General features: G+C 32.7%; 1 protein-coding gene and 1 long non-coding RNA gene across 3 annotated transcripts; one reads left to right on the forward strand and one right to left on the reverse strand.

The window, feature by feature from the left end:
• Nucleotides 1-20550: 20550 nt before the first annotated feature.
• LOC143043425 (uncharacterized) lies at nt 20551-47230 on the reverse strand. Its single transcript, XR_012968378.1, has 3 exons — nt 47027-47230; nt 33333-33446; nt 20551-21742 (listed from the first exon to the last, which is right to left on the reverse strand). It is a non-coding gene; the product is annotated as an uncharacterized LOC143043425 (long non-coding RNA).
• Nucleotides 47231-64745: 17515 nt separating this feature from the next.
• On the forward strand, nt 64746-70850 carry LOC143042301 (cyclic GMP-AMP synthase-like receptor 2). Of its 2 annotated transcripts, none has more exons than XM_076214576.1 (2): nt 64746-64837; nt 68843-70850. In XM_076214576.1, the coding sequence occupies exons 1-2, from the start codon at nt 64831-64833 to the stop codon at nt 70780-70782; spliced, it is 1947 nt and encodes a 648-aa protein (XP_076070691.1). In that variant the 5' UTR covers nt 64746-64830; the 3' UTR covers nt 70783-70850. The 2 variants fall into 2 exon arrangements, with proteins under 2 accessions (XP_076070691.1, XP_076070690.1); XM_076214575.1 differs by lacking the exon at nt 64746-64837 and adding an exon at nt 65256-65377.
• The last annotated feature ends 1239 nt before the right edge of the window (nt 70851-72089 follow it).

Consider the following 72089-nt stretch of genomic DNA (forward strand, 5'->3'; position numbering starts at 1 on the left):
GACATTAAGTTAGTAACGGAACTTATATAATAATATATAATTACCTTAGTACAAGAATTTTACTAAAGGGTGCCACATATGTGATATGATGGACACATCAACCTTCAAAAATAAGTCCCTTCTATGTTGCTTGGTTCGTGCAATTCTTAGGTTATTTCTAAATACTTAGCTTTCCTTAGAATGGTTGAGAAGAGTTGAAGGCTAAGTTGCTTTAACTTTCTCCAATGCTTCTAGGTATTACTTTGTTACAAAGATTAAGATTCATGTCCAGTGGCACATATTACAGTCATATTGGGATTCACCATTATACGATGCTGGAAAATTCCTATTGTCAAATTCAATTTCAAATTCATAGATTCTTGTTCAATAAGGAAAAAATCTGTGTGTGAAACGTCTGATATATACAATGATTCATTTATTCATTATTGGTCTTTAACGCCACTTTTATTATTATTTGCTATTTCATGGCGATCAGCTCTATAATGGGGAAGAAAGCTGGTGCACCAGGAGAAAACTACTGACATTCGGCTGTAAAATTGTCAAACATATTTTTAGTAGTCGGACCAAACTTCGAACTCTGAAATAAGCAATGAAGCAGTAGTTTGTACTAATGAAAGAAACTTCCTTCTCACTTGATCCAGTTTTCGTTTGATAGATAGTTTTGTTTTTTATCTCTTAAATTGAATATAGCAAGAGGTTTTAAGAGTTTAAGAAAAAAATAGAACAGTAGCCGAGTGCATAGTTCTTTTGAATACATTTTTGTCGTTTATATGCTATCTTGTTGAGTGAAAAAAAAACTCGCATATATCTGGCTTCCATTCAAACCAAACACATATCTTTTTGTTATTTATGATGCTAGGTTGCTGTCTCATTGACGTTTACCCCATATTTCATATTGATTCACAATACACACGTATATACATATATCAAAACATGAAGTTAAGGTGTTATGTCATGCGTAAATAAATGAGAGAAAAAAGCAAAAGAGAGACTGAAAGAACTAAATAGAAAAAGACAAAATGATCTGATGTTTAAGAATGACCTGATTGGTCGCTCGTAATCGGTTGTCTATGAATATAGTTCCTGTCATTTTCTTGTGTAGGTAAGCTATTTTTGCTGTGTTTACATATAAAATTCTATAAGTGCTAAAAGTATTATTCATGTTATTTCTTTAATAGTGAATTTTATGATATTTTTATTATGCTTTAGAATCATTGGGCCATTGTGGGACTACGTTTCACAGTTGTACTAAGGGCAACTCTGCCAATTCAAGCAGCAACTTTTCGCATGTGTCTTGTGACTTCATTTCATATCTAACCAGTTTCGAATAAGTACATTTTGAGTATACGCCAAGACGAGCATCAACTTTTCAATTTTTGTTTCATTCTACAGACTGTGTACCTCAAATGCGTTAACTGAAAAAAATATATGTCTTCACTGGGAACCCCAGAGCTGAAACATGCACATTTCAGTTTAGCGGGGACACTACTCTGTACCCCCTTTTTTGACATTTTTGCTTATTGGATCTTAAAGGACACGGTCATCGGTTCACAGTATTGCTTGTCAAAGACATGTCTATTAAGATAGTGAATGCTGCACTCGAATAGGGACTGATCGATTCATTCTCGGAAAATTTGCAATCGTCAAAATATAAAACACCCTTTACTATTCAAAATAGATATTCTACATTATAAGGTGTCGACTTTGAGATAGTTTTGTTTTTTATCTCTCAAATTGAATATAGCAAGAGGTTTTAACAAGAGTTTAAGAAAAAAGAAAAAAAAAAAGAACAGTAACCGAGTGCATAGTTCGTTTAAATACATTTTTGTCGTTTAGATGCTATCTCGTTGAGTGAAAAAAAAACTGGCATATATCTGGCTTCCATTCAAACCAAACACATATCTTTTGGTTATTTATGTTGCTAGGTTGGTGCACAATACACACGTATATACACATGTATATATATATATATATATATATATAATATATATATATAAACGAGTCTAAATTCAAAACTACGTTCAAACCTATGATTGCGTTGGATAAAAACCGCAATTTTTATACGTGTGCATGTAAAACAAATTTCGTTGTAGAAGGGTCTAAAAACAGCACAAACAACATTTTCCAAAAAGACCAAAAAAGTGAAAAAGTATATTTAAACAAAACGCATTTGACTAACAGGTCGAACAACTGATCTTTAACCCTGCTGACTGCCATTGGCGATTGCCAAATAAAATTGATCACAAGATGTAACAAAATGGATCTTAATATAAATTTAATACTAAACAGAAAAAAAATTAACTTGTGGCCACGATGTTATGCCACAAACATACGGTGTCAATATTTTTTTAGTACACCAGATCCGGATTTCGACAATAAATGTCTCTTCAGTGATGTTAGGGATCGAAACGGTATTTTGAAGGCCATACAAAAATTACCCTCATTTTTAGATAGACTCTTGAATTTTAAGAGTCAATATACATTTGTGTAGGATGAACGGCTCATATATATATATTTAAACATGAAGTTAAGGTGTTATGTCATGCGTAAATAAGTGAGAGAAAAAAAGCAAAAGAGGTCATATCGGATTTATTTTGGTATATAGAATTAATAGTGTCGTGGCTTATCCTGATAGGTTGTTATGTGCAGCCGATAAGTTTTATTACTAGACATGTCGTGCACTCACTCAGAATTAAAGCAAACGGCAAAATATTACATATGCATTAGCCATAAAAGACATAAGAAATCTAGACTTTTCGCACAAATTGATATAAGAAAGCATATCAAACATTTAGGTCCCTTCTGGCCCTATTCTTTCGAATTGTTCTCCTTTGCCGAACATTCAATCCACACAATTATTCCATATCGCGAAGTTTTACATTTAGCCTTACTTTCTGCTGAAAAAAAATGTTTTTGCATGTACAATTAAAAAATCACCTAAATTTCACACTAACTATCATTTTTACATTGCATACTTGATCAGTCTTTTGTGATTTTCTGCGGAACAGAAAATGCCAAACTCTAAATATTGAGGAAGTAACCGTCATGCAATACATCAGAAATTACCTACGATTTAATTCACTATAAGTAGAAAAGCTCTTATCGAACAGTTTTTAATATGAGTTGAAAATATTGGCCTGATTTTGTTTGTTTATTTGTTTTCATATATCCTTTAGTATAAAAACATAAATAAAGAAGAACGCAAAAAAAAAAAAAAAACACTTCTTGACAATACAAGTCTGATAATTGTCCAACAAAAGATAGTACTATTATCAGTGATTTTAGGTTGCACTTTGTAAATACAGCTGTTTCTCAAAACACATTCATAGAAAATTAATCTTGTTTACATACTGGTTCCCAGTTATGCTCTCTGTGTTCCATCTCACAGAGACATAACTTGGGAATGTTACCAGTAAATTTTCATGTGCATATTGTTTACATTGAAATCTGTGGTAACCTTTCATTCGAGGTAGGGATAGTTAAGAAAATAAGTGTTAGTTTAAACTCTGAGAAGTTCAGGGCATATAAACGTTGAAAATATGCAGCACAGCCCTATATTTTGACCTTTGAAAAAAATTGTGGTGCATATGAACTTTCAATTCTAGGATAAGATTTTTTTCAAAACTTCATAGTAAAAGTGATACAGTTTAAGCCGTAAAAGGAGTTCCAACGGGAAATTGCATTGTCAATATTTACAGAAATGCAACCTATATAGCTTTGTATGAATTTTCATTGCTTTATGCAATATTATTTTTCATGTATTATTACAAACAAACAAATTTTCACTTAATCAGAGATTGTTTATAACATGTATAAACATTCCTATTTCATTAATGAAAGTTTGTCATCCCGGCTACTGACCAATGAAATTACAAGTTGATATGTCTATTGTATTATTATCTCGTTTTTACTTCCGGTAAGTTATTACTTGATCTATCTGCAAGAGGAAAAATCTTAGTTTATGATTTATTATCTTCGTTTGCAATAAACAAACTACTTTACCTTATCCGTTTATTGGCTTGTTTGTGTACGTAGATATCTTAGTGTTTATCCCGTGCACTCTGTAGCACGTATTTATGGATAATCTCCAGATACTTTTAAAATTATACGTAAATAACGATTCCAAAATATCACCATTGATTTGAATGGATATGACGGGAACAATTATACGAAGCACTGAATCAACGACTGGTTCATAAAGTAGTGCCGAGTGAGCTTTTCTCATCACTTGGCGTCCGTCAACCGTTATCCGCCTTCATCTTTTTCTCTGAAAGTACTGAAAAAAATTAGCCAAAGTTGCAAGTTGCGCCTTTAACTTTAAAACCGTTACCGATAGAGAATATCTGACAGGAGCAAACATTTTCAGTGTTAGTTTTGAAGTTTGGTTGAACCTATTAACACATGGCAAGAGTAAAATCTCTTTTTTCTTACTGACTGTGCTATAATCTAGATAATGCACAGCAAAGGTGTGCATTAACTACCTCAGAAATACCGCACAGTTCAAATCTTTTTTTACCTTTAGGGGCGGTTCCCGGATTTTGAAAGGGGCGTTATTCTATCAAATTAAAAAAAAAACAAGAATGTGTCCATAGTACACGAATGCCCCACTCGCACTATGATTTTCTATGTTCAGTGGAACGTGAAATTGGGGTCAAAACTTTAATTTGGAATTAAAATTAGAAAGATCATATCATAGGGAACATGTGTACTAAGTTTCAAGTTGATGTAATTTTAACTTCATCAAAAACTACCTTGACCAAAAACTTTAACCTGAACTTCGCACTATCATTTTCTATATTCAGTGCACCATGAAATTGGGGTCAAAACTATAATTTGGCAGTAAAATTAGAAAGATAATATCATGGGAAACATGTGTACTAAGTTTCAAGTTGATTCGACTTCAACTTCTTCCAAAACTACCTTGACCAAAAACTTTAACCTGAAGCGGACGGACGAACGGACGGACGAACGGACGGACAGAAGAACGGAGGCACAGACCAGAAAACAAAATGCCCCTCTGCTATCGTAGGTGGGGGATAAATATCACCGAGTGTAGCGAGATTAAAGACAATATTGACGATTTTAAGCTAAAACACCGTACTTTGTCTAATCCAAGGGTAAACGACCCGTTCGCCCCCACCCCCGAATCCGCCATCTGAACGACTTTTTGAATAATTATTCCTATAAAGAGACTATATTTGGATCGGATTTAATGAGGACCATATTAAAGTTTGTTTTAAAACTGGGTGATTAGCTGGAGATCAATCAGACTTCATTTAGATGGACATGTCTTAAAAAGTAATACAGTAGATTAAAAGAAATGGGGGGGGGGGGGGCATTGCGGGGAGTAAAAGGTTTTGAAAGAGAAACATATTTTCTGTTTATTTAACCTTTTAAATTTAGGTATTACAACATCTTCCTCGGTTCTTTTAAGCATATCATTGAGGGAAAGCTATTCAAAAGCAATTAATCTTATTTAAACTCAACAACCCTTGCAGTTATGTTTTTTTCATACACCGATTTGAAATAACACAATTTATCAAAGTCTTAATCGGCACCAATTAAATAAAAATTGGGAATAGATTAACGGAAACGATTTAAAAACATATACCATTAAATCGCTATTTTAGAATGAGTCTAAATATAAAAAAAGGTTAATTTAAAACTTACCAAAGTCGTATTTTCCCCCTTTCTTTACCTTACAAGAAACTTTCCTAGGACCCGTGGATTGGAGAATAACGTCCACATTTCTAAAACGTTCACGTAAATTGATTGCGTCATGTGTTAAAACAGTTATTGATCAATCAAATCGGTATATGTAATTTAATCTGCACAGCACCAGATGACCCAATAACCCGAACTCCTACGTCGTTCGGGTTATTGGGTCATCTCGTGCTGTGCAGATTAAATGACATATACCGACTTGCTTGGTCAATAACTATAACTTATTTCAAACAGGATAGAACATTCTAATTTTTACGGAGCTGTTGTTTGCCGAGTACAGAAATTAGGAAACGATCCAGCTAAACGTCCCTCTAGTTTTAATATATACCAGCTTTAACAAATATTTGGTAGCACTAACAAAAAGTCTTCTGTTCTCGTATTATGAAAAAAAATCCGTTCTCAATTACTGTATACTACGGAAGCCGTAAGGAGACACAAAGAAATTTAGAATATTTTTTTTTTTTGATTCGAGATCACGATAAAACATAACCGTTTTACCGAGATCTCGTTAACTTTTTTTTATCTTATCTCGATAAAACGAAATTGTTATATCGGGATCTCGGATTATTATATCGTCATCTCGATTTATCATTTCGAAATCTCGGATTAATAAATCGAGATAACGATATATTATATCGTTATCTCGATTTATTAAAACGATATCTCGGATTATTAAATCGTTATCTCGGTCAAATGTATCGAGTTGTCGATAACATATATGATCGTTATCTCGATAAAATGAAACTGTATTTCTCAATTTGTCATTTTGATGTTATCTAACAAATATTCAAATTAATATCAGAAAAGAAAATTCAAAACACTCTTTAAAATTTTAAACTTAATTCATTCAATTATTTAGTTTCGGAGAATAAACTCGTGGATTTCCCTAGCTATCTTAATTTAACATAATTGCTTTGGTTTAATGCATGGACGACCTGAATACCAAAACATATATATATATATATATATATATATATATATATATATATAACTATTAGAATACTGAACGTTATCTTTATTTTTATTTTCACGTTACGTTTGATGTTCTTCATTTCATATTTACAATATATAATGTCCATTGTGCCGCAATAAACATCGGAGGGGTTACGGAGGACCTAAATGCAAAAATACGCGTGAAAATTATGAAAATAGCCAATTTTGAATAATGGAATGGATATTTTTAATAATGGAGTACACTAGTGGACTTCAGTGACCCTTTAGCCTCTTATTACATACATACACTTATACCTCATTCGATAGCTTATTTTTAGAGACAAAAGACATATAATCAATATATTCTGCAACGCATATTAGAGGAAAAACGATTTTTGTGTATGTCCCCTTACGGCTTCCGTAGTATACCTTACAACAAAATTATTATCATTTACCTGTGTACATTTTTCTGTTTGGCGGCATTTTGTTCAAAGTTATCTCCCCTTATTATTGATTTTGTATTTACATTGTGTCATAGATCAAATATGTTCGTTCGGTGTATGGTCACTTGTGTTAATATGTCTTCTGATTAAATTAACCCTTTGTAATTGATATTTTATAGTGTGTCTTTCGTTTTGATGTTGCACTATTGTTACAAGTAAGGGTGAAGGTTTGTACCGATTACAACGTTTCAATCCGCTGCATGATGATGTTGATAATAGGTTTTAACGTTCGGCTAATATCCTTCTGTATATTGCCGATTGATGTACCTGTAGATATTATTAAAACCGTTAATTTTTCAAAAGTGATTATTTTCGAAGGGTTAAATATTTCGCGGTGATGTCTTGCCATGGCTTTGTTTGGATTGTTTGTTTACTTTTTGGCCTTGAATGTTTGTCCCTAACATTTGCATTCAGGTATCGCAGATCAAATTTATTCGTTCATAGTGTGTTAATTTACGTTTTTTGATTGAGTTAAGCCTTCTAATTGATTTTTTATCGTGTGGTTTTCTGTGTTGTGATGTTATGCTATTGTTAATGAGAAGGTTTGGTACCATTGAAACGTTTAATTCCGCTGCAAATGTTTGCACCTGTCCTAAGTCAGAAATCTGATGTGCAGTAGTTGTCGTTTGTTTATGTAATTTATACGTGTTTTTCGTTTCTCGTTTTTTTATATAGATTAGACCGTTGGTTTTCCCGTTTGAATGGTTTTACACTAGTACTTTTGGGGCCCTTTATAGCTTTTTGTACGGTGTGAACCAAGGCTCCGTGTTGAAGGCCGTACATTGACCTATAATGGTTACCTTTATAAATTGTTATTTGGATGGAGAGTTGTCTCATTGGCACTCACACCACATTTTCCTATATCTATTAAAATACAGATTTTGTTCTGTCTATCTTTTCGCTTTTTATATTTTTCATATTCAAAGATTGAATACGTCTCTTAAGTTAAAACAAAGCCTTTCAAAACTTTTAAAATCACACACTGGAATGTTCGTTCAAATGATTTTTTTTATTATGACGAAAATGATAGAAATTTTGCATTTTAATTGATCACATGGTTTTCCAGATTCCCACTTTCAAACGTATCCCATATTACCTAACATACGTACGATTCGAGTTATCTTTCACGGTTTTGTTTATGGAAATTGTTTTTCAATATACTTTGCAGATGAACGCCCCATTATCCCATTTGCGGATCCAGGGCGGGGGGGGGGGGGGGGGGGGTTCCGGGGGTTGGAACCCTCCTTTTTTTTGTCGATTTATGCATTTGAATGGGGACATATAGCTGAAACCCCCCCCCCCCCCCCTTTGTCCTGGGTTGGGAACCTCCCGCCCCTTTTTAAAATGGCTGGAACTGCCCCATTATCCCTTTGTTAGTGTATCGATCTTTTAATTACATTTGTGTCGGGGGGAATATTAAGAAGGATATCATGTTTCTGTCAATTTCAGAAATATCGAAACCAGAATATGTCAGAATTTATCTTTATAAAGGTTGAAAATTCAGATAAAACTATCGCTTCCATTTATTTTATAAACAAACATATTTTTCGTTTATTATACAATGCATTGATCAAGAAATCCCTATTTATGCTAGTTTTTTTTAAGAATTAAGGTGTGTTCGATCAGGGATTGTTCTGTATTATTTTTTAAGGGAATGCTATCGGTTTCCAAATACAAAAGATATTTCCAAATAGTATATTTAATATCCCTTGAAGTGAACTAACTAACTATGAGTATTTTAGTATGCCACAAAAGGAGCAGAATCTGCTTACCCTTCTGGAGCACCTGAGATCACCCCAGGTTTTGGTGGTGTTCGTGTTGCTTAGACTTTAGTTTTCTATGTTGTGTAGTGTGTCCTCTAATTTGTCTTTTTCTTTTTAGTCCTCGCGTTGTCAGTTTATTTTTCGATCTATGAGTTTGACTGTCCCTATGTTAAATTTTGACCGTCTTTTATCCATTTTAATGATAACGACCTAAAAAAGGGTCACCAAATTCATTTTAATGTGTAAATCATTTACGGAAATGTGTAAGGTAGGTAACATTGAACAATATAACATATTAAGATTTTGTTGCCGGATGCGAATTCAAGATGCAAAATGATTAAGCTAGATACGAATATTTTTTAAAGTAACAGATATAGACAGTAAATAGTATAACTCGCAAAAAAAATATTCTAACAAGAGGTCATAACTGTTTTTTTTTAATACGAACTTGTTACTTTTGGCGGGCAAAGTTGTTAACAGACACTTGGCATTCCTACATTTTGTACTTCTACCTTGTTTAATATACAGCAATACTGAATAGTTTTCCCAGTTATTACATGTATTACATGTATCACTCATATATGTTGAAAAAAAAGTAAAATTTATAAAGTTACGAAATATAGTGGATTTTAATTTGAAAATATCACATATATTAATTTCAAATATTTTCATGATTAAAACTAGTAACCTGAATGATTTATCTATCAAATTTACTCATTTATAAAAATATCGGAAACGACGCGACGTCATTTTCTGATTTCAAACAAATAACAATTTTTTTCTAAATTTACCTGTATAGAGTTGGAATCTAATTGTCCTTTTTGTCATTTATTGTGTCGAACATGATTGTTAACAAAAGGTCGCATTAAATAATTGAAAATGTTACACGTAAAACAATGCCCCGTCTACGCCAAAATGAGAGAGAACGAGCTATTGGGATGTTGGCAGCAGGAATGACTCAAGTGCAGGTTGCAAATCATTTTAATGTCTCTAGAATGACTATTGAAAGGCTTAAGACTCGTCTTAGAGATACTGGCAAAACAAATAATCGCCCCGTTAGTGGCAGGCCACGTGAAACGACGTTACGTCAAGACAGACACATCCGCATCATACATCTCCGGAATCGATTTCGAAACATGTCACAAACTGCACGACAAACCCACGGAAGACATAACAACAGAATATCTGCTCAAACAGTTCGTAACCGATTGCGTCAAGTTGGTCTGAGAGCTCGTCGTCCATTGAAGGGACCTATCCTTACGCAGCGTCACAGGATGGCGCGACTTCAATCGACACGGGTACGGATTCGATGGAATAGGCAAACATGGAGACAGGTTCCTTTTACCGATGAATCTAAATTCAACTTGAAATTTAGCGACGGCAGAGCCAGGGTATACCGGAGACGCAATGAACGATTTTCTGATGTGTGCGTGCAGGAAACAGATCGGTTTGGTGGTGGCGGAATCATGGTATGAGACGGAATTACCTACCAGGAACGCTCAAAATCATCGTTGGTAAACTAAATTCAACAAGGTATAGAGACGAAATTCTTGTTCCAGTTGTTCTCCAGTTTCTCCGAAGACATCGTTTTAACCACGTTTTTTCAGCAGGACAACGTCCGATGACCTTTTTGAGAAATAACCGTATTCGTGTGTTGCCTTGGCCAGCAATGTCTCCAGATTTATCACCAATTGAACATCTTTGGGACGAACTTGGACGACGTATCAGAAATAGCCAAAATCCACCGAAAACGGGAGCCCAGCTCCGAACAGCACTTTTCAGGGAATGGAACAACATCCCTCAAGATTTTATTCGACGTCTTATTGATTCCAAGCGACGGAGGTGTCAGGCGGTCATAAGTGCAAGAGGTGGTCATACAAGGTATTGACCTGTTAACCCGAATTTTGTACTCGTCCTGTTAAAATTGTCCGAAAATGTGCAATATTATTTTCAATGAAAAAACTTGTGATTATTCTCTTCAAAATCATGTTACCTAACTATTCCATTAAATTATTGTTATCAATTTTGGTTATAAAAAAATTAAATGATCTTAAAAGCATGTAACGTTTTTTTTTTTTTTGCCTAGTATATATTGATTAAATGAGAACTAGAAATGTATTTTAATGGTAGAACTCAACAAATCTGAATTTCGAATAGACCGTATATTTTCGTCATTGTGTGACCTATCAAGTGTATGATCACCCACAATTCATGCAATTATTCAGTGATTCATAGTTTCAAGTAGTCTCGATAACCCAGACGCATATTTAAATATAGCGTCTGGGGTGATTAACCGGACTGGTCAGATATTTATAGGGGGCGTAACAAATAATTAAATATAGAACATATCTATAAATAGCACTTCCGTTATCCCCATTATATTTAAAAAAATAATAACTTTAACAACAGTAAACAGTGTACAGTAACGGTACATGTATATATGTGACTATTAAAACTGACACTCTTGTGGATGATTCTATGTTGCCCAACTTGCAGATGGGCAAATTTAAAAGAACGATAAAAACTGTAATTAGCGGCGATCTTTTTTTCTGAATTTTTGTCACATTTAAAAAAAATTTAGACAAGATTTTTTTTCGTGGGAAAAATTTGGTTGATTATATCATATAAGGAAACACTGTAGCATGACTGTATAGTGCCCTCCTTATAACAAGTTCTGGATCCGCCACTGGTCGTGTATAGAGGATACCACGCTCTCTGTGCGCTAAGAGAGGGATCCGTAGGTGGACCGTTGTACATAAACTAAAGCAATCCAATATACCTTAATTTTCTGGTGAGTTATAATTTCTCGAACATGTATTCCCAACGGGCTATAATTTAGGACCTCATCTTTATAATTATTGTTATTTTTTTTTTCGTCCTGAACATTACCATTATTTACCACAAGACGATAACCAAGCAACCCAAAAGATCTATTTTTATATTTTAACACACCACGTTTAATATTCTCTTATCTTCTTACGATAAACTACCATTTTTCTCTATTTTCATATTATAGCACACCACTATATATATTCTCTATTCTTTATATTGTATCACATCGTCCTGAACATGCTTTAAATATTTGACACTTGACGTTAAGCAACCAACAGTCGGTGTATTGTAGCCACGTTAGTCTGTATTCCTTATTTTTAATTTTTATCCATTTTTCTTAGTTTTGTCTCATTCTTATTTCTGTAAATTCTTGTTATAATTTATGCTTTCCTTTTTATAATAATCTTTCAGATATCTGACGCACTTACCTTACTCGAAAAGCACACATCAAGTTACGTTTATGGAAAGAAAAACAACTCTAAGATTACAATGTAAAAAACCCTGCTTAACAACTTATCACTGGCAGATCAGCGAGATCACACAATGAGTCAACTCAATGTTTATTTACAAAATTAACTGATCTTAAAATTGCTAACGACAGCATAGTCTGAATGTTTTAGCAATAATCTATATTGCCTAATCCTTTTGGGAAGAACACATTTGGGGACCAACCTTCATACAATACCACTTTGCCAGTCTCCGTGTCTATGAAGAAATACAGAAGTTAACCAGTCATTCATGAAACCCAATACTCTTTGAATGCATGTTTGAATCAATCACATGGAAAAGATGGAATGGGATTTATCCCATACTGCATGCTAACTTATACAAAAAATAACTGAAAAGTGTATTCTCCTACTACAAACTATTATAATATCCATCATGACTTTTGTATAAAAGAGCAGCTTCACAAAAACAACAACTTCGAATTCTCCTGTACATGTGAACCTTTATATACAATAAGGAGATTGGTATGATTGCTAATGAAGCAACAACCCAGCAGAGTTCAAATGACATGGATATTCGCAAATATAATCACTGCTCGGCCTCCAATATTAAGAAAACTCCATACCATATAGTTAACTGAGAAGGGCCAGACATGTAAATGAGATACAACGCAAACATGAAAACTGTTAAATTGTTTATATGATTTTTAATTTGTTAATACAAATCTTTAAAATTCTCCGACATATCTGACAACAATGTGTTTCTTGATGTTTGTTTCATTTACTTAATATATGTCTGTGTACCTTTTTTCGCTTTGTGGTTGCTGTCAAAATAATGTTAACCCAACATTTTTGATACTGTGATTCATTTATAATGATTGCTGCTTCAGTAATTAAAAAAAAAATCTTTGAATCTTTTTTCGTATAAAATTGAAGCTGTTTATGATACAATGAAAATTCGAATATTTATATAGAGTTTTTTTAATTCTTCACATTTTACACATAACATCTGTGTCCCGAAATCATCATTGGTTTGTCTACAAAATAAAGTAAATGTTAAAATCATATTCATTTTTAGTCACCAGCATAGCATATATGAAAAACAAAATGTTTGGAAAAAAACATCATAAAGAAATATACATTTAGAAATGTCTTGGTGCAAGCTGAATTCCGCTACGGGATGTGAGATTATCTCGCTGTGGTGATGACACGACCCATTGGTGGCATTGGGTTGTTTCCTGCTCTTTTGTCGGGTTGATGTCTCTTTGACATATTCCCTGTCTGTATTCTCTATCAAAATCATGCATGAATTTTTATCATTGTTAAAGGCCATACAGTTGCCTATACTTACTCTCATCCACCTCCTTTGAACTTGGGGTGGATAGTTGTCTCATTGGTATTCATACCGCATGTTCTTACTTGTAGAATGTTGACCTTTTGGTACTTTTATTCTCAATTTTTGTTTAAGTCAACAAGATGTCCTCTTAATCATGTTGATGTCTACTTTTGGTAATGTATGTCATTGGGTTCACCGGTTTCTTCCTCATTGACACCTCCTTTCATTGATGCTGCATCTATTGTTTTACTTTCTTGTTTTGCATAAAAACAAATTTACAGTGTATTCCTCATGCCGTGGTTTTGTTTCAAGGTTTAGATAGCCAATTGGTATATATTCACTGACAACATTTGTATTCTTTTATGGACTTTTTTTAGTGTGAAAACAATGCCTCTTAAAAGTGCAAAAAAGTATTTTTCTTTTTTAAGTTGACCAGTCCACACTTTGTTTACTAACAGTATATTTAAATTACTTTTTATAACAACGTGTCGCACTTCTTATATGTTTGTATAAGCTAAATGCATTTGTTTTAAAAAAAAAAATCGAGCATAAATCATTTTGACCGTTTGGTGTATGTACAAAATCAGTGGCATCTTCTAGATATACTTTGTTTGTTTTTCGTCTGCTTATGTTTTTGAATTGCGTTCCCTCCTTCAAATGTGTACAACATTGCGCATCTCTCCTTTTACACATATCAAAATGCAAACTCCTTTATACACTACATATAAATACAACAAACTTATCTTGGATGAAGTTCATATTTCGGCGTCATATCACTTTTCCATCAAATATTTTTAAAGTTAACAACCCCAAAATATACTTATAGCGTTCACACGACTGTTCGAGTGGTCCCAGTCAATACAAAAATTGCCATTTATTGTATAATTAGTAACTTGCTTACGTAGCACGGACATGCATGAAAGAATATATAACTACTCGCTGTTTCAGTTTGCATTAAAATTTATGTAACAGTTTGTGTTGTTATATCATCTTACCAAGGTTTGATGTTATTTTCCTTCGCGGTCATGGAAGCCATGCTGTCTGGTGTTTTCCACGACTTGTATGTCGTCACAAACAAACTATAAATAGCTTTAAACAACAATCGGTACACTCGGGTTTTTCAATAGTATTATCGTAATATAATTTCTTCCGAAGTCAATAACCAACTTCTTGGTTATTCGTCTTGGACATTATCTTTAAAAACAAGCTAAAAAAGCCGATACTCTTCCGAATGTCATAAATTACCATGTTTATATCACTTGTCATCCAGACGCTCTACTTTGAAAAATAAAGCGGCTGGATGATCGAGACTAAGTTTCAAGTAACCGTTCACGCCCTATTAGCATCGAGGTCTTTAAACCAAGGTGAGCCTTTAACTGCCAGGATTCAAATCATTTGCCTCACCAGAAATAAAAAAAGTTACACTACTGTCGATTGATTGACAGTTTGTTGCTTAACGTCCAGTGGCAAATATGTCATGCACAATTAACGTGAAGAGAGCGTATAATGACATCTTAAAGAGGCATCGGATTTAATTTTCGTACTCTGACCAGACAGGACACATATATCTGAACCGACTCCAAACTTTGGCAATGGTTTAACTGCCGATCGGAACAAGACCAATAGTGACAATATTTCTATTCTCTTGATCATCTTTGAGAGGTTACTGTCGAGACGTGGCGACCAAAGAGACAGTTGTTAAACGTCTTTGCTTTTAAAAAACAATTGAAGAACATTGACGTTGATACTAACATATTACCTCATTCAGTAAAGTGTCCTACAGATGCGTCCTCATCAATTCATTTGATAAAACTATACGGAAAGGTGACATAGATGCATCAGTGATCTGATTTTTTTTAACCTTCGACAAAAGTATCTTGAAATAAATAATTGAAGTATGCTAAAAAAAAAAAATAGAAAAGGCAAGTCGTGTACACCTTGAATTTTACTGTGCGTATTGTTATGCGTTTACTTTTCTTCATTGGCTAGAGGTATAGGGGGAGGGTTGAGATAAAAAAAAAAACAACATGTTAAACCTCGCCGAATTTTTTTTGCCTGTCCCAAGTCAGGAGCCTCTGGCCTTTGTTAGTCTTGTATGAATTTTAATTTTAGTTTTTTGTGTATAATTTGGAGTTAAGTATGATGTCCATTATCACTGAACTAGTATATTTATATATGTGTTTAGGGACCAGCTGAAGGACGCGTGCGGGAGTTTCGCGCTGCATTGAAGACCTTTTGGTGACGGTTAGCTGTTGTCTGTTCTATGGTCGGGTTGTTGTCTCTTTGACACATTCCCTATTTCCATTCTAAATTTTATTCATTAATTATTTTCAAACAACATTTCATTATTTTTTAGGGAAATGTAAGCAAACTGATAATGAAAGTCATTGTAATGCGTTTTCAAGGAATGTTAATGGTATTATTTTAAAACATGTCAGACATTGGACAAAGGGAAGTAATCCATGTGCAATTAAAGGTAATGTTTTGCTTACAAAATATAACCTATAGCATTTTCCTGGTTCATATACACATTTTATATTTTTGTTTTACTTTGTTAACGATTACACTATTAACAAACTTTATCCATACATAGAAGCCTAAAATACTCGACCTGCAATTACTCCCATGACAGGCGAATACTAGCAAACTGAATCACACACACTCTTTACACAAAAAAAAACCCAAAAAAAAACGGGCAAAAGCTGACAATTTTTCAAGTGCGGTTGCATACCCGTTTATGTGATTATATTCTGTTTTCACCCATACCATGTATACAAAATGTAATGTATTGGTTCGAGGACCTGACTGTGGGGACGAGATAATGCACTTGGTATCGTTCAACACAGATTTATAGGGCGTTATCATCGATGTATTTCTCTAGCTGCTTTGTGCCAGCCCTAATTGTTATTTATGACAGCATGTAAACCAACAAACACATGCACCAAGTCTACCATAGCGCCAGATGCAATACGAAAATACAGGTCACGATTGTGAATAACAGTTATATATATGACACATATGAAAATCTACTAATTAATTTTAGTTGGCCATATTTGAATGATACATCAGTGTTGATAAAGTGCTAATCCAGTAAGTCCGTAATCCTCTCAACCGCGGTAATACCCCGTGATATAGGACCATTCAAAAACGTAACACTAAAATTGAGAATTGAAATTGGGAATGTGTCAAAGAGACAATAACCCAACCTTTTACCATAGAGCAGACACTAAACTGTTTTCAATATTTATGTGGATTCCTACAATTGCGTATTTGCTTTTTTCACACCGACTTTTGAGAAATTCAAATGAATTTAAGATGACTCAACTATTGCTCAAACTATCTTTACTATATAAGATGTATTTACAATGGCGTGATAAATATCAATTATCCAGTCATCCAAGCATTAATTGTCTGTGCAAGATGGACGCGTTTCGATTAATACAATCGTGAAATGAAGCTCGTTTTGTGATTGCGCAATCTTTTTAACATTGCTTAGGCAACATTAACACAATCAAAGCAAGCAAGCTTATCTCATTTTTTTTAAAATTATGAGCATAAGAAAAATTGCTCTTATTCCGTTTAATTTATAGTAGGCGATGTAGATTGAGACCGAAACAAACACTTTGCTTTTTTGGTGACGTGGATTAGGTTAACTGCCCAAGATATATGTATTAAATGATGATGCGTCATAGAAAAGGTAAAACGTTTATCAAACATATAGATCTGAATCTGGAAATATTATAAGAGAAAATAGAAATGACTTTATCTTACCACCTATACTTTTCTAGGAATACGATAGATTAAAAGCTACCGCGTGGAGACCGTGTATTTCATATAAGGTTAGTAGAGAGCTGGGCTTATTTCAATACACGATAAGTGGTGGTGTTATGTCCTTTTATATAAACAACATGGTGGTGACGACTAATCTTTTACGGTTTCAACAAATAATGCAATCATGATGATGAACGATTGAAATAAATGAATTAAACACATTTAAAGATTACAAGTTGTTATTGTTGGCATTTGTTTTTGTATCGACTAATGGAAGTAGGTACTCAATACTAACGGTATTAAAGGGTTGACCATTTTTATAGGCCATTAGTCTATATAGTCTAGTTATAGGCCACTAGCGTGCTAGTGACACAGTACGATAAATATGAAGTCAGTAAATTTTATATGAAAATTCGAGCTTCGCTGTCATCCCATATGGTATTTACGGACCCTATATATATGGTATGAGGTTACTAGCACACTATGTAACTAATGATGTTAGCAATGCAAATCATTTTTAAGGAATTTATTGATATATTACCTCAGACTTGCACTCACTAACTATCCATATATAATCAATCCTTCTGTCTCTTTTTAAATTTTAGTTCATTTATATGTTTACGAATTTAGTGGGATGTTTTGCAGCATAAGTACAGACTTTAGTTTTTATCAAGTGAAATCTAATGATACTTGCTTTCTAAAGTTAACAAACTTTCACCTACATGGTTATACCCATACGCCATAATAACAATTTGAACATTTGATGTATATGTGAGGTACGTTTTAGGTTTGAAGAACGGTTTGTTTTCCGAAAATGAGGAAATGTCCAGTTTTGTCAAAATTTCATTTTCTGTTTCATTAAATACTCAATCTGCTTTTGCTACAAAAGTGTGTTTAATCTCAATTTAAAAACATAGTGTTAAAGCTTCCATGCAAACATCAGACATTTGTATTGATGATTCAACACATATAGAGAAATATATCCAACCAACGTATAATCTAGCATTTGTTTAGTATTTGTAATCAATAATTACATCTGTGAATCACACGTTCATGTGGGAAGATATTTCATTATTCAGGAATTATATATCATATACTTTTTACATTATAACATCAACAAAGAACATGCATATCGCCGGAATATTCATAAGTTTATCTTAGTGTAAACGTTTTATAATCGAAGAAAGGATAACTCGGATATAACATCCCGTATATAACACTTTAACCTTTTATGAGGTAGTGTGTATTAGTATTGGTTGCCTATGTCTAATTTGTATTGGGTTGTCTTTCAAGATGTCAACAAAGTTATCTACAAAATATTGTTATAATTGGCTGTGAAGTTCAGAGATCAATGGAGCAATCATAGAATTTAATAAATTTGGCCTTTTCAAACTAAATTTTATGACAGCAGGGTACGGCATACGTTGACATATCACAAATATGTATAACCCTTCCATATTCGGTATGTAACTTGTCTAAATCTGGAGCATGTATTTTTCGTTTCATGTTTGAAGATGCTGACGTTTTTTTTAAAAGGATACTTTTCTACGGTACCTTCACAGTGGCTATCTTGCGTTGCATCCTTATGAAAACATGTAGATAAAAATTGTCTCTTTTGTTAATTAGTATTAGAATCTCTGAGCTTCGAACTGTATAAGCATTTTTTAGACATTTTACCGACTAGTGAAGAACTAATTATAAAAATACTAACTGAAGGAATAAAAACTACGTTTAAATCTTTTTAACAGCCATAGATTAACATATTTGAATACAATTAATTTTATCAACACGCATTATTTTTCAATGAACTTGTATCGATTTTGTCAACGATAAAAATAAATAGTCAGTTCGGAATTAAAATTCAGTCCAAGTCAGTATTTTTTTTTATTAGGATAAAAACATATACATGATATACACACATTAAAAAAAAACGTACAATACTACCAAATGTTCATCTAGATTTTAATTGATTGGAAAATAATTGTATTTTAGCTTGATGGTAGCTAGTCATTGTATATCTTGATAATTTTGTAACTATACCATGTCGTAAAAATTATATAAAACAAATAACGTAACAGTTTCATGCTTCATAGATTAGAAACATATGTACTACTTCGTTCATTTGTAATAATATTAACGGTATCAATTTTCTTGCACCAGATGCGCATTTCGACAATACATGTCTCTTCTCTAAACTATTGATATTTAAATCCAACATCGGTATTTGAGATTTTGTAAAACCAAAATGTATCAATCAAAGCAGTAAAGATCTTTCATACTGTTCGATTTTATCTTTATAAAAAAAATCATAGCCAGTGCTAGCTGTCAAATCAATCATATCTATTTTGATTTTTAGATAAACAGGTAAATATATTATGAAACATTTGAGATTATTTAAAAAAAAAATTAAAAAGGCAATAAAAAAAATCATTCCAGTAGGAGAAAGTGTAAAAGTACTTTGACAATCCTGGCAGTAAAAACTTCTGATAGGTCAACTTTTCCCATGAAAGCCCATCCACCCAATATGAACAGAAACTCTACATCTGATAGGTCTTAATTTATAGATCTGATAGGTAATTTTTCATGATGTTTTTTTCTGATAGGTATGACGAAAAATCTCCCAATCCATCCCCACCTGTCAGAAATTAACTGGAATGGCCCATATCATATACAAGGTATGCAAACTCATACATATAAATATTACGTAGGGTACATACCAATGTTCACTGAGGCACATACTGCCATATGATGTCACAAAATTGATACCCAAGGGAAATATTAACAAAAACGTATTCACCAAACAGATCATTTTACGAACAAATCACACTCAAACAGTCAAGCTGCAAATTGACAAATAGTCCTAGTATTTACAACATGCATTTACCCTACATTTTTATATATACAATGAAACATGACAATATACAATTAAGTAATCAAATATATTAATCAAAGATAATATAAAATTAAGTAATCAAATATATTAATCAAAGATAATATAAAATTAAGTAATCAAATACGCTTCTCAAATATGTTTATCATGAAACACAAAAGATATACATTGAAAAATAATAATATATGTATAGAATAAAGTAATGTATACCCATCGATCAAGACATTGAAATATCAATAAAGTTATATTTAATTAAAGTTTCAAACTTGAATGAATAAATACCATCTTAAAATGATAGCAAATATGTCGACATATGATATCAAGTGTCACGACGAAGAAATACAAATAAAACAATATTTTCTTTGGAGAGTTTTGCTATGTATTACCTATAGCTACAGAGAGCTGCATGTTTTTATTATATTCATACACACAGTCTTGTAAATTTTGTTTTCCATTAAGTGATCCACTTGATTTACTATAAAACAATTAAAAATGGTAACAATTCTAATCACCTCTCTTTTCTAAAAAAGAACATAACTTTAAAAACAAATTAGAATATATTGAGACTCGAGTATAACATGATAACAAAGGAACTAAAGATACCAAAGTGCTAGTCAAGCTCATAAATCAAAAAAATAAACTGACAACACCATGGCTAAAAAAAAAAAGACAAACAGACAAACAATAGTAAACATGACCGACACAACATTTAAAACTAAAGAATAAGTAACACGAACCCCACCAAAAACTTGTAACACAAACAACTTAAATATTGAGTAAGCTCAGTCATTACCTCATTTGTAACTGTATCGTATGCCCTTGATGTTTCAAGATGCAATAGTGGTATGTCAATACAATGCTGTATCGAAATATATGTTCACGTTTAATTGTACTTCCAAATATTTCAGTTTATTCCCATTGGAATCACTGTCAGAAAATAAAGTAGCAAATAAATGGAATTAAAGCAAAGAATGCAATTTCTGTCTTTAACATTTCACTGGAACTGGTTTTACAACAGGATTTCTCTCCGCAACACTTTGGCAAACATTCACTACCCCAAGTACAAGATGCACTTTTTTTGAAACAACAATCAATTGGACAGGTGTCGCTCGTTTCGTCTATATTACAGTATTTATTACCACAGTTCGACATTATGCCTAATTCCTCAAACATATTTACACAAGTAGTTTTCATACACGAAACAAAAGCCCAGCATGTCGAAGATACATTATTCCATGTTGCTGAGCACGTTTGATTGACAAAATTCTGTCCGCTACAACCTCCACAATAAAACTCACTCTGAAAGAGTGAAGATGTTTTACTTTTGTCTACGCCACACGAATTGCAATTGGCTTGACTTGAACCTTGTTGGTACGTTTCTCCATCACAATGTGGCGTAAAACTCGGTAATCTTTTATAGCAGTTGTTACAGCATATATAGTAAGGTGATTTGGAAGAGTCATCGGCCGAAAAACTCAAACACTTTCCATCTGAAGCTTGGTCGCCTAATATTCTTACAGTGCGTCTCTCGGAAGATTCGAAACCTTAAAAAAGAACATTGACATGAATGTATTAGATTTTGCGGGAAAACAAATATTTTTTTTAATTTCTTTTGATTATATTTTCCGTCTTGCTATTTAAATAGTTCTCAAAAGTACCAGGATTATAATTTAGTACGCCAGACGCGCGTTTCATCTACATAAGACTCATCAGTGACGCTCATATCAAAATAGTTGTAAAGCCAAACAATACAAAGTTGAAGAGCATAGATGATCCAAAATTCCAAAAAATTGTGCCAAATACGGCTAAGGTAATCTTTTCCTGGGACAAGAAAATCCTTAGTTTTTTCGAAAAATTCAAAGTTTTGTATCAGGAAATTTATAAAAATGATCACATTATTGATATTCATGTCAACACCAATAGTTAAAACTATTCATTATATTTCTCAGTTTCGATTGTGCCTGATGCAAGTTAACATAAATATATTAGAACACCTTATGGTCCTTTTTTGTTTTAAGGTAATCTATTCCCAGTACTTTTATTACTCATGTTCCTAAAACTTGTAACAAACAACACTTATTCATTGCTTTAATTCAACTATCCAGTCTTCAATGTGGATATATTTCCCCCGTTTTAATTACAGATGGGTGCGGTCCTAAACTTGACAAAAGTTAACTTTGAGCAGACTTGTTGACTGCTTTATAAGCTAACTTTAGAATTTTTTAACAGAAGAGCAAGTTAACTTCGTCGTTGAGCTACATGTATCATAAAAGAAATGAAATTACTGAAATTTTGTTTCGCATAAATAATATAAAAGACATGCTAGCCCTCTTAATTGATGATTTATGCAGAAACAATTTTGTAGAGATAAAAATATGGCTGATTAACTATGAGGCTATAAAGATTTACAATATTAAGTGCAAATATTGCCAGTTTGGGTTGATGTGGTCAAATGATGTTGCTATAGGAGCCAGTCTGAGGTATCAAAACTAATGAAATTTTGTTGCGAGACAATATTTTGAATAAAACGAGGGCATGCTGGCACTCTGAATATATGCGGAAAAAAATTCGTAGTATATATGTTCTATCAATATTGCTGTCATTTGTTTTATACAACACATCCTGGCATAATATTACTGAATTATTATGTAGATATATAACTGTACATGATAAAGTGAAAATATGGTCAGTCTTGGTCAAATAATTCTAATGTAGGAGTCAGCTAAAGTATCAAAACTATGGATTATTTTTACGTATCAATATATTGAACAAATGGAGGACATGATGGCACTTTAAATTTGTGCAGCCAACATTTTGTAGTCATGTTTTCCAATAATGCTTTCATTTTGAAATTATCAATTCTATCCTGACATTTAAATATTGCTGATATATACTATGCGGCTATATAGATTTAAATATTAATTTGGAAATATGGTTGAATTTGATAGGTACATGTATAGGAATATATATTCAATGCCCGTTAGCATTGTAACCAAAATCGTTTTTATAATTTTCATAAAGGCAGATCACGGATAAACTATAACTAGTAACGTTTTATGCGTTCTTTATTTACAAATATGTGTATTTAATCGTTTTTATATCACGGAAGTATTAACTTCACGTTCTTGTTCGGTGTTTAAATCACGAAACAAAGATTCAAAAATACTTTTTTCCTTATATCGATGTAGAGCGGTCCTGGTTTCAAGTTAATTAGTAATAAGTAGACCAGTCAAAAGTGAACTTGAGAACAGGTCTGGTTTCGATCGAAATTTTAAAATCAAAGTTAACTTATGTTAATTTATGGCAGGACTGGTTCGAAGTTTACATATTAATAGCAGACCTGTTTCCAAGTTAACTTTTTGGCAGACATAAAAACAGTTCTAGGACAAAGTCTGATTTTACAGTTAACTATTTTTTTTAAGAGCAGTCCTAATTCCTTTCATAGGTTAACTTTGACCAGTCTGGTTATCAAGTTAACTTGCTGTACAGGTAAGGACTGCACCCATCTGTATATATTTGTTAAATATATTTTACGTCATTATTCATCTTATTTTAATCATTAGTTAATCAAAAGCCATCAAACGGTAATATTATTTATTTTCCTAAGTTTTGTGTCGTGTTTGAGTTATTAAGGTGTAACACCACTAATTCGGGCCCGGCCAGAAAGCATAAACCAGAAAGTAGTACATATTTAACACTAAATAGTTCCTACGCATGAGTGTAACTTTCATATGTAGAATATTTAGGTATTTTTGGTATCAAACAAAAGCTGAAGGACTGGTTATCATTGCAGAACATTTTTGGACTTTTAATTGTGAATATTATGTAAACTGCACCAAATTTTAAAAAGAGGATACATTCTGTCTGTTTGTCAGATCTGAAATACCTGTTTTGGTACATCCAAAGTTCCGGGGACCAGTTCTTTTTTATATGCCGTTAAAGGTACAAGACACCATAACGTGTTGCTTTGAAATACAATGATTGCCACTTTATTTGAACTTAAAACAAAAGAGGTGTGCCTGCTTGAAACGGAGGAATTTAACATAGAAAGCAATGGGACCATGAATTAGTGATGTACTTCATTAAGAATACTTAAAAGAGGGACAAAAGATACCAAAGGGACAGTCAAACTCATAAATCTTAAATAAACTGACAACGCCATGGCTAAAAATGAAAAAGACAAACAAAAAAACAATAGTACACATGACACAACATAGACAACTTACGAAAAAACAACACGAACCCCATCAAAAAGTAGGGGTGATCTCAGGTGCTCCGGAAGGGTAAGCAGATCCTGCTCCACATGTGGCACTCATCGTGTTGCGTTTGTGATAACAAATCTGGTAAATTGTCTAATTCGGTAGGTCTCATCCATGAAAGGGAAGGGGATTGAAATTACGACGCAAGGAACATATCCGATATCATTTGTGAAACGGTTATTCCATAACGGTCAACCAACTCGTGATGGCGTCCGTATAATTTACGAAGGGATGATTTCAACTTCACCATTTGGAACTCTTGGTTTAAAAGCTTCCTTGTGAGCAGCAACCCTCTTTCAAAAAAACCATGATAGGAAATGCAAGCATTGAAATATCGTATCAATTGGGAGATATATACCCCGTATACAGGTGCTGCTGGAATGTTGCTACTTATTTGAACTTAAAACAAAAAAGGTGTGCCTGCTTCAAACAGAGGAATATAACATAGAAAGCAATGGCACCATGAATTAGTGATGTACTTCCTTACGAATACTTAAAAGTGGGACGAAATATACCAAAGGGACAGTCAAACTCATAAATTTAAAATAAACTGACAACGCCATGGCTAAAAATGAAAAAGACAAACAGACAAACAATAGTACATATGACACAACATCGGAAACTAAAAAATAAACAACACGAACCCCACCAAAAACTAGGTGTGATCTCAGTTGCTCCGGAAGGGTAAGAATATCCTGCTCCACATGTGGAACCCCCCGTGTTGCTTATGTGATAACAAATCAGGTAAATAGTCTTATTCAGTAGGTCTCATTTTTTCGACGTAAGGAACATATCCGATATCATTTGTGAAACAGTTATTCCAGAACGGTCAACCAACTCGTGATGGTGTCCGTGAAATTTAGGAAGGGATGATTTCAACTTTACCATTTGACACTCTTCTTTGTGAACAGCAACCCTCTTTCAAGAAAATCGTGATAGGAAATGCAAGCACGGGAATATCATATCAATTGGGAGATATATACCCCGTATGCAGGTGCTGCTGGAATGTTGCTACTTATAAATGGAATGTTCACAATTGGAAAGCTGAAATCATCTCGTTTGTTGTAAAGTTTCGTTTTCAACCGACCCTCATTGTCACTTTCTTGATGTAAGTCCAGATATAAGGCCGACTTGACTGTATCTGTCCTATCCTTTATTTCTAGCTCGATGGGATAGATGCGTTCCATATAGTCACCAAATTTTGAATTATTCAGTGAAAGAACATCATCTATATAGCGGAAAGTAAAGTTAAAGGATATTTCTAACTTCTTATCTCTCTTCCCAAGAAGTTCCTGCATGAAGTCAGCCTCATAATAATAAAGAAACAATCGGCAAGTAGAGGGGCACAGTTTGTTCCCATTGGAATGCCGACAGTCTGTTGAAAGATATGTCCTCTGAACGTAACAAATATGTTGTCAATCTCCAAAAATCACGCATCTTGATAACATCAGTTTCAGATAATTTTTTGTTTGAATCAGAGTGATCCTTTACAAAGTAGGATATATCCCTCCCTAAGACAAGATACTTGTATTTTATTTATGTTTTGTTATTTTCTTATTGTTGTTTAAGTGTAAACTATTTATGAAAGTTATGCATGTCTAACTCTATTTCTTCTTAAAAAAAACCGATAAAGTATAAAATAATCAATGCAATATGCAGCTTTTATAATAAGAATCAATTCATTGAAACTTTTGAAGACTATTTAACCATGGACAGCTTCTCACTTTGTAACTGTATTATGGATGTACTTATGTGATGTCAGATGTTCGGACTCCTTGGTGTTTTCCAAACGATACAATGTAAAACATTTTGCACCATACCAGCAATGTATCTTTTTATATAAGACTGAACAACTCACCAAAGGTCTTTTACCAAAATTTAAGCAGATATTTTATTTTCTTCTTTTGATTTGAGTACTAAATAATACAATTTCAAATATAAGGTAAAAGTCCAAGTCAGACTTTTCCCGCCGTTTTAAAATAATCAAATATCACAAAAAAGAGCTCCATGACATGTCAATATTTTTAGCTTATTTTGATCATCAACTAATATTAATGTAGTGCCAATTTATAGAATCAATCTGAAATTCTTGATTTATATGATTTCATTAAAGTACATCCTTAGATCGCCTTCCAGTTTTTTAAGGTAATATATTCCACTCTTTTTTGAAACTCGTAAATGGAACGCATTTTCTTCTATTCTTTAAGTTCTGGTTTAAGTTTTTGAAAAGTTTAATATGTTTCCCCCTTTTGAAATCGTATGAGAAATTGGTATGAGATGTTTCCACCAACACAAGGGTCAGGACGGAGTTTAGAAATTAAGAATTAGGTAAAATACAACTGATAACTGAAATCATGTCCAGAATAAAGCGATCATGTGATAACAAATTTAATATTAAAATGATTTTCAAATACATTTTACAAAATAAGTGTTATTCATCAAAATAAACAAAAAATAAATTACCCGAAGAATAAAAGAAATGATGGAACCCCATCCCGATCTACATGTATTCACGTAAAAAGAAACAGCTAAAGAAAGCAGAGAGTTTTTAATGTTTTAATAAAAGAATGTTATTTATATAAATCTTTGAACTGCAGCGGTGTAATATTTATACATAGGATGATGTGGTATGAGTGTTTTAAAGCAGACAACTCTCTATCCAATTAACAATTTATTAAAAGTAAACCATTATTGGTTAAGGTACTGCCTTCAACATTGAGCCTTGGCTCAAACAGAACAGCAAGCTATAGGCAAAAGGGCCCCAAACAAATTGGTAGTGTAAAATCATTTAAACGGGAAAACCAACTGTATTATCTATATAAAATAGAGAAACGAGAAACACAGATGAACTACATTAAAAGAGAACAACCACTGTACATCATATCCTTTTGATAACATACATTTATTTGACATATTTAATTCAATGTAAAAGCCTCTAAATACACAATGCTTAATCACATGTTAATACTAAATAACGATCAGTTTTATGAAACAAATGTATTCATTCGTTGAGTGTATTGATACAAAAGTACATGTTAGTCATCCTATGTACACTTTAAACCCAAGACTGATTCCTTCATATTAGGTTTAACCGTTTTTATACATCAATGTCATCGTACAGATGCACTTCATTTACATTATAGTACTGCATCTGTTTACCCTCCCTGTTGTTTTGTTATCAGTGTTTTATAATTAAAGTAGTATCCCGTGTTCATCTTTAGGAGAATTAAGGAATGAGTCTTAAAGAAGCATTGTAAACAAGTACACTTTAAAGAGATACTATTATATTCTTCGTTTCTAGAGTTGTAACATTTATGTATAATTCTAACGTTGTTGGAATTGTTCCTAATACATAGCTTACATGACAAACTTAATCCTTCAGGAGCGACAAATTTTAAGATACATGACCTTTTTTGTTATTGAATATATTGGTTTGTCATACAATGGCTTTTAAAATTTTTGAATAGATGACAAATGCCTTAAAGTATTTGACATGTAGTTAATGGAACATAAAACTGAATTGCGTTTATATTTAAATATATTGTAAGCATACACAAAACCTTCATGCACTTAATGTAGGTTGACAAAATCTCAGATGGACGAAAACGCTAGACAATGTTGCTTTTAAAACTCCTTTCTTGTATCTTATTTTTAATATATCTATATAATATAGAATACGTTTAATATGTATTGAAAAGTTATGAATTTTGTCCACGATGTGCATGGAATATAAAAGTAAAATAAGGCTGAAAATGTGCTTATTATCTATATTTAAATTGATTATTTATTTTGTCTATTTAGACTTTAAATTATTCAAAACTTTTCTTCTTAGAATAAGTAATGTGAATGTGTATTCATACATTACATCATACATCCAAACAAGAAAAAAAAAACATTTGAAAAGGATACAAATTTAGTAATATTTTAGTTTGTTGATGACAAAATCAATATTTTTGCCAATGTAAACAATTTAATAAAACTTTAAATTTGGATTGAGATACATATATTTTGTTTCAGGATAGCAGGGTAAATTAACCTTCGTCATCTTTAAACTGTATTTGAATTACCAGTTATTTATATATCATTGACAATATCATCAAATTTTTAAAAAGTCTACAAAATAGGTAGGATATAGGTTGATTAGCTATTAAAAATGTGATATATAATCTGGTAGATAGGTACACTCTTTGTCACAATAAAACTACTTTTATTCGTAATTGATAATCATAGAAAACTAAAATAACAATATTTTTTTTATAATATATAAACATAATAAAAAATTAGTATAAGAATGATGTCTAAATTCAATTATTCCGGGAGTTATTTGTAGATTGAAACCCATGCCTAGCCTTGCTCTCTTTTGTGTTCATAAACAAGTGACATCAAATTATAGAAATGTGAAGAACGGTGCCTTTATACACATTTTCTCCAAAATATTCTCACTTAAAGTAAAAAAAATCATAAATATAAAAGATAGACTACTAAATATCAAGAATAAAAGCCATATTGAAGATCAACATACTTGTATTTTTCTCAGATGTTTGAGAAGCTTCATTGGTAGTCACGCCGGTACCTAATTGCAGTCCTATTATCAGCAAACTGGCACACGCGTATGTCACCATCTTAAATTATATTTCTACAAAACTTTAGATTGTCAACTGTTTGTAAACTTAAAATATTTATCGTAACCGACTTTGGCAATCAGTCTTAATAATAACAATGTGAGTTTTAAAAAAATAATAACCTACCGGAAATGACTAATATTTAAATTTAACTTTCAGCCAGCAGGTAATTAAAATGTAGTTCGAAAAACTGAATGTTTAAACCTATAGTTCCTACGCATGAGTGCAACTTCCATATGTTGAATATTTAGGTATTTTGGTATCAAATGAAAGCTGAAAGACTGGTGATCATTGTAGAACACTTTTGGACTTTTAATTTTGAATATAAAAAAATCTGCACCAAATTTTAAAAAGAGGGTACATTTTGTCTGTTGGTGAGATCTGAAATGCCTGTTTTGGTACATCCGAAGTTTAGGGGACCAGTTCTTTCTGATATGCCATTACAGGTACAAGACACCATAAAGTGTTGCTTTGAAATACAATGATTGCCACTTTATTTGAACTTAAAACAAAAGAGGTGTGCCTGCTTGAAACGGAGGAATTTAACATAGAAAGCAATGGGACCATGAATTAGTGATGTACTTCATTAAGAATACTTAAAAGAGGGACAAAAGATACCAAAGGGACAGTCAAACTCATAAATCTTAAATAAACTGACAACGCCATGGCTAAAAATGAAAAAGACAAACAAAAAAACAATAGTACACATGACACAACATAGACAACTTACGAAAAAACAACACGAACCCCATCAAAAAGTAGGGGTGATCTCAGGTGCTCCGGAAGGGTAAGCAGATCCTGCTCCACATGTGGCACTCATCGTGTTGCGTTTGTGATAACAAATCTGGTAAATTGTCTAATTCGGTAGGTCTCATCCATGAAAGGGAAGGGGATTGAAATTACGACGCAAGGAACATATCCGATATCATTTGTGAAACGGTTATTCCATAACGGTCAACCAACTCGTGATGGCGTCCGTATAATTTACGAAGGGATGATTTCAACTTCACCATTTGGAACTCTTGGTTTAAAAGCTTCCTTGTGAGCAGCAACCCTCTTTCAAAAAAACCATGATAGGAAATGCAAGCATTGGAATATCGTATCAATTGGGAGATATATACCCCGTATACAGGTGCTGCTGGAATGTTGCTACTTAGAAATGGAAAGTTCACAATTGGAAAGCTGAAATCATCTCTGTTGTCGTAAAGTTTCGTTTTCAACCGACCCTCATTGTCACTTTCTAGATGTAAGTCCAGATATGAGGCCGACTTAACTGTATCTATAGTATTCTTTATTTCTAGTTCGATGGGATAGATGCGTTCCACATAGTCACCAAATTTTAAAATATTTAGTGAGAGAACATCCATGACATCATCTATATAGCAGAAAGTAGAGTTAAAGGAAAGTTCCTGCATGAAGTCAGCCTCATAATAATAAAGAAACAAGTCGGCAAGAAGAGAGGCATAGTTTGTTACCATGGGAATGCCGACAATCTGTTAAAAATACGTCCTCCGAACGTAACAAATATGTTGTCAATCTCAAGAAATCAAGCATCTTGATAATATCAGTTTCAGATCATTTTTTGTTTGAATCAGAGTAATTTTTTTAAAAAGTAGGATTTATCCCTCCCTAAGAAAAGATACTTGTATTTTATTTATGTTTTGTTGTTTTCTTATAGTTGTTTAAGTGTAAACTATTCATGAAAGTTATGCATGTCTAACTCTATTTCTTCTTTAAATAAAACCCGATAAAATATAACATAATCAATGCAATATGCAGCTTTTATAACAAGAATCAATTCATTGAAGCTTTTGAAGTTCTGGTTTAAGTTTTTGAAAGGTTTAATATGTTTCCCCCTTTTGAAATCGTATGATAAGTTGGTATGAGATGTTTCCACCAACACAAGGGTCAAGACGAAGTTTAGAAATTAAAAAATAATGACCAAAATATTATAATAAAGGGAAATAGGACAATGGCAGAGAAGTTAAATGAGTAAAATGATAATGAATAGAGGAAAATGAGATGCAAAGTTAAACAGATCAACTGTATAATTTAAGAATTAGGTAAAATACAACTGATTACTGAAATAATGTCCAGAATAAAGCGATCATGTGATAACAAATTTAACATTAAAATGATTTTCAAATTAATTTTACAAAATAAGTGTTATTCATCAAAATAAACAAAAAATAAATAACCCGAAGAATAAAAGAAATGATGGAACCCCATCCCGACCTACATGTATTCACATAAAAAGAAACAGCTAAAGAAAGCAGAGAGTTTTTAATTTTTTAATAAAAGAATGTTATTTATATAAATCTTTGAACTGCAGCGGTGTAATATTTATACATAGGATGATGTGGTATGAGTGTTTTAAAGCAGACAACTCTCTATCCAATTAACAATTTATTAAAAGTAAACCATTATTGGTTAAGGTACTGCCTTCAACATTGAGCCTTGGCTCAAACAGAACAGCAAGCTATATACAAATGGGCCCCAAACAAATTAGTAGTGTAAAATCATTTAAACGGGAAAACCAACTGTATTATCTATATAAAATAGAGAAACGAGAAACACAGATGAACTACATTAAAAGAGAACAACCACTGTACATCATATCCTTTTGATAACATACATTTATTTGACATATTTAATTCAATGTAAAAGCCTCTAAATACACAATGCTTAATCACATGTTAATACTAAATTACGATCAGTTTTATGAAAAAAATGTATTCATTCGTTGAGTGTATTGATACAAAAGTACATGTTAGTCATCCTATGTACACATTAAGCCCAAGACTGATTCCTTCATATTAGGTTTAACCGTTTTTATACATCAATGTCATCGTACAGATGCACTTCATTTACATTATGGTACTGTTTACCCTCCCTGTTGTTTTATTATCAGTGTTTTGTAATTTAAGTAGTATCCCGTGTTCATCTTCAGGAGAATTAAGGAATTAGTCTTAAAGAAGCATTGTAAACAAGTACACTTTAAAGAGATACTATTATATTCTTCGCTTCTAAAGTTGTTACATTTATGTATAAGTCTAACGTTGTTGCATGTGTTCCTAATACATAGCTTACATGACAAACTTAATCCTTCAGGAGCGACAAATTTTAAGAAACATGACCTTTTTTGTTATTGAATATATTGGTTTGTCATACAATGGCTTTTAAAATTTTTGAATAGATGACAAATGCCTTAAAGTATTTGACATGTAGGTAAATGGAACATAAAACTGAATTGCGTTTATATTTAAATATATTGTAAGCATACACAAAACCTTCATGCACTTAATATAGGTTAACAAAATCTCAGATGGACGAAAACGCTAGACAATGTTGCTTTTAAAACTCCTTTCTTGTATTTTATTTTTAATATATCTATATAATATAGAATACGTCTAATATGTATTGAAAAGTTATGAATTTTGTCCACGATGTGCATGGAATATAAAAGTAAAATAAGGCTGAAAATGTGCTTATTATCTATATTTAAATTTATTATTTATTTTGTCTATTTAGACTTCAAATTATTCATAATTTTTCTTCTTAGAATAAGTAATGTGGATGTGTATTCATACATTACATCATACACCCAAACAAGAAAAAAAAACATTTGAAAAGGATACAAATTTAGTAATATTTTAGTTTGTTGATGACAAAATCAATATGTTTGCCAATGTAAACAATTTAATAAAACTTTAAATTTGGATTGAGATACATATATTTTGTTTCAGGATAGCAGGGTGAATTAACCTTCGTCATCTTTAAACTGTATTTGAATTACCAGTTATTTATATATCATGGACAATATCATCAAATTTTTAAAGAAGTCTACAAAATAGGTAGGATATAGGTTGATTACCTATTAAAAATGTGATATCTAATCTGGTAGATAGGTACACTCTTTGTCACAATAAAACTACGTTTATTCGTAATTGATAATCATAGAAAACTAAAATAACAATATTTTTTATAATATATAAACATAATAAAAAATTAGTATAAGAATGATGTCTAAATTCAATTATTCCGGGAGTTATTTGTAGATTGAAACCCATACCTAGCCTTGCTCTCTTTTGTGTTCATAAACAAGTGACATCAAATTATAGAAATGTGAAGAACGGTGCCTTTATACACATTTTCTCCAAAATATTCTCACTTAAAGTAAAAAAAAAAATCATAAATATAAAAGATAGACTACTAAATATCAAGAATAAAAGCCATATTGAAGATCAACATACTTGTATTATTCTCAGATGTTTGAGAAGCTTCATTGGTGGTCACGCCGGTACCTAATTGCAGTCCTATTATCAGCAAACTGGCACACGCGTATTTTACCATCTTAAATTATATTTCTACAAAACTTTAGATTGTCAACTGTTTGTAAATTTAAAATATTTATCGTAACCGACTTTGGCAATCAGTCTTAATAATAACAATGTGCGTTTTAAAAAATTAATTACCTACCGGAGATGACTAATATTTAAATTTAACTTTCAGCCAGCAGGTAATTAAAATGTAGTTCGAAAAACTGAATGTTTAAACCTATAGTTTCTACGCATGAGTGTAACTTTCATATGTTGAATATCTAGGTATTTTTGGTATCAAATGAAAGCTGAAAGACTGGTGATCATTGTAGATTTTAATTTTGAATATAAAAAAATCTGCACCAAATTTTAAAAAGAGGGTACATTTTGTCTGTTTGTCAGATCTGAAATACCTGTTTTGATAAATCCAAAGTTTAGGGGACCAGTTCTTTCTTATATGCCATTAAAGGTACAAGACACAATAAAGTGTTGCTTTGAAATACAATGATTGCCACTTTATTGAACATAAAACAAAAGAGGTGTGCCTGCTTGAAACGGAGGAATTTAACATAGAAAGCAAAGGGACCATGAATTAGTGATGTACTTCATTAATTCTACTTAAAAGAGGGACGAAAGATACCAAAGGGACAGTCAAACTCATAAATCTTAAATAAACTGACAACGCCATGGCTAAAAATGAAAAAGACAAACAGAAAAACAATAGTACACATGACACAACATAGACAACTAAAGAATAAACAACACGAACCCCATCAAAAACTAGGGGTGATCTCAGGTGCTCCGGGAAGGTAAGTAGATCCTGCTCCACATGTGGCACCCATCGTGTTGCGTTTGTGATAACAAATCTGGTAAATTGTCTAATTCGGTAGGTCTCATTCATGAAAGGGAAGGGGATTGAAATTACGACGCAAGGAACATATCCGATATCATTTGTGAAACGGTTATTCCATAACGGCCAACCAACTCGTGATGGCGTCCGTATAATTTACGAAGGGATGATTTCAACTTCACCATTTGGAACTCTTGGTTTAAAAGCATCTTGTGAGCAGCAACCCTCTTTCAAGAAAATCATGATAGGAAATACAAGCACGGGAATATCGTATCAATTGGGAGATATATACCCCGTATGCAGGTGCTGCTGGAATGTTGTCACTTAGAAATTGAAAGTTCACAATTGGAAAGCCGAAATCATCTCTTTTGTCGTAAAGTTTCGTTTTCAACCGACCCTCATTGTCACTTTCTAGATGTAAGTCCATAAATGAGGCCGACTTAACTGTATCTGTAGTATTCTTTATTTCTAGTTCGATGGGATAGATGCGTTCCACATAGTCACCAAATTTCAAAATATTTAGTGAAAGAACATCATCTATATAGCGGAAAGTAGAGTTTACTTCTTATCTCTCTTCCTAAGAAGTTCCTGCATGAAGTCAGCCTCATAATAATAAAGAAACAAGTCGGCAAGTAGAGAGGCATAGTTTGTTCCCATGGGAATGCCGACAGTCTGTTAAAAAATACGTCCTCCGAACGTAACAAATATGTTGTCAATCTCAAGAAATCAAGCATCTTGATAATATCAGTTTCAGATCATTTTTTGTTTGAATCAGAGTAATTTTTTTAAAAAGTAGGATTTATTCCTCCCCGAGACAAGATACTTGTATTTTATTTATGTTTTGTTGTTTTCTTACGTTGTTTAAGTGTAAACTATTTATGAAAGTTATGCATGTCTAACTCTATTTCTTCTTAAAAAAAAAAACGATGAAATATAACATAATCAATGCAATATGCAGCTTTTATAATAGTCCGGCGGCTACAAGCATATTTCAGACGAATTGTGCACATCCTGCTACAAGCATGAAATTTAGCATAGATCTTTCTAAACCATTACTCTTTCATTTCAGATAGGGAGGCATTTGAAAAAAAAGTCTCACTTCCGGTAAAATCCAAAATGGCGGACATCATACTAAAATCAGCCCTTTATCGAAGGCTATTAAGTGAAAAGGTGTTATTATCATGCTACTAACATAATATTTGGTATCAACCTTTGTTTTGTACCACTTTTGGATATATGATATAGATAAGATGTCTTCAAAAACCCTACTTCCGGTAAAATCCAACATGGCGGATATAGTACTAGAATAAGCTTTTTTTTTAGGGAGGGTAATTGAAATGAGTTTTAATGTATTACTACTATCATTACACTGGGCAGGAACCTTTCTTTTGTGCCTCTCATGGATACAATGTATAAGACATATCTCTTTAAAAACCTTACTTTCGGTAAAATTTAGAATTGCGGACATAGAAATATCAATTTTCTATTTTAATATTCAACTTTTTTCAAAATGTAAGGAAAATGTTTTTTGTTGGGGTTTTTTTTTTTTTGTTGCTTGTCATTAAAGTATTGGCTTCTAGTTAACCTCAAAACCACTAAATTTTTTCTAAATAAATGTAAATTTTTAAATCACACTTCTGGTATTAGAAAAAACCAATATGGTGGAAATTTCAAAAAAGAGTCCTCAATACATATCTTTGATTTAGAGTTTTAGATAGATTGGTTAAAACAAAATAAAATTACTGAAGTACTAAAACATTTTTCAAATCATTACTATTTGGCTGAAAATACATGTTTATTCACAGTCACCACCACATGTAAACAAAACAGTGCACGGGAGACCCCATTTTCTACATTAACAACGACCGCGACATCCTCTGTATCTGTATCTGAATGAATGCGTTGTCAATACCAATTCTGGCTTTAATATAACGGTTTGAAAGAGCGCCGCCGATTTATTGACGAGGAGTAAGAACAGATTTGACGCTCTATACGCTTGATGTGCGCACTACAGTGTCGTCTTGCTGAGTCGACGCGATTACTGTCTTTACAAAGAATGAGTTTGAGTATTGTGGTGTTTTGCTTAGTGGAAGTCAAAACACTTAGAGTGATACTTTACTTGCTTTTCCACAATATTTGTTGCGTGGTATTCATCGAACTTCTTTGCAGTTATGTTTCTCTTAGGACGTGCTTTTTTGAGAAATTCGTCTGGTTCAATAGCGGGAATCAGCCCCTAAACCACTTTGTACATAAATATCAACTTCTAGCTTGTTCGTCTTGCAATTGTCTGGAGGTTTTGTAGTTCCAGTTTGGCAAGCATATTGAAGACACACCCGTCCTCTCTTGACTTGTAACCTATGGTGATAAATCTTGCCGCTTGACGTTGTATCCTTTCTAGCATATTTATGTTTGTTACCATGTTAGGGTCCCATACTATGGCTCCACATTCCATCGTTGATCAACGAGCGAGATGAAAGCTGTTTTTTGCAATCTTGTGGGCAGTATTTCAAGTTTCTTCTTTGAAAGCCTAGTGTTGAATTTACTTTCTTTGCCACGTTTAATATGTGGGTGGTTCATTTGAGGTCCTCTGAAATGTGTAGGCATAGGTACGGGTTATACTTGACTTGTTGTAGTATGTGTCCATTTAAACTGTAGATTTTATGGCTTTTGTTTCTGATGCTTAGGATGTAGCATGTTTTGGCATTGAACTGCATTCCCAAGTACATCCACAATGTACTAGCTTCTAACAAAATGATGAGGCCTTAGAAAGAGTTATTTAAAAGTTATCCTCTCTGTCCCTTCGTCATTCATAAGCGCTTGAACTGGGTATCATAAGAGTCAATTCCAAGCTCGTCCCCCTAAACACCTGCCTTAGTATATTGCACGTTTTACCCTTAATTAGTCTTCCCTTTTGCGCAAATAGTTATTTTCTTGATTCGTTAATCATGTTAACCCCATCTGATAGGTTTGTGTGATCTTACAGTTAAGCCTCGGTGATTTAGGTTGATCAATCATCATTCTTTATGTCAAAGTCACATCTTCAAATGCCATCAATGTCTCCCACGCAGTCTTATTTTCCTTTTCAAGCAATCAGAGAACCATATCACAACTTGTAAAGACATGTAGCACAATAAGTGTGTGTAATCACTCATTGCCAGGTGCATTTGTAAATATATTTATCCAAAGCTTTTTGCCCTCCCAAACACAATCCATAGTTCGTCTACCCCTGTCACGGAATAGCGAAACAATAACGACTATTCGAATCATGACTCGTGCAAGTTCGTGGTTCATTGCATCAAACACATGCACCATTATTATACTGTCAGCCTTATGTGAACATGGTGATAAACGTGAAATACAGATAAGATAGAATATCCTGAGCATTTGTTATAAGAAGCAAGAGCTACATTTAGGAGAAAGGGAATACACTGACGAATCAAGAGTCAAAACAAGATTACGACATTAAGAAAGAACTTTAAAGTTTTCATTCGCAACAGCTTGCTCAATAGATTTTGAGAGAAAGGTAGTTGTAGCAACAATTACTCAGGATGTTCTGTGCTATCCATCACATGGTGATGTTTCAAGCTTAGCATCATGTTCACTTGAAGAGGCTGACACTTGAATCAAGATGCATGTGTCTGATGCAGTGAAACACAGACTTAACTGAGTCATGACTCGAACATTCGATACTGATGTTGCTGTCATTGCGGTTTCACTTTTCAGTGACCTAGGGGCAAACAAACTTTGGCTTGCATTTGGAAGTGGGAAAAGCTTCAGATATATATCTATCCATGACCTTTCAAATACACTAGGCATTGAGATATTACACGTTTGCTGGAAAAGGAACTGCGTTTGTGACATGGATGGTGTTTAAAGATGTGACTCTATCATTTAGAATTATGATTGATCAGCCAACATCACCAGATATGGATTTGACAATGTCATTGATAGAACGATGCGTGGTTTTGTTGTGCGATCGAACAAACTTATCCGATGGGGTGAACGAAGCAAGAGAAAATGTGTTTTTGGAAGAGGAAATACTTATTGAGGCTATTCCCACGACTCGGTCTAGTCTTTTTCAGCAAGTAAAACTTGCAATATACCATGGCGGATGTGAATGAGTAACAAGCTTGGTATTGGTTCCTTTTCTAACTAGTCCATCCCTTATGAATGGCGAAGGGGAAAATATTATCCATGGCACCCTTTTCAACAACTCTTTTGTGAGGCCTTTTATTCTTATCAGGAGCTTGTACATTATAGATGTAGGAAACAATACCAGTATGTTTGTAAATTAGGAAAATAAGCTCTCCGATTGTGCGTAAACATGTACATGTATATGCAGCCATAAATAAGTCATTCTAAAGATGTTTAACAACTTTAGTGATTTTCTTTTGTTTTAATCAATCTATCCAAACCTCTACATCGAATATATAGATTGAGGACTCATCTTTGTAATTTTCGCCATATTGATTTTTTACCGGAAGTGTTAATTTTGTATTGAAACATATGCAGCTGAAAAGAATTAGTCGTTTTGAGGATGACTTAAAGCCAAAAGTTTAATGACAACCCCAAAAAATTTATTTTATTTACAGTTTGAAAAAAGTTGAATATAAAAATGAAAAATTATCAAAATTTCTATGTCCGCCGTATTGGATATTACCGGAAGTAAGTGTTTTAAAACCATATGTCTTATACATTGTATCCATGAGAAGCACCAAAGAAAGGTTCCTGCACAATATAATGATAGTAGCAATACTTTAAAACACATTTCAATTATCCTCCCTAAAAATAAACTTATTGTAGTACTATATCCGCCATGTTTGATTTTACCGGAAGTAGGGTTTCTGAAGACATCTTATCTATATTATACATCCAAAAGTAGTATGAAACATAGGTTTGTACCAAATATTATGATAGTCGCATGTTAATGACACCTTTTCACATACTAGCCTTCGATATTGGGCTAATTTAAGTATGATGTCCGCCATTTTGGATTTTACCGGAAGCGAGGCATTTTTTTTAAATGCCTCCCTATCTGAAATGAAAGAGAAATAGTTGAGGAAGATCTATGCCAAAATTCATGCTTGTAGCAGGATTTCCACAATTTTTCACAAAGCCGCCGTGCTATAACAAGAATCAATTCATTGAGGCTTTTGAAGAATATTTAACCATGGACAGCTTCTCACTTTGTAACTGTATTATGGATGTACTTATGTGATGTCAGATGTTCGGACTCCTTGGTGTTTTCCATACGATACAATGTAAAACAGTTTGCACCATAACAGCAATGTATCTTTTTATATAAGACTGAACAACTCACCAAAGGTCTTTTGCCAAAATTTAAGCAGATTTTTTATTTTCTTCTTTTGATTTGAGTACTAAATAATACAATTGCAAATATAAGGTAAAAGTCCAAGTCAGACTTTTCCCGCCATTTTAAAATAATCAAATATCCTAAGAAGGAGCTCCATGACATGTCAATATTTTTTGCTTATTTTGATCATTAACTAATATTAATGTTGTGCCAATTTATAGAATCAATCTGAAATTCTTGATTTATATGATTTCATTAAAGTACATCCTTAGATCGCCTTCCAGTTTTTTAAGGTAATATATTTCACTCTTTTTTGAAACTCGTAAATGGAACGCATTTTCTTCAATTCTTTAAGTTCTGGGTAAAGTTTTTGAAAAGTTTAATATGTTTCCCCCTTTTGAAATCGTATGATAAGTTGGTATGAGATGTTTCCACCGACACAATGGTCAGGACGAAGTTTAGAAATTAAAAAATAATGACCAAAATATTATAATAAAGGGAAATAGGACAATGGCAGAGAAGTTAAATGAGTAAAATGATAATGAATAGAGGAAAATGAGATGCAAAGTTAAACAGATCAACTGTATAATTTAAGAATTAGGTAAAATACAACTGATTACTGAAGTCATGTCCAGAATAAAGCGATCATGTTATAACAAATTTAATATTAAAATGATTTTCAAATGAATTTTACAAAATAAGTGTTATTCATCAAAATAAACAAAAAATAAATAACCCGAAGAATAAAAGAAATGATGGAACCCCATCCCGACCTACATGTATTCACATAAAAAGAAACAGCTAAAGAAAGCAAAAAGTGTTTAATATTTTAATAAAAGAATGTTATTTATATAAATCTTTGAACTGCAGCGGTGTAATATTTATATATAGGATGATGTGGTATGAGTGTTTTAAAGCAGACAACTCTCTATCCAAGTAACAATTTTTTCTAAAAGTAAACCATTATTGGTTAAGGTACTGCCTTCAACATTGAGCATTGGCTCATACAGAACAGCAAGCTATAGGCAAAAGGGCCCCAAACAAATTAATAGTGTAAAATCATTTAAACGGGAAAACCAACTGTATTATCTATATAAAATAGAGAAACGAGAAACACAGATGAACTACATTAAAAGAGAACAACCACTGTACATCATATTCTTTTGCTAACATAAATTTATTTGACATATTTAATTCGACGTAAAGTCTGAATATACAATGCTTAATCACGTGTTAATACTAAATTACAATCAGTTTTATGGAAAAAATGTATTCATTCGTTGAGTGTATTGATACACAAGTACATGTTAGTCATCCTCTGTACACTTTATCTGATTCCTTTATATTAGGTTTAACCGTTTTACATTAAGTGCCAGTCTGCCTAACAATCAGGCAGTGGTGAAAACATGACCAAAATAACCCACCCAATTTGACATTGATTTCAGTTCATAATATGTAGTTATGCACAAAAATAACATTCATTTCCATTTTCTATTCTGGTAATAGAAGATACAATTTGGTTGAAATGCACTAGAAATTAACGAATAAGGTGAGATAACTCTGTAATTTGCTATCATTCTAACCAATTTTCTAAGTTATTTGATATTACCAGATACACAGGAACAAAAGACTAATAATGTTTAACTCAGGATGATGTTTAGTATTAAATAGTATGATTAACTCGGTGGGTTTTTTCTAATCATGTTTTAATTTTTACCTAAATTGCCTGATTCTTACAAAGACTGGCACTTAATGTCATCGTACAGATGCACTTCATTTACATTATGGTACTGCATCTGTCAACCCTCCCTGTTTTGTTATCAGTGTTTTATAATTTAAGTAGTATCCCGTGTTCATCTTTAGGAGAATTAAGGAATTAGTCTTAAAGAAGCATTGTAAACAAGTACACTTTAAAGAAATACTATTATATTCTTCGTTTCTAGACTTGTAACATTTATCTATAAGTCTAACGTTGTTACATGTGTTCCTAATACATAGCTGATATGAAACACGTAATCCTTCAGGAACGACAAATTTTTAGAAACATGACCTTTTTTATTATTAAATATATTGGTTTGTCATACAATGGCTTTTAAATTTTTTGAATACATGACAAATGCCTTTAAGTATTTGACATGTAGGTAAATGGAACATAAAACTGAATTGCGTTTATATTTAAATATATTGTAAGCATAAACAAAACCTTCATGCACTTAATGTAGGTTGACAAAATCTCAGATGGACTAAAACGCTAGACAATGTTGCTTTTAAAACTCTTTTCCTGTATTTTATTTTTAATATATCTACAAATGTATATAATATAGAATGCGTCTAATATATGTATTGAAAAGTTATGAAATTTGTCCACGATGTGCATGAAATATAAAAGTAAAATAAGGCTGAAAATGTGCTTATTATCTATATTCAAATTGATTATTCATTTTGTCTATTTAGACTTCAAATTATTCATAAATTTTCTCCTTAGTGACCTACAAGTTTCACTGTTTCACAGATATTCATGGATATACCTGTTAATAGGTCAAACCATATCTTTATAATAAGTAATGCGGATGTATATTCATACATTACATCATACATCCAAACAAGAAAAACAACGTTTGAAAAGGATACAAATTTAGAAATATTTTAGTTTGTTGATGACAAAATCAATATTTTTGCCAATGTAAACAATTTAATAAAACTTTAAATTTGGATTGAGATACAGATATTTTGTTTCAGGATAGCAGGGTAAATAACCCTTCGTGATCTTTAAACTGTATTGGAATTACGAGTTATTTATATATCATGGACAATATCATCAAATTATTAAAAAGTCTACAAAAAAGTAGGATATAGGTTTATAATAAACTATTAAAAATGGGATATCTTATCTGGTAGATAGGTATGAGTGGTCGTTCGTGTCATTGGCGGTATGAACATACCGTGTGAAATTTTGCACGCGTTGGTTGTTACTTTCAACGCGTTGGTTTTTATTATCAATGCGTTGGTTTTTACTTTCAACGCGTTGGTCTTTACTTTCAACGCGTTGGTTTTACTTTCAACGCGTTGGTCTTCAATTTCAACGTGTTTGTCTTCAATTTCAACGCGTTGGTCTTCACTTTCAACGCGTTGGTCCGTAATTCAAACGGTATGAATAACCAACGCGTTGGTTTTCAATTCCATACCGTAAGTTTTTCATTCCATACCGTAAGTTTTGTTCCTTTGTCAACCAATCAAAATGTTTGTTACAAAGAATTTTCTAAAATTATCTAGTCGTCATCTCACTATTTGGAGAACCTCCGGATTTTTCTTTAGATTGGTGGTAAAGTATAAATATGGCTGAATTGTCCGCAGCCCGTCTGCGAATGTTTACAAGTTGCTTTCTTTAAAAAAAAAGAATTGCAATCGTAAACCCAAATGCTTGTCTGGCATTATATATTAGATAATTGTTTTAATAAAGATGAATTGTTTTAGATTATTTTTGTTGTATAAGAATTAGAAACTGACACTGATTGTTTACTTAAAGAAACTATATACTGTTCAATGTGGGTGAAATATTCTTTTTGAAGGAATCATTTTTTTACTAAAGGAATATACTTTTGTTTCTCTCCTCTCTCCGGAAAGACAACGTGTTAAGTCACTCCTACTGGATGTTCCATTCTAAGGTGCTGTATTGTTTTTTTTTTTTTAGATAAAAGTTTAGTTTTTACGCTAAAGTTCAATTGCAAATGTGAAGAAATTTAATAAATTAATGATATTTTGTGTTTAAGAAATGCAATACGTGAACCTGTAAAATAGCTGTTTTTTATTGAAATTTGAGATTCATGGTTATTTGAACAATGGCTCGGTATTGGTCATTATTAAAATCTTTACACCCGCTCTGCAAGGTTTTTGTGATGCTTAGGGTATAGAGCATTGACAATTTGAGGTTGTGTGCTTTGTGCTCTAATAAGATTTAGATGACAAACCTTTTTTGTTTAAAAAAAAACAAATACTTTTTAAAACCTTTCACTCGCTTTGGAGATATTTTCCGAATGTCCCTTTATATTTGAATGTTTTCCTGAATTTTAAATTGTGAGTCATGAAAAAAGGCCTGCAAGTTTGATTGTAAATAAATACAATTTGAATTGCATTGTATCCTCTTCACCTTGATGACAGAAACCAATTCATTAAGTAACCTAGACAAAACAGCTTGTACTTACAAATAAACAAACAAAATAAAAAAAAAAAACTAACATGGTCAAACCTGAAATTGCCACTGAATACCCATCACCTAAATATTAGTTAAAGGCCACATTTATGAACTGTTGTAAGGTCTTTCTTTTTTTTTTTTTTTTTTTGTTTTATATCTGAACACGATTTTTTCATTAACTTTTAGAGGGTTTCTTTAACATGGTAAAGTTCACTTCTGTCTTATGGTACGTACATAAATTATTTTGAACTAGGTGTATTCATAAGCACATGTCCCAAGTCAAAAGCATATTGTTAAGTGGATGTCTTTTTTTTTTGGTGCAGTTCATATTTGCTTTTTGTTTCTGGTTTGAAGTGAAATTGGATTTGTATTTTACTGTTTAAATTGTTTTATAACCGTGTTTTGGTGCCCTTAGTAGGATGCAGTCTGATGTGAGCCAAGCCTTTGTGTTAAAGGCTGTATTATAACCTATAATTGCTTACGTTGACCATACTGTGTCTTGATAGAGAGTTATCTCATTTGTATTCATACCACATTTAAAAAGATATTCCCTCTGACATTTGACAAATCCATTAGAATTGTCTAAATATTGAAATTGAACTGAAGTTGAAAAAAAATACAAAGTCAAGGAATCTATATTAATTCCTTGGGTAGACAATCCTTAGCTTTTCGAAAAGGTCAAAGTTTGTTATAGGACAATGACTCAAAAAGGAAACAAAAGAGAAACAGCTTGAGGTCAGCATACCGTAGGTAATGATGACCGTGCATGAAAGTCACATGTCAATCTCTTACACCCGTGTCCTAAATTTAGATAAGAAAAACGAAAGAGCGCATTCACGAGTAAAATTAGAATTTGAATTCTTGAGAACGTACGCAAACCGATAGTGTTTGTTGAAATGTGATCTAATACGTGAACGAATCAAGACGTTAAGGATAGTCAGGCAACACAGTGAATACGATTTTCAAAACCGTACCATAGTTCAAATATTTTGATGTTATAAGGTTAAAATTTTAAAACAAAAAAACAAAAGTAGGGTTGACATTTTATAATAAACATACATCAGACTCGGACTTCTCTTGAACTGAATTTTAATGTGCGTATTGTTATGCGTTCACTTTTCTACAATAGCTAGAGGTATAGAGGGAGGGTTGAGATCTCATAAACATGTTTAACTTCGCCGCATTTTTGCGCCTGTCCAAAGTCAGGAGCCTCTGGCCTTTATTAGTCTTGTATTATTTTTAATTTTAAATTCGTGTGTACAATTTGGAGTTTAGTATGGCGTTCATTATCACTGAACTAGTATATATATTTGTTTAGGGGCCAGCTGAAGGATGCCTCCAGGTGCGGGAATTTCTCGCTGCATTGAAGACCTGTTGGTCATGTTGGTGACCTTCTGCTGTTGTCTGTTCTATGGTCGGGTTGTTGTCTCTTTGACACATTCCCCATTTCCGTTCTCAATTTTACACGTTCCTGTCAGTATTTTTTTCCAGAAATATATATATATATATATATGTAGTATCAATAAACACAAACGTCAAGTATTCAAAGACGGACAGTTTATTAATCAAATGAATATTTTTTTAATTCTACCAATCCACTATATGGATAGATTACTATCGGTTTTGTACTGAATTAAATTTTGTTATGATTATTATAAATTATTACTGGGACTATTATACTATTATTACGTTTTATGTGAGCAGCAAGGATTTAAAATCTTTATGAATTGAAAACACACACGTATTTTTATTCACGACTGTTTAAAATTTAAAAATTTAATTAATGTATCTTACCATGTAACCATCCGTGTTATGGTTATATTACAATACAAAACAAAAAAAACAAAAAAAAACAATTATTTATAAAACCTTACTAAAACGATAGGAAATTATAATTAACGTAGAAATATAATTATAATGGCTTAGCAACATTTTTTTTTTGTACGATGCAAGGATTTATTTAGATTTAATTATTATGCATTTTTCATTTACAAATGAATATTTATAAGTACTAAAGCAGAGTTCCTTGGCATATACGTACTTATTTCTTCATTGCAACTCTGAAAATATTCTGGCTTCAATTTAATATTTAGTTTCTACAGAAACATAGACACAGTATTTATTTTGTAAATGATTTTTTGATTTCTAATTAATTATTTAAATTGAATGCTTTTGATAATAAAATGATCTTTCTGTTTTCCGAACAAACATTTAAACCAGCCGAATGTTTTCTCCTTAATTAGTCTATGATGAAAATACACACGTGGTTAAATCTTCAGAAAACTAACTACTTTTCAAGGAGTTTTCCAACTAAATAATTTTCTTTGTAGTGGGTACTGTTTGAATGTAAGCTATGACGAGTACTCAGACTATTAAGAAGTATCATGTGGTTTTTATTAACCCTAAACAGATATCAAACATGTGTACATTCCTCGAACATTTTTCTGATGTTTCATCGTCCATTGCATCTAAGGTGATAATTCGGCTGCAATAATTCATCATTTCCTTGAATCGATCTAAACATCGCTCTCGGTCTCACCTACGTGAATCCATGTAGCAAATTAAGTCAGTAAGTATCTTCAACAACGGAGAATATATTTTCCCACCAAACTTAACAACAATCGGGAGTCCGTCCGAACGGTTGATAAGATTGTACTTTGTTACAAAGATGTTGATTGGTAGACAGAAGTTAAAAACTTACGGTATGGAATTAAAAACCAACGCGTTGGGATTTCATACCGTATGAATTACGAACCAACGCGTTGAAAGTGAAAACCAACGCGTTGAAAGTAAAACCAACGCGTTGATAGTGAAACCAACGCGTTGAAAGTAAAAACCAACGCGTTGAAAATGTCATACGGTATGTTCATACCGCCAATGACACGAACGGCCACTCATAGATAGGTACACTCTTTGTCACAATAAAACTACTTTTATTCGTAATTAATAGTCATAGAAAACTAAACTAACAATAATTTTTATAATATATGAACATAAAAAAAAATCAGTATAAGAATGATGTCTAAATCCAATTATTCCGGGAGTTATTTGCAGATTGAAACCCATGCCTAGCCTTGCTCTCTTTTGTGTTCATAAACAAGTGACATCAACTTATATAAATGTAAAGAACGGTGCCTTTACACACGTTTTCTCCAAAATATTCTCACTTAAAGTAAAAACAAAATCATAAATATAAAAGATAGACTACTAAATATCAAGAATAAAAGCCATATTTAGATAAAAGTGATATGCAAACTTGAAGATTAACATACTTGTATTATTCTCAGATGTTGGTGAAGCTTCATTGGTGGTCATGATGGTACCAAGGTGTGATACTATTATAAGCAAACTGACACACGCGTATTTCACCATCTTAAATTATATTTCTACAAAACTTTAGATTGTCAACTGTTTGTAAACTTTAAATATATCTCGTAACTGATTTTGGCAATCAGTCAAATAATAGCAATGTGCGTTTTAAAAAGCCATGACTTAACTTAATAACCTACCGGAAATGACTTATATTTAAATTTAACTTTCAGCCAGCAGGTAATCAAAATGTAGTTCGAAAAACTGAATGTTTAAACCTATTTTGAGCATGGTTAAATAGCAGCAAAATTGAAAAACGTTTGAACTATGTGGATTTTCGAAGATTTAAATTTGTTGATTAAACTTATGTTTTGAATTGATCAAGCTTTTTAAGATACTTTAATATTTGATATAGTTTAATATTTTTTTTCATCGTACTTGCTGCCTTTACCTTAACTTTATTTTTTCTTAGTTTAATATATTTTTCAGTTACAGTTTGATGTTACGAAGGCAAGCCAGTAAAATCCAGGAGCAAGAGTAACTTTTCAAAAGTTACATTGACATTTAGAAAGAAAACAAAATCTGGAGTCGCCAAAGATGCTTTGTTTTGTTCGATGATTTCACTTAGCACAACGCTCCATTAATGTTTTTTTGTAATATCACTTGGCATCATTGCTTTCTGTGAACTTTAACCGTAATACATAACATTGTTTTGTTTACATTTACGTCAAACGAATGCAAACATATGTTAGTTAAACTTAGCTATAGTTAGCATTATATGTAGAAATGTGGGTCCTCAATGCCCTTCAACTTTGTAATTGTTTTCAATTGGCTTTATAACTGTTCTGATCTGAACGAAAATGAAGAGTCATTTTTAGATGAAACGCGCGTATTGCGATTTAAATAAAAAAAAAAACTGGTACATTTGATAACAAATTTTACTTTTAATTAAGAAAATGATCCTCATACCATTTTTCATACTGCCGTTTGTTCATGTAAACACGACGGATGTTAGTTATTTTCACATTTAAGTTATCAGTATGTCTTTAAGGGGTTTTCTGGTGGTTTTTTTAACATACTCAGGGAAATATAAAACATATATACTTCTAATTTTATTGTGCATGACAATTATCTGGAAGGACAATTTCGTCAGGGTAAAACATTATTTTTTTATTATGACGAAAAATGATAGAAATTTTGCATTTTAATTCATCAGATGGTTTTCCGGATTCCCACTTTTATTTTACTGACATAAGATTACGTTTCAAACGTATGGTGCCCATATTACCTATCATACGTACGATTCGAGTTATATCTTTCACGGTTTTGTTTATGGAAATTGTTTTTCAATATACTTTGCAGATGAACGCCCCATTATCCCATTGGAGGATCCAGGGGGGGGGGGGTTCCTTTTTTTAGCCGATCAATGCATTTGAATGGGGACATTTAGCTGGAACCCCCCTTTTGTCCTGAGTTGGGCCCCCCTTTTAAAATGACTGGATCCGTCCCATTATCCCTTTGATAATGTATCGATCTTTTAATTACATTTGTTTCGGGGAAAATATTTAGAAGGATATCATGTTTCTGTCAATTTCAGAAATATCGAAACCAGAATATGTCAGAATTTATCTTTATAAAGGTTGAAAATTCAGATAAAACTATCACTCCCATTTATTTTATAAACATATTTTTCGTTTATTATATAATGTATTGATAAAGAAATCCCTGTTTATGTTAGTTTTCTTTTTAGAATTAAGGTGTGTTCGATTATGGATTGTTCTGTATTTTTTTTAGGGGAAATTGAATAGGTTACACGCCATTATTCCGACAGCCCATTAGTCCGACAGCCCATTGGTCCGACAACCCATTAGTTCGACAACCCAATAGTCCGACAACCCATTGCTCCGACAGCCCAATACTCCGACAACCCATAAGTCCGACACTTTTCAAGTCAAATATCAGGGTATCAGGGTAAAATAAAATTTGTCTGTCTGTATATTATTACGTTTATGTAATAACAGATTTTAAGAAATAACTACGTATATGTTACATAAGACTAAGATAGTTCGAATACTTTCTATATACTCAATTCGAAATCTGTATATATACAGAATAGAACAGAAAAGAATATTTCATTTTCCAAATTACAGGGTATTAAGAGCATATATATAAATCAAGACCAACCAGTGATGGTGCGAGCTACTGACGATACCCCGCTTAAATATTTCGGTAAATAGCCGAAAGTTGTTGATTTATGAATCTGAAAAGCACCAGACAGTATAACGGACTTATATAAACATTGAAACAAAATTTTCAGAAATCATTGTTTTGTAGTTTCTGAGAAAAATATGACGAGAATTTTCAACTTGGCTATCATTTGAGTTATAAATCTGAAAACGCATCACACGATATAGCCGACTTCAACATGTTCAATAAACCCTAAAATCGGAGCCTAAACAAAATAGGAAAAAAGAAAAAAACTTACACATTGATATCAAACAACATTCAGTATCAATAGATATAGGAAGATGTGGTGTGAGTGCCAATGAGACAACTCTCCATCCAAATAACAATTTACAAAAGTAAACCAATATAGGTCAATGTTTACCCATACACACAAGATAGATGCATAGTCGGAATAATGGGTTGTCGGAGTAATGGGTTGTCGGAATAGTGGGCTGTCGGAATAATGGGCTGTCGGAATATTGGGTTGTCGGAGTAATGGGCTGTCGGAATAATGGTTGTCGGACTAATGGGATGTCACCAAATTGGTTTACAATCGGTTTCCAAATACAAAAGATATTTCCAAAGAATATATTTAATATCCCTTGAAGTGAACTAACTAACTAAGAGTATTTTATCATGCCACAAAAGGAGCAGGATCTGCTAACCCTTCTGGAGCACCTGATATCACCCCAGTTTTTGGTGGGGTTCGTGTTGCTTAGACTTTAGTTTTCTATGTTGTGTTGTGTGTCCTATTATTCGTCTTTTTCTTTTTAGCCATGGCGTTGTCAGTTTATTTTCGATCTATGAGTTAGACTGTCCCTATATTAAATTTTGACCCTCTTTTATCCATTTTATTGATAAAGACCTAAAAGGGGGTCACCAAATTCATTTTAATGTGTAAATCATTTACGGAAATGTGTAAGATAAGTAACATTAAACAACATAACATATTAGGATTTTGTTGCCGGATGCGATTTCAAGATGCAAAATGAACAAGCTAGATACGAATGTTTTTTTTAAGTTACAGATATAGAGGGAGGGTAGGATGGGTCCTGATCCCGAAATCCCGGGCTTAAAAACTCGAAATCCCGAGGTCCCGAATTCAAATAAATTGAAATCCCAAATCCCGAAATTCGAAAAGAAGAATTCCCGGATCCCGAAAGGGTCAATCCCGAAATCCCGAGCTTAAAAAACACTCGATCCCGTAGTCCCGATAAAGGTCCTATCCCCCCTCAGATATAGACAGTAATTAGTATAACTCGCAAAACAATCATCCAAACAAGAGGTCATAACTGTCGTTTTTTTTAATACGAACTTGTTACTTTTGGGGGGCAAAGTTTTGAACAGACACTTTATTGGCATTCCTACATTTTGTACTTCTACTATAAGCAATACGTAATAGTTCTCCCAGTTATTACATGTATCACCCATACATGTTGACAAAAGTAGAATTTATAAAGTTAAGAAATAAAGTGGATTTTAAACTTAGTATCCCCAAATTGGTAGAAAGGGCATTTTAGAGGAGGTCATACATATAATTTGTCGATCAGGAACCTATCTTAATTATATTACCCAACCGATTACTGAAAGTAAAGCCTCTAACCAAAAGTTTCATTGAAATATATTGATTAAATGAGCACTAGAAATGTAGTTTAAATGGTAGAACTCCACAAATCCAGATTTCCAATAGACAGTATCTTTTCGTCATTGTGTGACCTATCAAGTGTATGATCACCCACAATTATTCAGTGATTCATATTGTCAAGTAACCGTCCACTCCCTATTCGCATAGGGGTCTTTAAACCAAGGTGAGCCTTTAACTGTCAGGATTCAAATCATTTGCCTCACCAGAAATAAAATTTAAGTTACACTACTGTCGATTGATTGACAGTTGGTTGCTTAACGTCCAGTGGCAAATATTTCATGCACAGTGAACGTGAAGAGAGCGTGTAATGACATCTTAAAGAGGCACCGGATTTAATTTTCGTACTCTGACCAGACAGAACAGCGTACTTGTACATTCCGCATACATCTAAACCGACTCGGTAAAACTAAATTTGGCAATGGCAATGGTTTAACTGCCGATCGTAACAAGACAAATAGTGACAATATTTCTATTCCTTGATCATCTTTGAGAGGTTACTGTCGAGACGTGGCGACCAAAGAGACAGTTGTTAAACGTCTTTAAAAAAAAACAATTGAAGAACATTGACGTTATATTACACCTACGTTTGTACGGGCTCTTCCCAGAATCCATGCATTATAATGATTAACAAAGACAAGATATTAACAAATTACCTGATTCAGTAAAGTGTAACCATATGTGGCCTACAGATGCGTCCTCGTCAATTCATTTGATAAAACTATACGGAAATGTGACATAGATGTATCAGTGATCTGATTTTTTTTAACCTTCGACAAAAGTATCTTGAAATAAATTATTGAAGTATGCTAAAAAGCAAAAAGAGGCAAGTCGTGTACACCTTGACTTTTACTGTGCGTATTGTTATGCATTTAATTTTCTTCATTGGCTAGAGGTATAGGGGGAGGGTTGAGATTTCAAAAAACATGTTTAACCCCGCCGCATTTTTTTCGCCTGTCCCAAGTCAGGAGCCTTTGGCCTTTGCTAGTCTTGTATGATTTTTAATTTCAGTTTCTTGTGTATAATTTGGAGTTTAGTATAATGTCCATTATCACTTGATAGTATATATATATGTGTGTAGAGGGGCCAGCTGAAGGACGCGTGCGGGAGTTTTTCGCTGCATCGAAGATCTTTTGGTGACCTTTAGCTTTGTCTGTTCTATGGTCGGGTTGTTGTCTCTTTGACACATTCCCTATTTCCATTCTCAATTTTATCCATTAATTATAATCAAACAACATTTCATTATTTTTTAAAGAAATGTAAGCAACTGATAATGATGAATGTCGCCAAAAATTCACAAAGTCATTGTACATAATGCGTTTACAAGGAATGTAAAAGGTATTATTTTAAAACATGTCAAACACTGGACAAAGGGAAGTAATTCATGTGCAATTACAGGTAATGTTTTGCTTACAAAATATAACCTATAGCATTTTCCTGGTTCATATACACATTTTATATTTTTGTTTTACTTTGTTAACGATTACACTATTAACAAACTTTATCCATACATAGAAGCCTGAACTACTCGACCTGTAATTGCTCCCATGACAGACGAACACTAGCAAACGGAATCACACAAACTCTTTACACAAACAAAAAAAAGGGCAACAGCTGACAATTTTTCAAGTGTGGTTGCATACCTACGGAAGCCGATAAGGGCCATTCAAAAAAAAAAATTATGTCGTAATTACGACATAGCTTGTCGTAATTTCGACATAACATGTCGTTATTACGACACCGCTATGTCGTAATTTTGACATAACATGTCGTTATAACGACATCGCTATGTCGTTATTTCGACATAACATGTCGTAATAACGACATCACTATGTCGTTTTAACGACATAGCTATGTCGTAATAACGACATCACTATATATATTAAAGAATATGTATTATGATTGCCAAGAGACTAAATGACACAGAAATTAACAACTATATGTTATCATAATGCCCTTAATAATTAGAAAAGCCCCCGCATAGTCAGCTATAAAAGAGGGACGAAAGATACCAGAGGGAGAGGCCCGAAATGCTGTGTGGCAGACAGTGTTAACATTAATTAATTATTAGCTCCCTTGGTAAAACTCCAAATTTCATATTTAAAGTATTTCATTGTTGATTAATTTACATGATGCTTAATAAGTATATATTTGTTAATTGCATAGCTTTTGCTATTTGAATTCATTGGTTAAAGATATTTATTCATATTGTAAAGTTTAATATTTGTATCGTTGCAAAATCTTTGGTCACCTTCTTTGGTTACCTTCTGTGAGAAACTTATATAATTTATAGATCCTATTTGAGTAGATACCGACCGTGGAAGGGATGTATAAACCTTCTACTTGTTCGAACAAATATGTGTGGAATTATATGAGGATTGACATACAGTCCTACCTATAAACAAGCGCTAACTACATGCCTTCGTGTAATAAGGGCGAATTGAAATATTCATTGCTCTCTTTCTACTTTCAAACGTTGGACACGATGTTCCTACAACCTCTAGGATTTAAAACAGAATCTTCAAAATTTCATCCGCAAAACAAAATAAAAATGTTAGAAAACACGATGTTTCAAATTATGTTTTTACAGCTCTTGATCATATACTAAGTAATATCTAGTATATTTGATGATTAGATTAGCAAAGCTATGTGAAAAAAACCGGATGTCCAACGTTACATTTATGAAAAACTGTTTTAAATCTTATGTATAGTGATACTATTTCTTATTCTCTGATCTTTTTGATACTTGGCAGGAACAACGACAGGTGTCGGTTCTTTGTGGCGTTAAAGCCGTTATTTTTGCCAAATTTTATTTGACTCGGTGGCTTTATATTAAGCGGGAATAAGAAAAATGTCCAACGACGTTTTGCGTTATCTCAACGACTGAAAGTGAATTTTGTAAGTAGCAGAAAATGAATAAAAAGAGAAAGACAATAATAATATATAACAAAAGTACAAATATTTGCCTCATTATTCGTGAGTTCAAATATTGCTGATTCAATAAAATCTTCTCTACACAGTCGTTTTTCAAACGGTAGCCACTTTGTTCAAGTTGATATTTCATTTTTCAAAGCAGTTAACGCGTATTTTTTATAATTAATCAAAACAAAAGTTAGATACACGAAGAGTAAAAAATGCCAAGATTCTTTTCTTATTAACTACATGTTTGGGTCTTAAATGGATAGAATGCTTCCACACATTACAAAACAGTAGCCAATTTGTCCAAACGTCGAAAGTTCGAAAGACGCTAATTTCCGTCGTTACATGTGCTAAAGTTTCAATTAAATGTTCATGATAATTAAAACAAATCGTGTTATGAAATTTGGAAAAACAGGTTGATGATTGCTGCCGAAAAAAAAGAATAGCGCATGTTGCTATAGACTCCACCCGGGGACATAAGTTCGACACAGGTTAAATTTTGTAATTTTTATTAATCGTTTATAGCTTTTAACGATTTATTTAAAAGAATGGTGAAATGGGGAAAAACATCTCATTACATGAACTTCGTCCAACTTTTGCAAAGACAAATTTTAGACACCAAGACAGTCCTCTAAATGTAAAATTCGAATTGAAATTTATATTGTGGAAGTACTCCATAGATCATTTAAAGTCGTCACTTCAGTAAGGTGCAATCACCAATATTAAAAGACTTATACCAGTTCACGGAGTGTTTTACTTCGCGATTTGTCCTGCTATTCATGTTATAACTGTCGTGATGAAATTAATTCCTGTACTAGCGAAGCCGGAACTTTTCGTCAATATAAACTTGTGCATGAAATGGAGGTACCAGTAATTGAAAGACAAATCCCAAACAGCGACGAAAACCGTTTCATCGAATTTTAAAAACCCGGGATTATTTAAGCCGTTTTCGCGGACGATCCAGGAGTAGATCACTATATTTTAAAATGTATATCAGAAATTAAACACTATAGATGACTTGCGGAAATAATTCTCAAGCCAAGGTTCAAGTAATTGAAGGGGTATATTTCGACAACTTATGTACCAGGGAAAATACAGTTCTATTCAAATTTAACTAAGGGTAAAAATGTTCGATTTACTTGCAGAGTGTCAGCAGGGGCGTAGCTACCCGGAGGCACGACAGCACGTGCATCCACGTCGTTTTCACAAAAAAAAAAAGAAAAAAAAAGAGAGAGAGATGAGTTGGGCAATCGGAATCGGAGACTGTTGGTGTCTTTTCCGTCTATCCCGGATATTTGTTTGACAACCAAGTTACTTCCTGAAGTCCCCGGTCGGTTTCTCATTTCATTCAATCAGGATCTATAAAATATACAAGTTTCTCACATAAGGTAACCAAAGAAGGTGACCAAAGATTTTGCGACGATGCAAATATTAAACTTTACAATATAAATAAATATCTTTAATCAATGAATTCAAATAGCAAAAGCTATGCAATTAACAGATATATACTTATTCAGCTTCATGTAAATTATTTAACAATGAAATACATTAAATATGAAATTTGGAGTTTTACCAAGGGAGCTAATAATTAATTGATAGCACTGTCTGCCACACAGCATTTCGGGGGCTCTCCCTCTGGTATCTTTCGTCCCTCTTTTATAGCTGATTATGCGGGGGCTTTTCTAGTTTCTAGTTGGGGGCATTATGATATGACCTATAGTTGTTAATTTCTGTGTCATTTAGTGTCTTGGCGATCATAATACATATTCTTTGATATATATAGTGATGTCGTTATTACGACATAGCTATGTCGTTATTACGACATGTTATGTCGAAATTACGACATAGCGATGTCGTTATAACGACATGTTATGTCGAAATTACGACATAGCGTTGTCGTTATAACGACATGTTATGTCGAAATTACAACATAGCGATGTCGTTATAACGACAAGTTATGTCGTTATAACGACATGCTATGTCGTAATTACGACATAATTTTTTTTTTGAATGGCCCTTATCGGCTTCCGTACATACCCGTTTATGTGATTATATTCTATTTTCACCCATACAAAAATGAAATGTATTGGTTCGAGGACCTGACTGTGGAGACGAGATAATGCACTTGGTTTCGTTCAACACACATTTATAGGGCGTTATCATCGATGTATTTCTCTAGCTGTTTTGTGCCAGCCCTAATCATTATTTATGATAGCACGTAAACCAACAAATGCATGCACCAAGTCTACCATAGCGCCAGATGCAATACGAAAATACAGGTCACAATTGTGAATAACAGTTATATATATGACACATACATGGCCATGCATTGTCAAATGTCTGGTTGAAGTAAGAAAATTCGAGAAGTCCACCAGTACCTGGTTAAGGTCCTATTCCGTTTTATGTCTATGATTGAAAAATTAAATGTTTTAAGTATGTCTTCATGATGAGTTCAATTTGTTAAGATTTTTTATAGTAAAATATCCTAGTTTGGTCCTCAATTGTATATGTATCAAAACTAGTACCCTTATTCAATTCCTCAAAGAAAATAGAAATCTTATTTATCATATTAACTTTACTATATATTTATCTATATGATATCGAGGTCACCAATTTTGTCTAAATTAACGACATAATACACAGATCATTTTGGGTAAGTAGGCGTTGTTTTAGTCTATACTTGATGAGTTTTGTCTTCATATTTATATATTTAGCAAGAATCAAAGATGAAACGCCCCCACCCTTACAAAAAAACGTATTTCATCAGAGTGTTAAAACATTTGTTAAACTGACGAGGGTTCCATCGTAGTGTAGCGGTAAGTGAACACAACCGGGGACCAGTTTATTTATGGATAACGTCTGTAACCCAAGAACAATAATAAACCATTGTCGACGGTCCCTCAATTCTGTATATTTCTCATACTAAAGCGTTCCTAAAGTAGGCGTGCATAGTTGCACCGGGCGTGTCTAAAAACCGACCCTCGGTGGTTAACGTCTCTCGTTAGGTAAAGTGCCGATGGAAAATTTTGTTGTTTCTGAATGTTTTACGGTCAAAATCTACCATTAACGAACTACGTAACAGTTCACATAAATACGAAATTTTATTGTTATTCAGTATGTACTTTGTTTGTTACATACAACCGATACTATGTACTACTTTTGTTTCATTATAAATATTTCACTCACAATTTTGTCAGAACAAATTAAACCACTCTGTATGTCTCAAAATATTGTATGGGTGTTTGTAATTGCTGAAAGCCGTACGATTGCCCATAATTGCGTACATCCACTTCATATGAACTCTGGTGGATAGTTGTCTCATTGGCAAGTGGCAATCATATCACATCTTCTTATTTCTATACAAGTTACAACGCCTGCTTAATATACATACCAAGATCTGGACACAGTCATATTTAAAAGATGGATTCCAACCTATTGATCCACCACTTAAACCAGATCAGTTTATAATCCAATTATTTATTAGAAATACCCGTTACATTTCAGTTACTGCAATGGTGTCAATTCTTCATGTAGTAGCAGTTTCATTTGTCATTTTGACAATTCCAATGATAAAAGGTAAGTCGGTTTTTGTTTATATTTTCGAGGTAAAACAAACAAAGTATCTATCCTTCTTTTGGTGAAGTTCAAACATAGTAATTTAAGATAATTAAATTTAAAATAGTCAGAATGTGAGAATTTATATTCTTAACGTCCACTGGCAGGTTTTTACGGTGGCAGAATCGGCCATGAAATAAAATAAAGTACATGTGTATGTTGTTCACTCAAGAAACTATGTCGGTCCCTTAAAATGCTATCTCGTTCCCTCAAAATGCTACATTGTACATGTATGTCGTTACGGCAAGATGTTATTTCGTACTCTCAAGATAGGATGTCATTCTCACAACATACAATGTAGCAATAAAATCATATTGATATATTTTTTATTTCCCACTTCGAGAAACACATACTTATCTTGAGGGAACGACATCATATCTTGAGGGAACAACATCATATCTTGAGGAAACGACATATCATCTTGAGGGAACAACATAGTATCTTGCCTTGACGACATATCCTCTTGAGGGAACAACACAGTATCTTGGGGAACGAGATTATTTTCTTGATCAAAAGACATAGCATATTGAAGGACGGTATAACTGTTTTTTGGGAACCACATATTTTTTTCTTTCGTGGCCGCATTCTACCACCGTGGATTTTGCATAAAAAATGACAACAACAAATTACAAATAAATTTGTATCGTCTGAAATGATGATTGTAATAGGAAATGATCTAGAGCTGCTATTGGAAAAACGGAAAAGTTTGGTTTACGGCAGAAATAAATCACAATCATTTTTTTGTGAAATTGATTTGACTTTTGTTTTTAGTAACAAACCATTAGTATACCAAACCTACACAAGTATCATGAAATTTTTTGTCTGTATATATGTCCGTCCGTCCTGTATTAGGTTAAAGGTTATTTAAAGTACATGAATGTTACGGTTTGATGTAGTTTCTTATACATCTACAAACAAGGATTACTAAACGAAAACCAATGATAAATTCAACATCACGACCTTCCACATGCCCATAATAAATACTTTGAGATTTTGAAAGATAATGCATAAATCATAGAATATTGTATAATATCTATTACATGTACCGCAATTGTATGCATGTCTAGATGGGGGTTAACAGAATAGGGAACATTAGGCAAAATAAACATTTAATAAATAATCCTGTTTAATCGTAAAATATTTTGTTATTACAGTCATTCCATACAAGGGAATTTTTAATTTCATTTTGAAGGCGTTACTCACAAATTATGTCTATGAGCTGATAGACAGAAAACTTTCAGCCAATCAGAAGACGTGTTACATCCAATAGTAAGTTATTAATTGTTATATTTAATTTTATAATGGAATCAACTTGTAGTAGATTCTGGGTTACGGGGATAATTGTTACCAAAGCAAACGCAGATAAACTGAAGGCAAATATAACAGGTAGCCGGTAGCCAACAAACATTCCCAGATGAAACCGTTGTAAAGCTAGCTTGGGTAAGTTCGTTAAATTCGATTAATGGTTCCAGTACATCTAGATCTTTAGCAAACGGAGCATGGGATGAGATACCAACATGCGTTCTTCGTCCAACCTTAAGTCGTACATACATTTTAGATTTTTTGTGTGTTCTTAAGTGTAAAACAAAACATTATTACACAAATGTTACATTTTTTGTTTGTTTTAGTGCAGAATGATAAACAAGTGGAACGATATCAGACAAGAGACTATATTCATATTACTGATTTTGACTACGGGGTATATGATTTTTGAATACGGGGTATATGATTTTTGATAACGGGATATATGATTTTTGACAACGAGGTATATGATTTTAAAAAAATCAACGGGGTATATTGTTTTTGACTACGGGGTATATGATTTTTGACTACGGGGTATATGATTTTTGACAACGGGATATATGATTTTTGACAACGGGGTATTTGACAACGGGGTATTTTACAGCGGGCTATATGATTTTTGACAACGGGGTATATGATTTTTTACAACGGGGTATATGATTTTTTACAACGGGGTTTATGATTTTTGACAACGGGGTATATGATTTTTGGACAGGTTTCCTACTTTGTGGTAGGACATTCTGAATGGTACTCGTTCAGGTTCTTACAACTAAATTGATTTCAATTTAATCGTTGCAATGTGGAAAAACAGTTTACTGATGATTGTTTTCGTGTACATACATTTGATGTACAGTAGTAGTAGTTTTACGGGTCCATATAGCTTGCTGTTCGGTGTGAGCCAAGGCTCCCTGTTGAAGGCCGTACCTTGACCTATCATGGTTTACTTTTATATATTGTGACTTGGATGGAAAGTTGTCTCATTGTCACTCATACCACATCTTCCTGTATCTACAGAAAACATAAATGAAATTATAATACTTTCCTTTTTGATAGAGACCAGACCGTTTGTTTTTCTGATTGAATTGTTTTACACTGGTCATTTTGTTGACTTTTGTAGTTTGCTTTTCGGTGTGCGTCTATAAATTTTAATGCTTTATGTAGTGTGACTGAATTAAGAGTTGTCTCATTGACACTTATACATGTACCACATCTTCATATTACTAGTTTATTTTCCACTGGTTTATTTTCCCCCTAATTGCACCAACTATCTCTTTGAGTAATAAATGTTTCTCATCCGAAAAATTATATGTCCGTAGTCAAAATCGGTAATGTGAAAATAAACTTTTGCCATTGATATACAAATCGGCACTTACAAACGCCCTTATAACTCATACTATAGAATCAAAAAATATTAATAGCAACATGTATCGAAAAGCAACAGTTACTGTAAGGAAAGTAATACAGATAAAGAATTGTAATAAGCCACAAAAAAAGTAATAAAATGTGGAAGGTTGCACGCCTTTGTATTCAAAGCCGCGTTTTATTTTCTGTGTTACTTCTGCCTAAATAGAGAACTGACAATATCTCTGAATTAAACATAATTTTGTAACAAATAAGAGGATACAAATATTGCATCAGAAATGTTAACTTCAGAGAGACAAACAATTCAAAATATAAAATAAAAAGCACAAATACTAATACTCCACGAACCGTCAAACTGAAATATATATAATTCAACTAACCCAGATCATCAGGCTAAAACGCAAGCTAAATTTCTAAAATGCAAAAATGAATAAAGTATTATTGCTCAAAGAGTGTATAGAAGTAACCTTTATACTTATGTGTATTTCTAAAAAAAATTATTTGTCATTTTGTTCATTTATTTCATTTATTTCAATCAATTCACTTGCTCTTTCATCATACTCATTATGACGTTTGACAAAGACTGACGACAGTTTAAATATACGTCACTGCACAATTTCAGATACACATCTCTTCGCACATGAATGCTTCAGTTAGAATAATAATGTGCTGGAAAATAAATGTATGCCATATATGCTTTTAAAATTCATTAACTGCTTAAATGACTTTCTCAGCCGACGCTTATCTAACCTGCAACAACATTTACAGGTGAGTTAATTTTGTAATTTTGTAGATTTTACAGTTTCCCGATAAAAATATATTTATTCAGTAAAAGTTGTATTGCTCATTATTAATGATAGTTTTAGTTTGAAAATCTATGAGAAAATAGCACTTTAAAACGTTTAAACTTTTCACAACATAGTTCACTTCATTTTGTAGTAACGATCAAAATTACTGAACTACAGCTATACATGTACATGTACATTATCTTATTTGCATTATAATTTCACGGCGTAATTTTGTTGTGCTTTGTTGATTTTATCAGTCCGTTAGTTCTTGATCTCTATACTTAGCTTGATGTGTAATATTGTGGTTGTGACTGAATTAATGTATTTCTTTTTCAAATTTGTTGAAAAAATGTATATGTTGAAATAAATGTATATGTTAAAATAAATGATGCATTTACAGCTATAACTTCATAAAACTGAACCGAGAAACTGTCTTATATTTGCACCAAAACGTAACTCGGGTGTAAACGTAGTCATTTGTTTTGGAATTTTACTGGATATAAAGCATTTTCCATTTTCCATATTCTCCTCTATTTTTATCTTACAAAATATTGTCCAATAAAATCAAATTGGAGTGGACCTGATATTATACTCTTTCTTATCTTGCTACACATCTATAATTTATTTATTTATTTTGGTTATCAATTAAAAGATCTTATATACTTCAAATTGTTTAAGTTATCTAATCTATATTTCCTCACATCTATACAATCTTAAAACAACATAAAACTCTTATAGATAGGAGAAAGAACCAAATAATTAAATACAAAATTAATACGTACATAATTAAAATTATTTGTTTTAAGGACGTTTCATTATGGTTGGACGTTCAAAGCAAATGGAAGATGGATCAGATTCAAAATGATAACTGCACTGAATTGGAAATTAAAAGTGCAATTTTTGAATGAAAGCACAACGGCCAATAACATTAACATAGATAAAAAAAACACACACAGAAAGCAACAAAATAAGCAGTAGCTGTTAATGCCTATGAAGAATGGAGGAAATCAAAAGTAAGTGTTACATTTTACAAGACTTGAAAGGTTGAACGGTTCATGATAAAACAGCAGTTTAAGAAAATTTGTAGAATATTGAAATAAAAATGGACAGAAATAATCTGCAATGTAACTCTGTATTTTTATTAAGGAATGTGGACACAATAAATATTCTAACCTTAACTTGTTAAACGCATATTTGATAGCCAAGGGTTATGATCCACTTCCCTCCTCTCCACCCTTGGTTGATTGAGATAGAATTTCGGAAACATAATGTAATGCTTTTCATTGGTTGCAGTCGAAACTCGCAGTGTAAATGCAGAAAGTGTACATGTAGGTAAACAATTGCCACGTACTTATTGTGCAACAAGTCTTTACATCCCTTAAAATACGACCAAATTTAGTGACAATTTGAATATTTTTAATCGATTTATAGAATTTTGTATGTATTTTCTAGCACAAATGCATGAATGTCAAAGTATATTTTAGTTTCCTCCTTTACCAAGTGTGTAGAATCTAGACGCTACCGTGGTTTTACCTCCAAATTGAAGAGTTCAGGTGCTACCATTGGTCAAGAATAATGTATTCGGAATGTGCGTGACGTTAATCTACCGGTAGATGGCACAACATTGTTATCACATATGTTGACTTAATCTGCGAAGGGTGGAGAGGAGGGAAGTGGGTCGTAACCCTTGGCTAACGAAGATGGTTAAACGAGGCCTGGGATGTTAAAAAGTTCTGTTAAGTTTTACTACATACTCTCGATACTGTTTACTTATATATAAGGAACACATCTGCATATATCAAACCAAAGGTTCCAAGGAGCCTGTGTCGCTCACCTGATATTTCTATTTACTATTGATGCATGAAATATTGCAACCAATATACTTTTACTTTAGTTTCACAGAAATATGCCAACAACTGCGTTTTCCCACTATGTTTTTGTTTAGCCATATCGGTCATGTTGGTTGGCAGACAGGGTCAATCGACACATATTTTTAAACTACATACGCTAATGCTTATTTGTGGCTTTGGTTAAATTTGTCTCAGTTGTTACAGAAGAAGACTCTTTTAAAAGATAACAAAAATTTATGAAAAATTGTTAGGGGGTTTGACAAATTTTACTTTAGAGGACAATAACTCCATCTGGGCTCAATTGACCATTTTGTAGATCTTATTTGTATATCTGACTTTGATGAAAATAATTGCTGTTTACACATGTTACAGTTTATCTCTATCTATAATTATATTCAAGATAATAACTAAAATCTGCAAAATGTCCTTAAATTTACCAATTCAGGAGCAGTAACCCGCTGAATCCGATTTGCTCTGAATGCTTTGGTTTCAGAGATATAAGCCGAAATCTACATTTTCCCCATGTGTTCTATTTTTAGCAAGGGCGGCCATCTTGGTTGGCAGTCCGGATCAACAGACACATTATTCAAAGAACATACCCCATTGATAATCGTGAACAAGTTTGGTTCAGTTTGGGCCAGTAGTTAAAGAGTTGAAGATTTTTGTAAAAACTAAACTAAGGATGATGAACGACGACGGACGACGGACGCCAAGAGATGAAAAAAGCTCGCCTGCAATTCTAGCTCCGATCTACATACTACTCTACTGATTGAGTGAAGGAAAATAGTTCGCAACGTAAAGACTCACTGTAAGGAGTTTGTAGTCACATTTAATAATAGGTAAGACGGGTTGAGCTGTTTGTTCTTCAAGTATAATACTTTTGAATAATATTAATTTTTTTTTAGTTTGTATGACAATGATAGATAAATTTGTTCTTACATTTGTCGTATGTAGCCGTATGTTGTTTTAATTGATCACAAAAGACTAAGTAAAATCTTCGGTTGTAATAAATTAACTGAATTACATTATATCAATTGATAACAAATTCCGGATCTTCGAGATTTGTGTTTGAATAACATATACACTTATTTATCTAATTAAACTACATCAGATACAAACTGAAACTCTTAATCGCAATAGAATCAATCACCTTAGCTGTATATATAGTAACGTTTTGATCAAACATGTATTTCTTTTTAGCGGTTCTGAAATATAGATAATTGGTTAACATAAAATCTTAAATATAACATTATTAACCAACTAAGTACATTATTGCCAAAAATGACTGGTTATTAAAAATAACATATTTTCTGTAATGGCCCTGTTTTTCTGTAATGGCCCTGTATTTATGCCCGGTTTGTCTGTATAAAGCACAATTAGAGTTTTTAATAAAGTTAACAAAATTAAGTTGTAAAGAGTATAATATTTTTTTGTATTTTATTTAATTTAGTAACCAGCAACCAACATTAAAGAACCATATATAGGGATCACTGTTTATCCTGTTTTTCAACATATAACTTCTTCCAACTTAATATCTTAGATATCTGGTATATTAACACATTACACTTTTATTCAGTTGGTTAATAAATGTATTTAGAAATGGGTGTTTTATAATGGCTCTGTTATATGTCCTCGGTCAGGAATAATGGCCTCGGATGTCTGTAATGACCCTCGGCGTTGAGTCGAGCCATTACAGACTTCCTCGGCCATTATTACAGACCTTGGACATATAACAGGGCCATTATAAAAACACCCATTCATTGATTTTATAATACTATTTAATAGTACATATACTGTCCGGAGTCAAACATGTCAAAATTAATCGGTCACAGTGAAGTGTCAAATAATCTATATACAGTCTAGTTAATCTCTAACAAAAGAAGCCGACCCATATAAAATAAACCCTATTCATGAATTTATCATGTTGTATACAATTGAAAGATCTGTATTGTTTGATTAAATATCAACTGATGTTTAAATTTATATAGATTCTGAAATGAACTATATTTTGTCGACCTCTCCATAGACATATCTGTGTAAATAAACGTGTTCGAAGAAGCAAAATGGCAGGTACGTTCTATCTATATTTGTATTACTGTTCTAAAAGTTTTTAAACAAACATATATATATGAAAATAATTTATAGAAAACAAAAACTAAAATCAAAAGCATCATAAGCATAGTGCTTAACAATTCACGTTAGTAACTATAACGAAATTCAGCTTTGTTTATTTATTATTTCTCATTGATCCAAAATAATTATGCTGTACAGAGGCGGATTTAGGGGGGGGGGGGGGCAGGGGGTCCGGCCCCCCCCCCTTTTTCAGAAAATTTTTGGTTGGTTATATAGGGAATCACTGAAGCGTGACAGAATCGGGCCCCCTCTTAGGCAGTCAGTGGGCCCCCTCTTATGAAAATTTCTAGATCCGCTACTGCTGTATGATGTCAATGCAACATTTGCAATGATGATAATGAAAACGATGGAATTCGATATCTCGATATCTCAGTATTGACTTTATTTGCACTATAAATAGAAAATAAACCGGTTTGAAAAGAATTTCATTGATGTATGTATCCAGGTATAAGCCACACGTCATCAACAAAATGGCTGGTAAGTTATAGTTAATAACAATGTTCTGATCTTTAATGTGAATTTTAAAAGAGACAACACGATACCGAAGGGACTACAAGACAACTGCAGAATACAAAACACAACAAAGAAAGCATGTTTCATTATATTTAATTTAAAACAACATAGATGTGATTAGTCGATATAACACATAAGGTCATTCAAGCGTTTTGAAAATAATTTCAATTTGTAAATATATACTTGTTTACTTCAACAGTTCAGGTGCTACAGTCATTGATTTGTTTTATTCGAGTGTAGCTGATGAAGCATTTGAACATGCTGAAGGCGAATCGCGAGTACGGCGAACAAACTATTTAAGCTTTGTATCTGTGACGAGTTTTGTTTACACTAAGAAATTGATATAGACTGGTGCATATTCTCAAGAGCTTCTGACACATGAAAAAAGACTGAATAACGTAAATTTAGGTTATTTAGTATCGCAGTATGTGTTCATGTATACATAGATTCGTCGGGATGGGATCTATTTTATAAATTGTACCCGAAGTGTTGATGCATCGACAAACATGACAGCTATGGCAAAAATAGAATACAGTGGTCAAATACAGTTTTCGGCTTATATCTCAAAAACTAAAGCTTTTAGAGCTAATCTGACAATGGCTTAAATTGTTGCAATTGGTTATGATTTATCAGCCGTGAAATACAGACGAATTTCACAACCCATTATTAGATTGCTGCCACGAAATTGGTTGTTTAAAGGAAATTTGGCAGTTTTTTGTTATTATCTTGAATATTAGTACAGATATATATATATAAACTGTTCATTGCAATAATGTTCAACAAAGTAAGATCTATAAAAAAAAATTGATGTGTTCAAAATTATCATAATCCATTAAGGAGTTATTGCCCGTTTAAGACAATTTTAAACGATTTGTTCTTCAAGTTTGCTGACATTCAAAAATCTTCTCTTCTGAAACTACTTTGAAAAATACCTTCAATCTTTATCTACATTTACCTTGGGGAATCTTGTTTATCCATTGTATGCAAAGTGTTGATCCGTCGTCAAACATGGCCGCCATGGCTAGATCTAAAACATAAGGCTAATGCAGTTTTTGGTTTCTATCACAAAAACTCAACTTTGAGAGCAAACCTGAATAGGTAAAACCGTTCAAAAGGTCAAAATCAATCAGCCCTGGTTTTTTTTTCAAACAAACCGAACAACCCAACTGCTATTCAATTAGTTATTTTAAGAAATTGGTGCAGTGTTTTGTTATTATATTGAATATTATTGAAGATAAAGATAAACTGTAAACAGCCAAAAATTTCAGCAAAGTAAGATCTACAAAGTTGTCAATTGACCCCTTAAGGAGTTATTGCCTTGCAAGAATACTCAATATTACATTAATATACATTGAAAGGCAACAAATCATCATTGATGAAGGAATTAGGCAAAAAACAATAGGTTAGGGATTAACATGATTCGGACTCTTGAGAGCCTCTTGTTTATCTTCTACAAGAATGTAAATTTGGGTGGGTTTTTTCCACTACACGTATTGTTTTTACATGGGAACATTCTATATACCGGGTATTGTGCATATTACGCGTTTAAGAGATCTGTGTAGATACATGTAGCATGTCGACATACATTCTAGATTATTTTATAATATGCTGTTAGTGTGTTACTTTTTCCACAACATTCAATATTGTAATAAAAACTCAGGTGTACTTAGGGTGAACGTAGATGCTAAATACATAAAATCTTAGACTTTCAAAAGAAAACAAAAATATAATTCATTTAAATGCACGTATATATCATGTATGCATAGCATTAATATGTTGTTTATACGTATTCTTGTAGATTTTCAAAGAAGGTATGATTTTAAACATAACACGGCAATATATATTGCAATTTGACAAACTTTAAAATGAAAATAAAAATCTGAACGAAGGTAGAATTATAAATGATGTAAATAGCACTTAAATTAAAACACTTCTTTTTAAAATTCATTACCTGTGTACAATTTTTATTATATTTAAGAGCCCAATCACAATGTGTAAATATCTGTGTAAATATTTGTGTTGATTTTAAAAGCATTTAACCCATATATACCCTTATACATAACGAAGGAAAATACCTGTACAGAACAGGAAAGAACAAGCACTGAGTTTGATAATTTTGAAGTTATCAAATGAACGTGATTAAAACACTTTAAAACTGTTTGCAAAGTTATCTCCCTGTGTTGTCCTACACCACCTTTATTATAAGCTGTACAAGCTGCAAACCCACAAAATGATTAGATAAAATAAAACATCAGAAAACAAGAAGAAGTGATCAACAGATCTGAAAATTAGCTCGTCATAGATACCTGGAATTAAATTTTGAATTTGCACCAGACTCGAGTTTCGTCCACAAATACTCACAAGTGACGCGCGCATCTAAACAAAGTAAAAGAGGGAAAAAAAACCATCCACAAATTACAAGTCACCACTGCCAAACGTGTCAAAAAGATGTAGACCAAATGTGAACAAATTATGTACAGTTGTTGCAGAAAATCACAAACGTATAGAGACCCGTATTATATTTGCTGCATCACAAATCACAGGGGATAAGAAACACAAATTAAATGATACTATTTTTATATGAGCTTGCGCAGGAGCTCTATTTTCAGAAACTCCTACGCGATTTTTATTGTCATAACTAATTAATCAAGTTCATTTACATAATTGTATATGCCGTCACAATGATAACATGAACATTGTAGCTAACCTAGACAGTAGAGTAAAGGCGCACAAGTTGTCAAATTCATAATCAAAAACTTGAGGAGTGTTTATTAAGTTGAAGTCATCCAGTAATGATTGTTCTCTCTTTTGGTCTGCTTTAACCTCAAGGATCAATTTTTTTCCCGTCAGATAAAAAAAACCAATTGTGTTGTTATGGTTTCTATAAGTAGTATCAAAAGTACCAGGATTATAATTTAGTACGCCAGAAGCGCGTTTCGTCTACATAAGTCTCATCAGTGACGCTCAAATCGAAATATCTATAAAGCCAAACAAATACAAAGTTGAAGAGCATTGAGGATCCATAAGTAATTGTCAATTATGATTTTTAAGATTGTCTGATAACCTCTTCCTAATTGTTTCAATATTGCACTATTCATGCTATTGTCATTCCTTTAACTATCACAATATAGTATGAAAAACAAGAATATACTGCAAAGTAAACAACAATACTTTGTACAACAAGCATTTTATTCACAAATAATACAGTCGCCATTATCAAGTTCGTAAAAAGAAATCAGTTGTGACTTTTAAGAGCAGTGACTATCTAAATGTCAAATTACCGTACTGGAAACACAAAGGGAAAAAAGCAACAAAACAAAAATGTAATTGAATATAATTTTCAACTTTAATTATAAATATTTGCCTCCGCTTGACCGACATAAATGTGCAAGTTATAATCTTTTTATTTCAAACTAAATATCATTTCAGAACCAGCAACACACCAAGCATCATTAGCTCTATATCAATACATGTGCAATCATATTGTTGGGACCGAGGAGCATGTTCAATCACTTCGAATGATCAACACTGTCAGAGATAATTTATCACGCAATGAAATTGAAACAACAATCACAAGTGGAAGTTTTGGAGAAGGTCTTGATATGCGAGGAAGTGACGTTGATCTTGTGAAAGTGATATCATTTATTGAGGTTTGTGAAAAGTTAGACCTTCCTTTCAACCCAAATAGAACATATTTTACCATGGAAACATGCGAAGCACAACCAGGATCTACCCAATTACGTCTGGTTCATAGTAAGAACTTGAAAATATATGAACTTTGTAATGAAATTGAAGGCGAATACTATTTTTCAAACCTTAAAATAAAACAACTATTCTTGCACAAGTTTTCTTCGATCATCCATGGACCATGTGTTTCTGACAATGATGGATTCATGGATAATGCATACACCTTACACAACAGATCATGGATAAAACAAGCAGAAGATTGGAAAACACGATCAAAGAATGCATGGCCGGAATACGATGTTAAACAGTCAATTATAAAACACGGTGTTCTGTTTGTACCAAAAGGTGTTCAAGGATCGAAGAATGAAGAATTAGAATGGCGAATATCGTTTTCCGTTGGAGAAAAGTTTCTTATCTATTCTTTCACACACACACAATTACTGTGTTATGCTCTCATGAAAATTCTTTTAAAAGACGTGATCGATACTGACTTAGAATGTAAAGAATTACTAAGCTCATACTTTATGAAAACAATGTTATTTTGGATATCTGAAGAATTTCCACTTTCGATATGGAGGCCAGAAAACCTGATATTTAATTTTATGAGGTGTTTAAAGAGACTAATATACTGTGTTGAAAACTCAGTTTGCCCACAGTACTTCATTCCTGAAAATAATTTATTTAAGAATAAGATTGAAGGACAAGCACAGGAAACACTCTTACAAAAACTGAACATTCTATATAGTTATGGGTGGCGAAGTATCTTATTTTCAGATCAAATGTCGAATTTCAATGAATTATCATTTCAAAAAGAAGTGCATCTAATGTACGGTGAAAGTCTTAAACTACTAATGTCGCCATCTATGTGTTTACGAGACCGTTCAATCCCAAGTGAAAGTGATAAGTTGTCATGGAGAAAAGGAATACACATGGTTTTGTCCAATAACAGTTCCAAAATAAGAGACTTTTACTCGTTCTATACGTCAACGATCTTATTCAATAGTGACAATTTTCTAACAATTGATGATAAACCCGATAATAAATCTTCCTATAAACAGTACAAAACTAGTATAAGTACTGTGTTATTGAATGCACGACATGATGCTGTGTCTGGATGGCTAAAGTTAGCTTCGCTTTTCTATAGGACTAAACAGTACAAACTAGCTCTCGACATTCTGCAGTATTCACTTTTAAAATGTTCACCTGAAAAACTTTACTTTGGCATTCGTTTGTCTCCTATACAGAATGAATTGTTAAGTTTGCAGTTTGTAAAGCGGTTGACTGTTTCTCGGTTGAAAAGAATGCTGCTTTTCAGTTATTTAAGGTTTACTAAGAACTGTACGTTGTTACCAGATGAATTACAAATTAATGGAGATTTGTCATATTACCAAATACCACCGGAGGTATATGCTCATTTTATTTCTTTTCTTTGTCATTATAATATGAAAAATACCGATCAATGCCTTGATTCTCTCCAAGATTTACAATTGACTATAGAGGAAGAGCATTTCATTGCAAGTGACTCAGAGAGGGCTATGTCCTACAATATCCTCGGTGTAGTTTTCAAGGTTTTGGGAGACATAGAATCAGCTAGATATGCCTTTATAAGATCTATAGAACTCGAATCAGATCCAGATTTAAATACTGCTTTTCGGAATTTGTTATCAATTGGTGGAATGTAATACAGATAGTGTAATAAAACCTAAGATTTTACTTATTCTTTTAATGATTAAAGTTTTTTTTACTCAAATGGTATTGATTATATTATTTGTGCTTTATATGTTGTGTACAAGTTGTAATGTTGTACAGATTATAATTTGTACAGATTTTTTGTACAAGTTATCAGTGTTTTATGTACCGCTAAACACAAATGGATGATGCAATCCCACAATGTTTTATTTCGCATATTTTTGTCATATTTCCACAACTGCATAATACAGTCTAAAACTGAGCATTGATACACACACATTATAAGACCACACACACAATTTGTTTATGGATATGATTTTGGTATTAGAAGAAAGATAAAATTAGAATTTAAACCATTCAGGTGTCCTCCTTTCCAGTTTAAGGACAAAGAGAATAGCACTAAATGTTAAGTCGAAGTATATACATTTGAATTTAAAACATTAAGCTGATACATTTTAGAAGATAAACTTTTATCACCTGGTGCAAGAAGTTCTGTGTAAAAAAAAATTATAACTTGTACAAAAACCCTGTACAATTTATAATTTGTTCAAACTTTCATCTTGTATACAACATACTCATGATATATGAGTTTAAAACATATAATGATTTATTTGCAATAAGAAACAGAGAACAAATACAAATATATTTTTGATATGCTTCTTTTTCTTCAAAACTCCAATGTGAAATACCTACAAGTTTTTTTGTTCTGTCAAAAGATAAAATATTGATCTCTTCACATTCTGCACAGTTTGGAGTCTTAACATTAGACAAGTCAAAGATGTTCAATAAGTAGAACAAATAATTTCCTTTATTCTTTAAATACATTGAGTATACGTAAAGGCAGTGATTATTTTGCGGGCGCCGGAAACATATTTTTCTTGCACTTCAGTGTTTCTGTTGTTCCGTTGTTTTACTTTTGTAGTTGATGTGTTTCCCTGTGATTCGATGTTTGACCCTGATTTGTTTTCTTTAAATCGTTTTATGATAATTGGACGTCGGTGTACTACAGTTGCATTTTTTACAGTTGATAGGCAACAATCGATCAGAACGACAAACTTCTGGTGAGGATTTAGATGCAATCGATGTTTTACAAACTCAAATTTAAATACTAAGTAGATTATTTCATGTATTTACATGATGTATATCGTGTATAGTAAATTGTTAATTGTAATATCAATTTTATTCATGTACATATTTAGTTTCTTTTTTATGTCCCATTTTTAGGCATTATGTTTTCTGGTCTGTGCGTCAGTCTGTTCGTTCGTTTGTCTGGTCGTCAGTTCGTCCGGCCTCAGGTTCA

This window comes from Mytilus galloprovincialis, chromosome 8 (assembly GCF_965363235.1).
Source record: "Mytilus galloprovincialis chromosome 8, xbMytGall1.hap1.1, whole genome shotgun sequence".
In the NCBI taxonomy this organism is placed as follows: domain Eukaryota; kingdom Metazoa; phylum Mollusca; class Bivalvia; order Mytilida; family Mytilidae; genus Mytilus; species Mytilus galloprovincialis.

Coding starts and splice junctions, on each gene's coding strand:
- LOC143042301 (XM_076214575.1), top strand. CDS start 65,332: ATGTATGTATCCAGGTATAAGCCACACGTCATCAACAAAATGGCTG. Junction 65,378..68,842: donor CGTCATCAACAAAATGGCTG/GTAAGTTATAGT, acceptor ATATCATTTCAG/AACCAGCAACACACCAAGCA.